This window comes from Cydia pomonella, chromosome 5, assembly GCF_033807575.1.
Source record: "Cydia pomonella isolate Wapato2018A chromosome 5, ilCydPomo1, whole genome shotgun sequence".
NCBI classification, from domain to species: domain Eukaryota; kingdom Metazoa; phylum Arthropoda; class Insecta; order Lepidoptera; family Tortricidae; genus Cydia; species Cydia pomonella.
In genome coordinates this window covers 20,842,075-20,912,520 of record NC_084707.1, presented here as the reverse complement: position 1 = coordinate 20,912,520, position 70,446 = coordinate 20,842,075, and the positions used below count along the sequence as shown (strand labels likewise).

At 37.8% G+C, this 70,446-nt stretch overlaps 8 protein-coding genes and 1 pseudogene across 10 annotated transcripts; all 9 read right to left on the bottom strand.

Annotated features, from left to right (window-relative positions):
- Positions 1-15,273: 15,273 nt before the first annotated feature.
- Positions 15,274-17,763, bottom strand: LOC133518069 (trypsin-like). Its single transcript, XM_061851640.1, has 3 exons — positions 17,284-17,763; positions 16,326-16,471; positions 15,274-15,790 (listed from the first exon to the last, which is right to left on the bottom strand). The coding sequence occupies exons 1-3, from the start codon at positions 17,746-17,748 to the stop codon at positions 15,625-15,627; spliced, it is 777 nt and encodes a 258-aa protein (XP_061707624.1). The 5' UTR covers positions 17,749-17,763; the 3' UTR covers positions 15,274-15,624.
- A 135-nt stretch (positions 17,764-17,898) lies between these two features.
- Positions 17,899-22,473, bottom strand: LOC133518070 (hypodermin-B-like). Its single transcript, XM_061851641.1, has 3 exons — positions 21,770-22,473; positions 19,517-19,662; positions 17,899-18,806 (listed from the first exon to the last, which is right to left on the bottom strand). The coding sequence occupies exons 1-3, from the start codon at positions 22,223-22,225 to the stop codon at positions 18,647-18,649; spliced, it is 762 nt and encodes a 253-aa protein (XP_061707625.1). The 5' UTR covers positions 22,226-22,473; the 3' UTR covers positions 17,899-18,646.
- Positions 22,474-23,475: 1,002 nt separating this feature from the next.
- Positions 23,476-24,928, bottom strand: LOC133518331 (hypodermin-B-like). Its single transcript, XM_061852001.1, has 3 exons — positions 24,019-24,928; positions 23,796-23,941; positions 23,476-23,718 (listed from the first exon to the last, which is right to left on the bottom strand). The coding sequence occupies exons 1-3, from the start codon at positions 24,472-24,474 to the stop codon at positions 23,559-23,561; spliced, it is 762 nt and encodes a 253-aa protein (XP_061707985.1). The 5' UTR covers positions 24,475-24,928; the 3' UTR covers positions 23,476-23,558.
- A 15,841-nt stretch (positions 24,929-40,769) lies between these two features.
- LOC133518237 (hypodermin-A-like) lies at positions 40,770-41,549 on the bottom strand (annotated as a pseudogene).
- A 449-nt stretch (positions 41,550-41,998) lies between these two features.
- On the bottom strand, positions 41,999-45,291 carry LOC133518330 (trypsin eta-like). Its single transcript, XM_061852000.1, has 3 exons — positions 43,984-45,291; positions 43,448-43,593; positions 41,999-42,509 (listed from the first exon to the last, which is right to left on the bottom strand). The coding sequence occupies exons 1-3, from the start codon at positions 44,497-44,499 to the stop codon at positions 42,347-42,349; spliced, it is 825 nt and encodes a 274-aa protein (XP_061707984.1). The 5' UTR covers positions 44,500-45,291; the 3' UTR covers positions 41,999-42,346.
- A 1,506-nt stretch (positions 45,292-46,797) lies between these two features.
- Positions 46,798-52,623, bottom strand: LOC133518067 (trypsin epsilon-like). Of its 2 annotated transcripts, none has more exons than XM_061851638.1 (3): positions 51,380-52,623; positions 48,224-48,369; positions 46,798-47,620 (listed from the first exon to the last, which is right to left on the bottom strand). In XM_061851638.1, exons 1-3 carry the CDS (start codon positions 51,707-51,709, stop codon positions 47,458-47,460), a joined length of 639 nt encoding a protein of 212 aa, XP_061707622.1. In that variant the 5' UTR covers positions 51,710-52,623; the 3' UTR covers positions 46,798-47,457. The 2 variants fall into 2 exon arrangements, with proteins under 2 accessions (XP_061707622.1, XP_061707623.1); XM_061851639.1 differs by having other exon boundaries at positions 46,798-47,555.
- Positions 52,624-53,115: 492 nt separating this feature from the next.
- On the bottom strand, positions 53,116-60,493 carry LOC133518065 (trypsin epsilon-like). 2 transcript variants are annotated; one of them, XM_061851635.1, is made up of 4 exons: positions 58,884-60,493; positions 57,039-57,184; positions 55,877-56,060; positions 53,116-53,292 (listed from the first exon to the last, which is right to left on the bottom strand). In XM_061851635.1, exons 1-3 carry the CDS (start codon positions 59,352-59,354, stop codon positions 55,898-55,900), a joined length of 780 nt encoding a protein of 259 aa, XP_061707619.1. In that variant the 5' UTR covers positions 59,355-60,493; the 3' UTR covers positions 53,116-53,292; positions 55,877-55,897. The 2 variants fall into 2 exon arrangements, with proteins under 2 accessions (XP_061707619.1, XP_061707618.1); XM_061851634.1 differs by having other exon boundaries at positions 55,881-56,060.
- A 1,000-nt stretch (positions 60,494-61,493) lies between these two features.
- LOC133518066 (hypodermin-B-like) lies at positions 61,494-65,634 on the bottom strand. Its single transcript, XM_061851637.1, has 3 exons — positions 64,810-65,634; positions 63,334-63,479; positions 61,494-62,769 (listed from the first exon to the last, which is right to left on the bottom strand). The coding sequence occupies exons 1-3, from the start codon at positions 65,260-65,262 to the stop codon at positions 62,607-62,609; spliced, it is 762 nt and encodes a 253-aa protein (XP_061707621.1). The 5' UTR covers positions 65,263-65,634; the 3' UTR covers positions 61,494-62,606.
- A 673-nt stretch (positions 65,635-66,307) lies between these two features.
- Positions 66,308-69,628, bottom strand: LOC133518064 (cathepsin G-like). Its single transcript, XM_061851633.1, has 4 exons — positions 68,721-69,628; positions 68,148-68,336; positions 67,356-67,501; positions 66,308-66,789 (listed from the first exon to the last, which is right to left on the bottom strand). Exons 1-4 carry the CDS (start codon positions 68,979-68,981, stop codon positions 66,630-66,632), a joined length of 756 nt encoding a protein of 251 aa, XP_061707617.1. The 5' UTR covers positions 68,982-69,628; the 3' UTR covers positions 66,308-66,629.
- Between the last annotated feature and the right edge of the window lie 818 nt (positions 69,629-70,446).

Genomic DNA, 70,446 nt, shown 5'->3' with positions numbered 1-70,446 from the left:
TAGTAGCTTAATGATATAGATATCAAGATTAATTTGTGAGCCCCACCACCACCCTCCCTAATACATCAAAAATCTTGGTGGCTCAACCTCTTAAGACGAATGTGGAGAACCCGCGCGAAATTAGCTTTTCATACAAACGTCGTCCTCATTTTCCTCTCTGGACATTAACATTATTGAAAAAAAAATGTTGTAGGTATATCAACCACAGTTATGCCTCTATGTGTGATTTTTTTCATTTTTTTAATTATTGTTGGAGTCAGACGCATAATTTTTTTTTTATAAAATACAAAAATCGAAAAAAGTCAAACGCAAGGGCATAGCTATTGTCGACATACAACAATTTATGTAAAATTATTTTTCACGATGTCAATGGGGACTATGTTTGTATGGAGAATCAGCCCAGAGAATCTTCTTAAATCAATCCTGGGGTCCTAAGTCAATCCTGCCAAAGGAATTATTCTGTCCACGAAACGCCGCATTTCATGAGCTAAAAGTACGACTATGTGTCTCTAATGGTGTAAAGACATGTCTCTAATGGTGTAAAGACATGTCTCTAATGGTATAAAGACATGTCTTTACACCATAACAGAACATTAGATGTATTGGGCATTAGCATGTCGACGCTGCACTGTGATATTTACCTCAATCTGTATATATAATCATATAAAAATATGGCTAAACGTTCTCGGGCACAGTGCCATTCTCGGCGGCGGGGTTGCGGTTTTGTCAAAGTAAACTTTGAGACTCCTGCGGTTCTGCAGCGCGTCTTCCATGTTTGCGGAGGCGCGCACAGATGGCTTCGATGCCGTCTGGCGCAAGAAAACTGCCTCGCTGCTTGACAGGGTGCGCGGGAGTGGCAGCAGCATTTTAAGCATGATAGCCAATAAGTTTGATTGTCCTCTTATGTGCAAAATGAGCCAGAGGACCAAATCACTTTCATTAATTTATTATTAGCGTCAGTAAACTAACATGTAGATTAAGTTCAAAACGAATAATTATGTGGACCATTATGTTATCTATAATAAATAAATTGATTGATTGATTGATTGAAAAATCATCAGCTACAGATGTGGTGCCCGTTGTGAAGGTCTTCTTTTACGTCTCTCGACGCACCGTCCGTGAACGTGTTATCATGACTTTAGTATTAAAGAAGAATTAAATACCTACTTCAAAAATAAGCTTACGTATAAAAATAAAATAATAGAGACTGGATTTTCTAAATCTAAGTATAAATTAGAATCTGTTATGGTATTGATACCTATAATATACAATCGGTCGCTCCGATTGGTGCTCGCGAGATACACTATGAGTGGTGTAAATGTGGTATCATAATACACGTAGTAGCTTTATGTGACTGATACATAATGAATGGCATTAAAACACGAGTGTGGGTTTATGACACGGATGAAGTGATTTTCATAAAAGGATCATACGAGTGTTTTAATGCCTGATTATGTACAGGTAAATAAACTGCTTTATCTTCATACATACTATAAGCTATCTATGATGTATTCAGGAACCGCATTTTTTGCCGCCTGTATTGGGGCATCGTTGCTCTCTCACGGAACTAGCAGGTGGCATCTAAGGAATATCTTTGTCGCTTATTTTACACGATTTTTTTTGTTATGGCTAATTCATAAACAACAAAACAAAACAATTTTATACTTGCAAATGAATTAAAAGATAAACTGAACGTCAAATGTCTGTAAATGAAAAATGTTTGACGCATGTCACGCATCCGTAGTTTTTTTTTTATTCAGAGACAAACTAGAGTCGGAGTCTGCCATATCGTTCGATATCAGGATAATTAATATCAAGTGCCATGCGAGATTTGTCAAAATTGGTTGCAATTGACACTTCATTTCGTATAAAACGACATCTCGTCTGATAAGTCAATAGAGGTAATTTATACCTTGTTTCTCAGAGATGTTCTAAATTTGAATGTAATTAAAGTATCGGTTATTGATACTTTAATATAAACATGAAGATGCCATCACAGATAGTTTTTTTAAATACGCCATTAGCTTATCATTTCTGAACATATTGTAGGGAGGTTATGATACAGATGCAGATAAACAATACCTATTATAACCTTCGCAAACGGATAACTTAGAATGCTCAGAGCCCCTAGTGTATATTTATTCGATTTCGTGAAATGACGTACGCGTTTGCGTTAAGTCTCATTTAGTATGGGATTTAGAAACAGCGCGCCAAGCTGAACGTTTTGGAAACTCAAAATCCCATACAAAGTGAGACTTAACGCAACGTCACGTTACGCCACCGAATAAATGTACACTAGGGGTACAGTATCCATACGTACTTCAACTGCACCCCATCCGACCAGTTCAGCTTTCCGTTCGTCCGGTGGATTTTTCACCAGTATCAATCTGATCACTTTTCTATGAAAAGCCAGGGGTTTCTTCAGTTTACACAGAGCTATGTCGTAGCTCATGGTGATTGTATCCCATTTGTTGTGGAGCTTGTATGCTTCGACGCGGTGAACAAATCCTTGATACTTATCCATGTGACCATATGAAAATGTTATCTCGTAAAAATCATTAAGCGTAAAACAGTTCGCGGAAGTTATCAATATATCTTGATTTAAAATAGATGAGCCGCATCCATGGGACTCGTCGATGCCCGTAAACGACAGAAATCCAGCCCAAGGATAAAATGATAGATTTCGAACATAATCACCCCCTACTATGAACCCTTCGTGCTTCCCCGTTACACATTTAAAAATATATATTAAAACGAGAAGTCTAGCGGCCATTGTTACTTCAACTAATCTAGAAATATTGGTTGCTTATCAACCTACGAAGAATTGAGAACTTATTAATCAGGTGAATTGAAAGTAGTTTACGTATCGTATAGTTAAAAAACTGTAATTAGTCTTACGCGGTTTTCAAACTGATGCGAATTCACTCGTTGCGTGTGAGCGTGACAGCGCTATTCGTGTATAATAGTAATTTATGTGGCTGCTACATAATGAAAGTCATTAAAATACTAGTGTGGGTTTATGAAACGAATGAAATGAGTTTCATAAAAAGATCACACGAGTATTTTAATGCCTAATTATGTACAATCACATACACTGCTTTATCTATATGATTATCATAAGCTTCAACAAAACAAAGTAATTTAATACTTACAAACTAATTAAACGTCAAATGACGGTAATGCAAACTTTTTCGGGCATTTTACGCATCCGTTGTTTTTTTTTATTAAGAGACAAACGAGAGCCGGGAGCCGACTGTCATATCGTTGTAACATGCTATTTTTTTCCATATTATTAGCAACTTCGTTTCAAATAAAACTTCATCTCGACTGATAATAGAATAGAGGCCAAATCAACATTTCTTTGCTTCTCAGAGGATGTTGTAAATTTGAATAGGTTATCAATAATGTAAAGTTCAAATTATATGCACGCATGGATAGGTTTCTCAAATATAGGCCCTTAGCTTTTAACGACCGGTTTGGCCTAGTGGGTAGTGACCCTGCCTACGAAGCTGATGGTCCCGGGTTCAAATCCTGGTAAGGGCATTTATTCGTGTGATGAGCATGAATATTTGTTCCTGAGTCATGGGTGTTTTCTATCTATTTAAGTATTTATAAATATTTATATATTATATATATCGTTGTCTAAGTACCCTCAACACAAGCCTTATTGAGCTTACTGTGGGACTTAGTCAATTTGTGTAATAATGTCCTATAATATTTATTTATTTATTTTTATTTATTTAGCTTATCATACAGGAATACACATTATAGGGCATTATTACATAAATTGACTGAGTCCCACTATAAACTCCATAAGGCTTGTGTTGTGGATACTGTAAAAGATGTCGACCTGATTGGGAGAACTTAATTAACAAAATATAAACAACAAGCAGTTTTGCTGACTAAAAAGAACAAATATAACTATCTTGATATTTATAATATCAATACATTTAATTTTACTAATACATTTAACTTTGACAAGTAAATGCATGTAACTTAAATATAAACACAACGGAATCAATTACCTAACTACAGACTAATACTTAAGAACCCATATTAAGGTCTGTGTCAGGGTCAGCGGTGGAAGCATGGTGCCATTTTTATCACCTATCACTTTCGCGCTTACATACTTGTTAGAACGTGACAGCCGTGGTGACAAATGATAAAGAGCCGTCCATCTTAGCCCTACAGCATGGTGTAAGCTGTCGACATATTTTATGTAAGAAAACAAAAAATCGACAGGTGACAACCAAAACACGCTAATTACTAAAAATATATTAAACATAAGTCAACCTTATTTTAGTATCAATACTATAATGAAAAAATAAGATCTACCGAGCACATATCAAAGTAATTTTCATTAAGTAATGTTTGAAAAACAGTAAAATACAAAACAGTCACGTTGACTGTTTGAACATTTATAAACGATAAAAATAAATAAACGAACAGTCACTACATTTTAGCTACTCAAAACAGTAAAAATTTACTGTCTTTTCGGAACACCCAAATTTACTGTTTTGTTCGATAGGCTCATATATGGAACTGTTTAAAGCATTAAACGTTAATGCAATTTCAATTGTTTTAAATGTTTTTTTTTTCTCAGTTAATGGCTATGAACTTGTAGTGGTAATTTGTGAATTTTTGTTGTCACCTGGCGAACCTCCCTATGATGGACGTGGCAATAATGAAACGTAACCACGGCTGTCACTTTCTAACAAGTATGTAAGCGCGAAAGTGATAGGTGATAAAAATGGCACCATGCTTCCACCGCTGACCCTGACACAGACCTTAATATAGGTTCTTAAGTATTAGTCTGTAGTTAGGTAATTGATTCCGTTGTGTTTATATTTAAGTTACATGCATTTACTTGTCAAAGTTAAATGTATTAGTAAAATTAAATGTATTGATATTATAAATATCAAGATAGTTTTATTTGTTCTTTTTAGTCAGCAAAACTGCTTGTTGTTTATATTTGTTAATTAAGTTCTACACGTGTTGTTACGGAAGAGCGGGGTCTTCTGTCACAGGTATTTTATAATTACTAGAAGACTCCAACCTTTACAATTGAACTCTGTATGATTAACAAATAAAACATTTTTCATATTTTCATTTTTTTTATGTTTATGAAATAAGTACTTACCATAAAATGCAATAGAACAAAATGTGTATCGCAATGAAATAAATTAATTTAATGCTAATTACAGGTCCTTAAATAGGCTTAACTATGTACTTCTTTTTGTAATTTACCCTTATATTTCACAGCATATTAATCGTTTTGATTCGCGCACAATCCAATTGTAATAGTATGCGACGTCCGTATAAACAACCACGCTGCGAGAGTATTTCAAGTTTTTGAAGGACACCAGCCCAATGATTATGTTGTTGTTGACTAGGAGACCACTGCCTGAGTCTCCTCTGTGGAAGAACGAAAATAAATATGAGAGTCAAATCATACGATATAATGTATTTCGAACGGTTCGTGAACACAAACATCACGCGGTACAACCGCGCCGCTCACCGGTCTAACATCAACTGACTGTAACTGTCAGTGACGTCACCATAACGTAAGCGCTCGAAACGTCACTACACTACCCATTGACACAAAGTAAATAGCGGCGGCGCGCGCCAGAGCAGAGAGTCCGCTCAGTACAAAGTGCCATTTTCGCCGCACGCACACAGACGTGACATTTACACACACAGACGTTACATTTACAGGCGTTCTCGGGCACTCTCGGGCAGAGCTTAGTCGGGCTGTGCGTGCGTTGCACACTTGACGTCCCCGCCGTACGTCGGTGCCAAACAAGCATGGCGGGCCGTATGCTGATGGTAAGCAGTCTCCGTAGCCTATGTACGCCTGCAACTCCAGAGGAGTTACATGCGCGTCGCCGATCTAACACTCCGCATCAAAGCGAGGTGACATTCACAATGCCCATACCTCTCTTTTGGACGTAGTTTAAGGACGTACCCGGGTCCACCCCGGGCCCACCCGGTCCCGGTTACTGAATATGCACAGATGAATTAACTTTTGCCGACCTTGAATATATGTCCAATCACTTATTTTATTTAGGATCTTGACGGATCCATTAAAATGTCGACTGTACGGTCACGTCTGAAAATATCGATACAAAAAAGTGCCAGAAATATGTATACACGACTTTATTGCCCATATATTAAGGTAGTGTACACATATTTTTGTCACATTTTTCGTACCTATATTTTCAGACGTGACTGTACATGTAGCAGCTCTACATATGTGTTTGCTTAGGTTTTGTCCACAAAGACATACAAATCATGACTATATACTTACTTACCTAGAAGCAAAATTTCCTTTAGCTTTAAGTTCGCCGCCACAAATAGTTCCATTAGGTGCAGTTTCAACGACTTTTTTACACCTGTTATAAGTCCACACCTTCTGTCGAGCATGTTTGAGCTGAACTGATTCTAAGTAGTCAATTTCCTTAGGAAAAAATATAATTTACATTTTACAAACTATGAGAATACTTTTTTTTTGAACTTGAATTTGTTGTCTATAAATAAATATAAATATTATAGGACATTATTACACAAATTGACTAAGTCCCACAGTAAGCTCCATAAGGCTTGTGTTGATGGTACTTAGACAACGATATATATAATATATAAATATTTATAAATACTTAAATACATAGAAAACACCCATGACTCAGGAACAAATATCCATGCTCGTCACACAAATAAATGCCCTTACCAGGATTTGAACCCGGAACCATCAGCTTCGTAGGCAGGGTCACTACCCACTAGGCCAAACCGATCGTCGTCTATATAAATTATTATCATCAACGGATACTGTTTCATATTATTCTGACGAGTATGTTTGTACCTATACAGTATACCTATACATATACATGAGGGCGCCACTGACCTTAATACATAACTTATATTGATATATCTAGGCATCGATTTATAATTATTGATCAAAAAATTTTTCAATCATCAAAAGTTCTTTGGCTTAAACTATATCTATTGTAAAGTTTTGTGGTTAGATGAAATGAAAATATAGTCAACGACAAACGTCAAAGTCAAACAATAAACGTAAAGGACGCACTTATGCGGCAGAAAAAGATGTATGGATTATTGCCTCATGTGTTGCCTGTTGAAGCTCAGTGGCGTCCTCAGTAAATTTCTACAATTGTAGCACCTCCTTAACCTACAATTCCACACAGACGTGTAGACACACCTTCATCATACACACGTCTGTGAACCCCTTAATCTTCATACACTCACCATTCATCACATTCACTCTAAATCAATCACTCAATCACCTCGCGTGCGCCATATCAATAGTTCGTTTCCGGCATGCGTTTGAGATGCAACGTGCGCGCGACCTCATAGTTTTCCCAGTGAGTGCTCTTTCCCCTTACGGCTGTTTCGCGTAAAACACAGGATCCTTATTAACCGTCCCCGGTTATACGTGGCGCCCAGCGTTCGGATTGTGTTGTGAGATAGTGTAGTGAGTGGAAATCGCGTGCGAGATGCCACCCAAAAAAGACATGGCTGCCGCTGATCTTAATACCGAAAACGGTGCGAAGATTAAAACATCTTCGACGTCAGCTACACCGGAGCCATCTTTTAATTTGACGATGCCACAAGAATACCTAACTATGTTGTTGCAACAAATGCAACAATCACACAACGAATTGTGTGAGAAGTTAGTGACGGCGACTCAGGCTACAACGCATCAACGTGACAGACATTTTGCCGGTTGCAAACTCAGCTTTAGCGGAGCTGAAGAATCCGTTGAAGACGCCTTAGAGGTTTTTATCGATGGCATTCAGACATACAAAGATTGTGCTAATATATCCGATGAAAATGCATTACGCGGATTGTCATTTTTATTCACCGGTCTCGCGGCAACGTGGTGGAATGGTGTTCGTAAAAACGTCAAAACGTGGAACGAGGCCATTGCCGACCTACAACATGCATTTGGCAAACGGAAAGCACCTTTCCTCATATTTCGAGAGATATTTCGAGAAGAACAAAGTGACGAAAAGACAGAAATTTTTATATGTAAAACTCGTGCATTGATAGCTCAGCTGCCATACTCGTTAGAGGAAACCATTCAAATCGACATCGTCTATGGCTTGTTAAACCGGCGGATCCGGAAACGAGTCCCTCGCGAAAGCGTCACATCGTTCAACGATCTACTACGGAAAACTCGATCGGTCGAAGATTCATTAGCCGAAATGAACGAGACGAATGGAACGACGTCCGCGAATGTGCCAAACGTCAACGTCAACGCTGTCAATGGCCGATCTGTCACTCGACATGTAGGAAATAACGTTAACGACCGAAATCCCGAAAATAAGTCAACAAATACCACGTTTTCCGATAGTAAACAATCAAAACAAAAAACCTTTACGCGACAAAGTGCTACAATCGAAAATAAAGTGCCGAACGATACGAACTCTAGTACGAAACCAAAACCAAGTCGTTTTTGTAATTATTGCAAGTTATTCGGACATAATAAAGATAATTGCAAATGGCTACTCGCGAAACGTTCTGATACGGCGGTTACTTCTACCGACAATAGTGACATTACAAAAAGTGAAAAGTTCTCGTGTTACGGATGTGGAACCCCCGGCGTGATACGCGCCAACTGCCCGCGATGCAAGCAAGACTCCGGCGCTGCGGGGAGCGGCACGAGTGTTGCATTCTGCGCATTCTCTACGGAAGATCCATCTGCTACGACGGAGGCTACGACGCCTGTCGATATGTGCGCGCGCGAGATATACACACACACAGATACACTTACACTTACACCAAGCGACTATCTTCTACTGAGACAACAAGCTGACAGGCCACGACCTATTCTTCCCATTACCGTCTGTGGACGCGAAGGTCGTGCAGTCGTCGACACGGGCGCGAAGAGGAGTGTTGCAGGTGAAAGTCTATACAAATTAATGAAGAACTGCGGTAAGTCATTTACCCCTTCCACTTTAAATATTAAGTATGCTAAAGGTCGATCCGTAGTAGAAGAGATACTCTCCATAGACACTATTGTTGTCTTAAAAAGTAAACCTATACCTATGAGTTTTATAATCTTCCCCGACGCTACTGATAATGAAACTTTGTTAGGTATGGATTTCATATTCAGATCAGGACTGAAGACTGATTTTGATAACCATACCTGGAGCTTTAGAGGTGAACCGGACATTCAGTATGAACTGCAGTATGAAGATGAACCAGTAGCCATAGCTGCATGCAAACCTATTGAGACATCTCAGGCACTTCGTGATAATGAAGGCACTACACTCAATAGTGAACAACGGGACAAGTTGTCTTCACTCCTTGACCAATATCGGGATACTTTCAATCTAGGGGGAGAACCAACTACTTATGCCGTCCATCATATCGAGTTGATCAATAAAAATATACAGCCTATCTCTGTGCCACCTTACAGATTACCAGAACCTAAGAAAGAAGCTCTGCGAGTGGAACTAGAGAAGATGCTGGAAGATGATATCATTGAGGAGTGCGAATCTCCATGGTCTGCTCCTGTAGTACTGGTACCAAAGAGAGACAACACCATAAGAGTTTGCATTGACTACAGAAATCTGAATGCAGTTACCAAACCCGATCGATACCCACTGCCAAGAGTTGATGACATTTTACATGGAACCAGCAAGTTTAAATACATATCCGCTTTGGACCTTCGTGCTGGATATTGGCAAGTACCAGTGGCAGTAGAAGATCGTGATAAAACTTCATTTGTGACTCCACTCGGGATGTACCGCTTCAAGCGGATGCCAATGGGTCTCCGAAACTCTGGATCGACATTCCAAAGACTAGTGGACAGATTTCGTTCCAACCTCCCCAAAGTGACAATACTGGCCTACCTTGATGATGTCCTGATCCTTTCAGACAGTTTTGAGAAACACCTCGAAGATATTGAGGCTGTATTTCAGAGACTCAAACTGTTCAAGCTGCGTGTGAACAGAGAAAAGAGCACATTTGCATGTGAATCGGTGAAATACCTCAGACACATTCTGTCAGCTGATGGAATACAACCTGATAGTGAGAAAACTAAGGCCGTCAACGAGATGAAGGAACCACACAATGACAAACATTTGAAGACCTTCATCCAGACTTGCTCCTGGTTTCGGAAATTCATACCAGATTTCGCCAAGATAGCAAGACCACTAACAATGTTACTAAAAAAGAACCAGAACTGGATCTGGAGAGAAGATCAAGCCAACGCGTTCAAGGAGTTGAAAAAACGTCTGGCATCTGCCCCAATCTTACGGCAGGTTGATTATACTTTGCGTTTTATTCTCAGAGTTGATGCGAGTGCATACGCCTTAGGAGCGGTCCTGCTTCAAGGAGAAGGCTACGACGAGCGACCTGTAGAATATGCGAGCAGACTACTTACGAGCGCCGAACGGAATTACACGACCACAGAACGTGAAGCTCTAGCAGCCGTTTGGGCCCTTGACAAGTTCCGTGGGTATATTGAAGGCTCAGAAGTTGTCCTCGTCACTGATCACCAACCTTTACGATGGATTTTAACCCTCAAGACGCCTACAGGGCGCCTCGCGCGATGGGCTCTGAAGATACAGGCTTACAACTTAAAAATTGAGTACCAACCCGGAAGCAAGAATGTTGTTGCTGACACCCTCAGCAGACCTGTGTGTGATGATATTACTAAAGATGCCTGTAACCTATGCACCGTCATAGTAGACATACCACACATGTCACCTACAGACCTACGGAGCGCACAAGCAGAGGACCCAGAAATCTGGAAGATTGCCAGGGACTTTGAAAACGACAACATAGAGGCTGCTACACGCTGGACTGAGAGAGGATACTATATGTCACAGGGAGTGCTATACCACTTTAACCCTGACGTCGAGAGTGACGACCCTCAGTTAGTCATACCACAGTCCATGAGAAAGGAGATCCTAAAGGAACTACATGATGCTCCTACAGCCGGACACATGGGAGTTGAAAGAACATACCAGCGAGTAAGTAAAAGGTATTACTTCCCCGGTATGAAGAGATATATCACAGAATATGTACGAGATTGTAATGAGTGCCAGCGCTACAAACCATCCAACTTGAAGCCTGCAGGGTTACTGCAGACCCCTGTACCAGCTCAGAGATTTGAGGTTCTCGCAATGGACCTATTTGGACCTTTACCTACTGGGGAAAAAGAAGAACGATGGATTTTCATTATAGAGGATACTGCGACTAAGTGGATTGAGCTCTTCCCATTGACTACAGCAACAGCAGAAGCTTGCGCCAGAACCCTGGTTGAAGAAGTCTTCCTCAGATATGGATTTCCCAGGAGAGTGATATCTGACAATGGCGTGCAGTTTGTGTCCCAGGTCATGCAGAAAGTTATGCACACCTTAGGAGTTCAGCAGAATCTGATACCTCTTTACCATCCAGAAGCAAACCCAGTAGAGAGAAAGAACAGAGACCTCAAGAGTCAACTTGCCATCATAGTTGAGGGGAACCACACCAACTGGCCGAGTGCCCTACCTGCTGTACGCTTTGCCATGAATAGCGCTGTCACCCAAAGCACCGCAAAGTCGCCTGCTTACCTCGCCTTCGGGAGAGAGATGCGATCACCCATAGAGAATAAGCATGATCTACGGGCAGTTATCCAAGCTGAGAATTTTATACCCCAGATAACGCCCTACCTGTTGAGACTCAGTGACAACCTCGCCGAAGCCCAAGAACACAATCTCCAACAACAGGATCGCAGAAAGATCTATGCAGACCAAAGGCGTAGACCTCATGAAAATTTTAACATTGGAGACAAGGTCCTCTTGAAAACACACGTTTTAAGTAACCAAACAAAAGGCATAACTAGCAAATTTGCACCCCGACGTGACGGACCATACATTATATCAAAGGTAGTCAGTCCGACTACCTACTTAATAACAAACAATGGTGAAACTGTTGGTAAATATCATGTATCAGACTTGACAACATACCATCAGAAGAGTGGTGATGAACCTGCAGAACCCGTCATGCCACAACGGAAGAGAGGTAGACCGCCCAAGCGCACACCTGTCACTCCTACTACACCTGCAGCTGGTGAGAAGAAGAGAGGAAGACCACGCAAGAAGCAACCTGTGAGTCGGCCCATGGGCGAGGACGTCCCCATGGCCCGAAGGGGGAGCCTGTAGCACCTCCTTAACCTACAATTCCACACAGACGTGTAGACACACCTTCATCATACACACGTCTGTGAACCCCTTAATCTTCATACACTCACCATTCATCACATTCACTCTAAATCAATCACTCAATCACCTCGCGTGCGCCATATCAATAGTTCGTTTCCGGCATGCGCTTGAGATGCAACGTGCGCGCGACCTCATAGTTTTCCTAGTGAGTGCTCTTTCCCCTTACGGCTGTTTCGCGTAAAACACAGGACCCTTATTAACCGTCCCCGGTTATACAATATTATTAACCACTATAAGTTACCTCCGATTTACCTGCCCTATTAGAGTTACCCTTACCTTATTTATTTTTTTGGCCACTTTTTAATGTAGCCGCGAGAATCGCAAACCCTTTTCATTCTTTTAGGAGAATAAAAGTGTCCCAAAATTTCCATTCTTTTTTCAAACTTTTCTTTTTGTTGCCGCCATACAAAATAAATGGGGAAACGGTAACACAATAGAAAAAAAACTCTGGGGCATTTTTTTACTCCATTAGGATCGAAAGAGCTCATGATTCTGAGTAGAAAAAACACAAAATTTATGAAAAATTATAAAACTAATAACAGTTTTATTTTTTAAGACACGCTCATTTAGTAAAATAGTGAGCTAGTGTCTAAGGGTCACCCTACATATATCGGCGCGGAATCGGCAAAAACTGATAAAAGAAACTTAATTTATGTGCAATAAGAACGTAAAAGGCGCCGTTCGGCTCAGCCGACGTCTTCTGACGTGACGACGTCTTTTCAGCCCTTATTGCGCAGACATAAAGCTTGTTCTTATCGGCTATAGCTGATTCCTCGTCGATATATGCGTGGAGACCCTAATACGTATAAAATGAAAGATAATTATTATCAAGAAATAGAAACAATAGACGTACTTCATATGCGCCCCAACCAGTCAAGATAGCTGTCTCAGTGCGCGGTGGTTGCCTCAACAGTAGCACCCTCTTTACCGTCTCTCCTAAAGACAGTGGTTTCTCTAGTCTACACAAAGCTATGTCATATTCGGGGTGTTTCCATTTTTCATGCTTCTTGAAGTCGGCGACAAGATACGGTTCTCCTTGCTCAACTATAATTAAATAATAACGTAAAATGGTCCAACTTTGCTTCCCTGCGGGTAATTATGTTCCAATTTTGGATATCGATTTAACGTTGAATATACTCAAATATTTTGTACGTTTTAACCGTACATACTCAGTAAGCTAAAATAAATTTAATGATATATTTGTATAATTATTGAACTGCAGTGTTGGTCATAATCGAATTTCTTCTTTTTGGCGTGCGCCCATTAAATAATATTATGGCGCACCATGGGGTAACTTTGCGTCCCCAATTTAGTACAGTATGTAGTAGTGTAGTATGCATACAGGTAGGAGCAAAATTACTACAAATAATGAAAATTTTGCTTATAGTTTCAGATATATAGTAATAAGTTTCATAACGTTGATTTACTGATAAAATATTTCAGATAACGTATTCTTCTTAATACTAATTCATCATCTGAATATTTAATTATGAACAATTTATAACACACTCACAATTTCCATAATTTGGAGCAAATATTGGAGCAAAGTAGGACCATTTTACGGTTAGTAAATTTAGTTTATTTAATATTCCATCAAAAACGTAATGTGAAATGAGAGCCAAGTTTAATATATTTGATAGGCGCTTACCTCCGATTTACCTCAGTATGTAAATCAAAACTGGCTTTTGGAGAATATTACAAAAAATAAAAAATCACTGTTTCTTTATCTTACGGTCGTGAACAAACAATTGCTCAGCTGGATGCCAAATTTCAGCTTGCTAGGTCATCCGGAAGTGGGTAAGGTTTTTGATGTTAGGTCAATCAGTCAGTTATTGAGAAAAATCCCGATTTTTAGATGTTTGTATCTTAATAACCGGTTGAGCTATATTCATAAAATCTAGTGTTCTAGTTAGCCTTAAGGGTCTTAGTAAATGAGCCAATTTTCATACGATTATGTTTAATTTTAAGTTACGTAGGAGTCAAAAGTGGCTCCAAATGGTTTCTCAGTTCAGGCAGTTCTCTTCTTTTGGACTTGGCTTGACAAGCTGCCGCGTGTCAAGCTAGATATCAATTCATAATCAAAAACAATAAATTAAATTAAATAATACCTATCACGCTACCCACAGAAGCTATTACTTCCGTAGATTTATCCATGCAGTGCGCGGCAGTTATTAAAATCATTTGGTTTAATATAGATGACCCACATAAAATATAATCGTCGCCCGATAATTCTATCGCCAAAGAAGCGACATGAGGATATTCTGTTATAGATTCAACATAATCTCCACCAACTATAAAACCTTCGAGTCCTCCTATTACGAATTTGATTTGATTTGTACATAGTAGAACGAAAACTCCTATTGCCTTTAATGCCATTATTACTTTAAGTAAAGTAGTTTTCCAATTTCCATGTTAATTAAGTACGCAATCGTTATTTGTCACGGATCAAAGCCTATAGCGATAAAATGGTTAAATTAAAAATCTGCCTCCCCAAAATTAGTGCTTTGAACATTGAACTGAATTTAACACTTTTAATGTCCGCTGCTCAAACTTATCCGATAAAACTGGCTGTACCTATTTTAATTTTATTTTTTGACTGGAACAAAAATGCACATAATTGTATTATTTTTTAATTTTTGAGTTTATTCCTTAAGGATCGTTTTTCATATATAAGCCCGGGGTATGAAAGTTTAAGGGGAGTGAAATCAACATTAAGTTGTCTCGTGCGCAACTTATCTTGCGTATCTCCTTGCAACGGCTGCAAGGAATCACTTTATTTATTCAATGTCAATAAATAACTCCTGTCAATTTGTGGAGTTTGATCTTAAATTTTATAATGTATTTTACAATCGTTAGTAAAACACGCACACACATTTTTTTTATTTTCGTTTTATGTTTAAAAATGCGGTAAACAAAATCTTTTAATACGTTTAAAAATATTTATTTTATCAGTACTCATTTCTCCGTTTACCTAGTATCATAAAATTTCGCCATATCTATCTGTTCGTCTGTTCAACGGCCTAGCCTAAAGATCGTTGGGTACTGCTACAAAGCAGTAATTGGGCATAAATATTGACAGTTTTAAATATGCCTGAAATATTGTAAAGTATACTTTTTCAAAACATATATTTTATCATGCCCACCGCACATAAAATAGCGAGGATTTTTATATTTCAATATTTAAGTGAGGTTGTTGTTGATTTCTGACAGGACTATTGTAGCCAATCCTGACATTGTGATAACAGATCGATCGCAACGGCGGGCCGTGCTCGTCGACATCACCATGAGGTTGTTTTTTATTATTATGCTATAGGACGGAGGATCAGACGATAATTATGATATTATGCCAATATAATAAAACTATAGAAAATCCATTTTTTATTTCTTGCATTCAATAAAAAGAGCATGTTAATCGTTGCGATGTGCGTACGATCCAATCGTAGTAGTATGGGACATCAGTGCAAATCATCAGACTGCGAGAGACGTGGACGTCTTTGTACGAGACCAGCCCAACGATTATTTGATTGTCAATTAGAAGCCCGCTGCCCGAGTCCCCTCTGTAGAAGAAGATATACTTTTTAAAAGAAAACTGCCATCAAACTTTCTTGAAGAGTGGCGGTAGGTACCTTATAATATTTGGCCTGTTTTTAAACAACTTGTATCTAACATACCTAATATATTACGAAAGAAAAGTGACCAAGACCGCCAGAGCCCAGGGCTGAAATCGAGCTATCGTCCTGTGCATTCGGGCCACGGCAATAATATTTTTACCGGAACAAAGACATACTTACATTATTATACCCATGTACAAATAACAGCATACAGCGAGAGATTCCCTTTTTGATCTCTTTGACTGAACTCACAATACCCGAATTAAAAATATCACTGGATGACTCTACTGCTGCTGCATGCTGATTTATCATAAACATCAAGGTCGTGCACGGTCGCGGACCGTCATACATTGGTGCTGTCAGCGTTTGGCGTGCACGTTAGGCCGCAGAGCCCGCAGACTTAACGCACGCGGCGTGCGGCGAGTTATGTGACTCTCGGTTAGACCTTTCTGCGCTTTCAAAAATGTGAGAAACAATGTACTTGGAAGCAAAATTTTCTCTCGCACGACTTTCGCCTCCACAAATAGCTCCTCTGGGTAACTGGCGTAAGATTTTCCTGCACTGTTGATGAGTCCACAGCTTCTGTTTTGTGTGCTTAAGCTGTATTGATTCAGTATAGAACTTTTCCTGAAAATCAAGTGTTTTGTCAAAAATATTCGCAAACAAGTAATCAATTTAACAAAAACTTGACGTCGTAACTTTATGACTATAGGACATCTGAGCCCCTAGTGTAAATTTATTTGATTTTGAAACCTGACGTACGCGTTTGCGTTAAGTCTCATTTAGAATGGGATTTAGACATAGCGCGCTAAGCGGAACGTTTTGGAAACTCAAAATCCCATACAAAATGAGACTTAACGCAAACGCGTACGTCACGTTATGCCATCGAATAAATATACATTAGGGGTACTGATAGTCGTATTTTTCTGGTATATCTTTAGTGACAATTAAACAATTAAGAAAAATTTATTGACATAAGGATCATCAAAATTGTCCCACCTGTAGGGCTAAGATGGTCGGCTCTTTATCATTTGTCACCATGCCTGTCACATTCTAACAAATATGTAAGCGCGAAAGTGATGGGCATAGTGACAAGTGATAAAAATGAAACCATGTTGCCACCGCTGTTCAGCTTCTAGAGTGCTCTAAAGGAACAGACATACATACACATATAGACTGCTAAATCCATGACCCTTCTTTGCGTCGCGCTATCAAGTAAACCATTATCCACGGAAAAAAACAATAAGATCCATTTGAATAATGTGAATTCCAATTACAAGGTCTTTAATTATTTAGGATGTGCCTTTTTAGTCAGTATATAGGTATCGATGTAACGAGACTGTTTTATATTAGTTAGATATGCAAAATAGACTGCTATCATTGTGGACTGGCACTCTTCATCTTTGTAAGGCTTCTATGATGTGAAAAAAATGACTTACGTCAGTTGCACCCCACCCAGCCAAGTCAGCTGTTCCCGCTTTCGGTGGGTCCTTCATCAACACCACCCTCTTCACGTTCGATCCCAATATCAGCGGTTTCTTCACTTTACACAGAGCTATGTCGTCACTGTTATTTACTAGATCATCAGAATTCCACTGCTCGTGTAGCCTGAAGCTCGCGATACGGTACAGCGTTCCATTCTCCCTATACACGTTACCCACAGAAACTGTACCTTTTGTAATGCCATCCAAACAGTGCGCAGCAGTTAACAAAATCAATTGGTTCAGTATAGATGACCCACATATAAATTCTAGTTTCGAATCAGGAACTTCCAAATTCAAAAAAGCAACATGAGGGAATTTTTTTATAGATTCAACCACAGAACCCCCGACTATGAAACCTTCAAGTTTTCCCTTTACTAATTGAAAGTTAAGTATTAAAATTAAAAGTCCTACTGCCATCATTTCTTGACGTAAAGTAGTTTTTCAAATTGCTCATGGGTTAATCGTTAAAAGTCACAGATCGCTGGTTACAATCATTAGGTTAAATTAAAAAAAAATGGATGTGTACAGGAAACAGGCTCCAAAGCACGATCTTTTGAATTATATCTGATATAAATATTAACTAATGTGGTTCTTTATTTATGAGTAAATAGATAACTGATAAACAATAAATGTCTGTGGAAGCAATTTTGTGTGGTATTCGCATGGCAATCGCAGCAGCATTACGGTTGTAAAGTTACTGCTACAGCGTTAACGTGGGCAATTTGGCAACGGGTTACATACTTGGGCCATGGGGTACGTACTTGGACAATGGAGTACGTAATTGAGCAATGGGGTAAGTACTTGGGCGATGGAGTACGTACTTGGGCGATGGAGTAAGTACTTTGGCGATGGGGTAAGTACTTGGGCGATGGACTACGTACTTGGGAGATGGAGTACGTACTTTGGCGATGGGGTACGTACTTGGGCAATGTGGTAAACGACTAACCGATTGATCGTTCTAATCATGGCAGTAATGTGACAATTAAATCATTGCAATTTTTTCAAGATGTCAATGACATTGCCCGCATCAACGCTGTAGCAGTATCTTTGTAACAATAATGCTGCTGAAGTTGCATCCGAATCTCACTTTTAAAGCGCAATTTTCCTTAAGTCAAGACGTGAGGTTGTCTTGCCTTCCAGCCTAGGCCTTCCCCAAGTATCTTCAAAGTTCCTTATCATGATCCTGATCAGCAATAGCTTTGAAGTCATCTTCTTATCTTCTTAGAGGTCTATGGTATTCTTTGCTTTCTTCCCTATAGATGTGAGGTGATGATGGTGACAAATATCAAAGTTAAACTACATAATTTTTTTTTAAATTTCAATAGCATCTTAGTTGTCTTGCCGAGTGCATAACCCAATTATAGAAGTATGGAACATCTGTGTAGATCACCAGACTGCGTGAGACTGAGGGGTCTTTGAAGGAGACTAGCCCGACGATTATTTTGTTGTCTACTAGGAGCCCGCTGCCTGAGTCTCCTCTGTAGAAGAAAAAAGAAGTTATTGGCAAAAATTTCATTTTTGGTACAAGCTTTTAAAGCTGACTGTACTTTTCTTTCCACAAGCACTACTCCACTCCACTTTCCACTACTCCAAACACAATTAGTTTGCGTTGTTTTATCACAGAGTTCCCATGGCCACCTCATGTCTCCATCATCAAATCACCTCCATGTCATCATAATATTGCATTGGCATCCGATTTACATTATATGTATGGAAAATTTAAGCTAAATTGGAAATTGGAAAGTGGGTCAAATTTTGCTTCCAAGATTTGACCCACACTAACAAAATAACTTTAGGGTCGGCAACGCGCATGTAACTCCTCTGGAGTTGCCGGCGTAGACTGGCTGGATCCTCTGGATAGGCCACGGAGATTGCTTACCATCAGGCGGGCCGTATGCTGGTTATTTAAAAAAAACTAGGTCCACTAATTTACCCCCTGTGTATTCTGGTCCATTTTACTGATTTAATTTAAAAATATATATTCCTATAAATAAATAAATAATATAATGACATTCTTACATAAATTGACTCGGCTAAAAACTTATACCCACCTTCCCATGATTATTGTATCACATCACATCACAGGCATCAAATTTAGCGAATAATTATAAACATGAAAATTCATCACTAGTTGAACCTGGGACATTTCCCCCGGTCAATAACGTTGAAAAAAATGTAGTTAATTTACTTTGAAGCGTAATTTCCTCTTGCGCGAGTTTCGCCACCACAGATAGTTCCTTCGGGTACACGGCTAAAGACTTTTCTGCACTGATTATTATTCCACAACTTCTGTCTTGTGTGTTTCAGCTGAATAGTGTCTGTATAATCATTTTCCTAAAAAAATAATGAAATAAATTGAAAAATCTTTATTTCACGCTAGTGGCCCGTATATAAATACCTTAAAACTAGAATATTTCACCATCATCATCATTCGCTTGCCCTTATCCCATTCATTTGGGGTCGGCACAGCATGTCCTTTTCTTCTATACTTCCCTTTCACCCTATACATATAAAACTATGTCTTAAAAACGATTAATTACAAAACACGTTATGTTTTGCGATGCGCCCGAGCCGACCTCGTAGTAGTAAAGCCAAAAAAAGATAATATGATTTCCAAAAACCTTCAAGAGTCCCGAAAAAGAGTAAGAGTTTAAATATCGGTGTATTTGAACATTTTCATATGCTTCTCGCTCAAAAGATAAACTAAGTAGAAAATGTTCTCGAAATTCTTTGAATACCTACCTAGTAATCTTAGAGCATTTAACCGACTGGAGACGCCTTGTCTATAATTTTCTGTACGAAACAGTCTGCCGATTTTTGCGGGGGAGGGGCATGTCGTATAAACTTCATACCATATAATAAGTATGACGTGACCATTGGCCGAAGTTTTCGACAGAGGGGTAAGCTCTTAAAGGCAACTCCGGTTGGTTAAATGCTTTAAGTTACCAATTGGTAAGGTTATAGTGCAATAAATACTATAGTTTGAATATCCAAAGTCTGTTTCACAAAGCCTAAGTAAAGTATTGGACAGCTAATTAACAAATAAATTAGCTGCTAGATAAAACTTCCTGCAAAACTTGGCACTTTATCAGTTAAGCTTGTTTTGAAGATTGTGAAACGCCAACGATGAACTTATTTCTCAGATAAGTAGCAAGTAGCTTATAAGAAACAGATCTTTAATATAAAATTGACTATTGCTTTTCTCCTTTTATCCTCCTCGAGTGACATAATAATTCATATTAGGTATGTCCCAACGTAACAGTTTGCAACTGTATGTTTGGACAACAACTTAAAAAGACGCTTTAAAACGCAACGCGATAGGTATCAGCTGTAATTCTAATACGAAATACGAAACATAAAACGTTTATGTTTGTAATCTAACATCGTTCGATGCAAAAAAGTCGGTTCTAAATCGGCTGGTCGCTGTTAGGTCGCAGTTCATCTAACACGCTTGCTTGCTTGCTTCGCTCGTCGTCGCACCTATCTTGTCTCTGTCAAATGGCTAGACGTTATCGTATTAATTTATTTAGCCAAATGAATGATTTAGCGATAGAAATGTATTCCGAATGTTGTATGTCATAATAATAATCTACTTAACAATAATTCTACCAAGTAAAACGTTGCCATAAAAATTGCCGAATGTTGGTTGCCAAAGTAAAAAGTTGGTTGGCAACTGAAATTCGGTCAATAAAACTTCGGCGAAAAGGCAGAACACCATTTTTTCTCTTAGTAAAAAGACGTACAAAGCGGAACCCTATACTGAGCATGACCAGACATCCTCTTGGCCGGTTTTTAGGTTTCCGTAACCCAAATGGAAAAAAAACGGAACCTTTATAAGATCATTTTTTCTCCGTCCGTCTATCTGTAAAGACCCTTGCTCTTAGGAACGCGTGTAGGTATCTAGTTTATATTAAAACCATATACTCAGGTCTACAGCTCCTTAAAGCAGTGAAAAATTCAAATTTCTAAAATAACGTTAAAAAAAGGCTGTTTATGTCGCAAAAATCTATATTTTGACACTCTCAAGGGAATTAAAATTCATATGGCACTTCCCTTTGGCCTAGAACTATGAAATTTACAAATACAAATACGTTTATTTCATTACTTTTTACAGCAGTTCATAGGTACAAATATGTATTAGGTGGGTAAGTAGTCTATCTTAGAAACAAAGTGTAGGTAAGTATTTATCTCAACAATGTGCAACAATTTGATTGTGTAAGTAATGAAAAAGGTGCGGGTACAGCTTGCTGGATAAATTTGACAAGTAATATCTTCTTACACTACAAGTACAGGGAAAAATCTCAAAACTATTAATCTGTTAGAAATAAAAATAAGTTAAATTTGTACGGAACCCTCGTTGCGCGAGTCCGACTTGCACTTGCCCGGTTTCATTATTATGCTTTTATAGTATGAATGTCGATAAGTATAAACACATGCTTACTTCGGTTGCGCCCCATCCCGCCAAGTCTGCTACCCCGGTCTTCGGGGGGCTCTTCACCATCAGCACTCTTTTCACCGTATGTCCTAATCTAAGCATTTCCTTTAGCCTACACAGAGCTATGTCGTGATTGACTTTGTATGTATCCCATTTTTCGTGTTGCTTGTAACTCGCGATACGGTGGAGCTTTCCAATCTGCCTATTCACGTTACCCACAAATGCTGAAGCTTTCGTAACGTCATCCAAGCAGTGAGCGGCGGTTATCAAAATCCATTGGTTTAATATGGATGACCCACATATATATTCATCGTATGAATCTACCTTGTACAAAGTTAAAAAAGCAACATGAGGGAACTTGGCTATAGTGTGAACATAATCACCCCCGACAATGAAACCTTCCTGTTTCCCTATTACTAGTTTAAAAGTATATAGAAAAACGAAAAGACCTACTGCTCTCATTTCATGACGTTAAGTGGTTTTCCAATTTGCTTATCGATTTTTCGATGTTGGTCATGGACTGCCTATTAGGTACGATCATAATTTTAAATTAAAAGCACCAAAATGTGTACCTACAATGCGAGTGAAAATTAAAGTAGGTCGGTACACTATACTAAAGTAAATTTAATACATCTTATATAACGATTCATATATCCTATCGCAAAAAATGAACTATAATACTGCATATTGAAACATCACAGAAAAACATTTTTTTTCTTTAAAATCCTTTTTAGCATTCATGTAATTAGGAAAAGTCGTAAAATACAATTTTTATGTAGTACCTATGTCTACATAATACTTACATATCATATACTTATATTCCCGTAAGAAAAAATTATAGTTACACCATATCTACAAAAGTTAGCATGGAGTCAAGAAGGTCCATACATTCTTGAGCAAGTAGCATCTTATTTCAAGATATCGATACATCGGCGTCTCCATGGTGTGGTGATTGACAGAGGTTTGACTCAAGGCACACTTTTCTACTAGCTGTTACCTACCAGATAAAAAAAAATGAATATTGAAGGACATTGTTTCACTAATTGACTAAGTTGGATTATCACGAAAACCATTAAAAGTTTACTAGACCTATAAGTGCATTTTCCGGACGAGCCTAAGGTGGGTCGGTGGCTAGACAGTTATCCATTTATTACTGAGCACCCTGTATAAACTACTCTCGCCGACAGGCACATTTATTAACAAGAAAAGCTTCAAAATCATGGTTTCAAGAGAGTTAAAAGTTTGCTAGGTCCACAACTATTCACGTCATGATTGTGTACCTATTGTAGATAATATGCTATTTTAATTGAAACCATAAAATGGGGTGAGTAGGGGTTACAAGGGCAGTTGAATTATGAATGGGGTGAGGATGGATGACAGAGGGGTAAGTTCGAATTCTAATAACAAATCAAGCTATTATAATGTTCATAATCCCAAAGTGTCGATCCAACAATTTTCAAAACTCACCTTAGTAGGAAATCCCTCCTCACCTCTACTACGGGGTGAGCTGGGATTTCCTACGATTTCCTATTTATCTTTAAAGTTATGAAATGGAACTATACAAAATCATTAAAAACTAAAATTCAAACGACCGGAACATTTATTATGTTTAAAAATGTCAGGTGATGTGAAAATCAGTTTTGTCCCTACTCACCCCATTTTACGGTACTAGCCGAACAACAATTTCATATGGGTTTTAAATAAAAACGATAACAATTTGAATGTTATTTTATTTTACTTTTTGTGCTGAATTTTTTTTGACAAAAGCTCCTGAAATATATTGATATTAAATAAATCAAGAGCAGGTTAATCGTTGGGATGTCTGCATAATCCAATCGTAGAAATATGAGACGTCCGTGTAGATCACAAGACTGCGAGAAACGCTGGTGTCTTTGTAGGAGACCAGCCCAACGATTATTTTGTTGTCTACTAAGAGGCCGCTACCAGAGTCTCCGCTGTAGAAAAAGAAATCGGCTATGTTTATAATCTTATTCCCAAATTCATAAAAAACTATAGAAGCTAGAAAATGTACCTAGAAGCGAAATCTCCTTTCGCACGACTTTCACCTCCACAGATCGTTCCTTTGGGTGAGTTGTGTAAGATTCTTCGGCACTGTTCATGAGTCCACAGCTTCTGTCTTGTGTGCTTAAGCATAACGGTATCAGAATAGTATTCTTCCTAAGAAAAAAAAATAGCACGCTGAATTTATTTATAGGATTTAAAGTAATAAAAGATATAATTTAGGATAAACTCACGTCGGTTACACCCCAGCCAGCTAAGTCAGCTATTCTCGCTTTCGGAGGATGCTTCATCAGCACCACCCGCTTTACCGTCGGTCCCAATTTTAATGGTGTACGTAGCCGACACAGAGCTATGTCGTGATTAATGTTAACCGTATCCCAGTTCTCGTGTTGCTGGAAGCTCGCGACACGGTACATCTTTCCCTTTTCCCTATCCACATTACCTACAGAAGCAGTCGCTGTCCCGATGTTATCCAAACAATGTGCGGCGGTTACCAAAATCAATTGGTTTAATATTGAAGATCCACATATGTATTCATCATCTGAGTCAGCTACTTGCAAGGTCAGGAAAGCGACATGAGGAAATATTTTTATGTTTTTAACATAATCACCCCCGACTATAAATCCTTCTTCCTCTCCCAATATTAATCTAAAGCTAGATATTAGAAAGAAAAGTCCTACAGCCATCATTTCTGTACGTGAAGTAATTGTTCTGTATGCTTATCGATTAATTATACTTCATTGCCTATAACGATCATTGATTTAAATTAAAAATTTGCTTTAGGTACCGAAATTAGGACGTGCAAGTTGAGGGTTCTGTACTATAACATAACTTTCTCCAATATGCACGGAAGTGTTTATATCTTATTGAAACAAACATAGATACCTAGTACCGGAAGTTCTTCGTTATGAACAAACTTAAAATAAAATAATAGTACATTACGATACAAATGCGAAAAATAGGAAATTCGTAACCAGTGACGAAAAACTAAACCACGTGTGTTTTAAATCGACACGAATTGCGGCTTATGTATCATACAATGTTTCACAGTACATAATATGGCCCTTTAAATATTCGTGACTATTCACATAATGTGCTAATTATCGAACTAGTGCGACGAAGTGGCTCAAAACGGCGTTTTAATTCCACCGATTTTTGGCTCATAATCCTAAATATTAAACACGCGTGCTTTTTTTTAAAAAAAACGTCATCGCCTCCCGTTTAATACTTTGTCAAATGATAGTTCAGATGCTGTTGTTGATTTAAAAAATCGTCAGCCGGTTATATCGCGATGGTAAGAACATCAGCTGGGCATGAACACGTAAAAAATAAGTGTTATACCTTTTATGATAACAAAAATAAATCATTGAACTTTGCATGTAGCATTTCATCAGGCGTAATCGCCTGAAAAGCCATCAACGGAGTACGCAGTTTACACATTACGCATACTTTGCCGCACATAAAGTGGTAGGCGCATATTTTTTACATGTTCATTTTACAACTGACGGTCAGTCAACTGTAAAAATATGGGTGTACACATCTTACTCAAAAATATGTCCCATAGCATCTTATTCCAGTGTATAAGAGCGTAGTACCATATTTATGAGACGATTCTTTCGATACATATTTTTGCACTTGACTGGTCATTCCACCGCGATAGAACCGGCTGACGGTTTTTTAAGTTTAAAACAGCATCTAAACTATCATCTGACAAAGTACGAGTATCAGCCGGGAGGCGACGACTGATGAAATATGCTCCTGGCCCGCGGTCTATCCGGGGTTTGCTCCAAAATACGTAATTATTATCTTTTTATCATCCTGCTCAGAAAACTGGAGGCTTTTGGAATCCGTGGAAAATCGTTGGATTGGTTTTCTAGTTATCTTACGAGTAGAAGCCAGCATATTAAAATAGGAAACGTCACTAGTGCTGCGAAGCCTGTGATATTCGGCGTACCACAAGGCAGCATACTTGGTCCTACGTTATTCATTGCATATATCAACGACATCATGTCGCTAGACCTTAAAAATAGTGAAGTTTTATGTTACGCCGATGACACAGCCATAGTGTTTCATGGTGACTCATGGCGGGACGCCTATGATGTGGCTACAGCAGGGTTACAACGACTATCCACTTGGCTAAACCAGAATCTTTTAACCCTTAACACTGACAAATCAAAATTTATCGGATTTCATAAAACAGCGGCATCATGTCCTCCACCTGCCTTTTCTTGTCTTAAAATCCACAGTCACATTTGCATAACACCGCCTACCTCTGCGTGCTCCTGTGACGGTATAAATAGAACCAGTTCACTCAGATACTTAGGCGTTATAGTCGACGAGAACCTTAACTTTAAAAAACATATTTCAGCGACGTCTGGTAGGGTTCGCAAACTTATATACACTATGAAACTTTTACGGGAGGTTGCGGATACTCACCTGCTTAGAGTTGTATATTTGGCTCTGTGTCAGTCTATTTTAAGTTATTGTATACTCGCTTGGGGTGGTTCTGCTAAATCAACTTTAATCACTTTAGAGCGAGCACAAAGAGCAGTTCTGAAAGTCTGCCTAGGACTCCCCCGACGGTATTCTACTTCTGAACTTTTTATTAAAGCGCACGTCTTAAGTGTTCGTAGATTGTTTTTACTGCGTGCTTCCCTTTACGTACACAATATGGTCAGTCGTCAGCCTAATCTACAAGACATGATACTAAAAAGAGTGTACAAAATTCCCAAGCCCCCTGTTAAAACTGCTTTTGCTATGAGATTCTCGGCTTATCTCTTTCCGCACTTATACAATAAATTAGTAAAAATCTGCGACATAAGGCACTGTAACTTAACTGAAGCAAAAAGGCATATCCAACCCCTACTACTTTCTTGGAACTATGATGAGTCAGAGGATATTTTGAAATGACTGTAGTAGACGACAATATTCAATTGCGTCTGCTCCCGAAAGATGAATAACTTCTACAGCTACTTTTCTTTTATTTTGTTTTCTCTCACATTTCGTAGTTATACACACGCACATATTCATACATACATACTCACATATATACACACATACCCTCACATAAACACTTTCACTTACATACAACTTACTGAGACCTTTTTAACTGTTTTTGTGCTTAGTTTGATAGTTAGTCATATAATTAAAAAAATCTTATTTAATTTAGCTTTAACAATAATGTATTCTGTTAAAATGAGAACCGCACCATTTCGATACTTCTCTGAGATTCCCACGTGACAGGCTGAGCCTAGTGTGGGGATCAATGTACTGCTGGTCTTGTAATGCCAAATTCTTGAAATAAATATTATTCTTATTCTTATTCTTCTTATTTTATTCTTATATTGTGCTACGTTTAATATTATATAATTATTAACCGACTTCAAGATTTCAAAAGGAGGAGGTACTCAATTCGGTTGTATGTTCACCGATTAATTTTGTCTTTTGAACGTGATTATTGAATAAAATTTTTACAATAAATAAAATATTTAAAAGGAAATATGGATAAGTTTAACCTAGAGCTAAAACATAGTTTCAGTGCTCTCTCTTCGGTTCCGGAAGTGAGTGCCGAATCTCAGTACAAAGTCATTCTTGAAAGCATAAAGAGAGCAAGTAGAAAAATTAAGCAGGAAAAAACAAAAACCAGAAAACTGTCACACGCAACATTACAATTAATAGAGAACAGACACAATAGAGAACAACGTAACATTTTGGACAAAGCAGTTAAACGGAGCATTAGAAGGGACATGAGAGATGCCAATACAAAACTTGTAGAAGCAGCTCTAAAGACTCAAAGATCCCTTAGAGCAGCCAAAGAGGGTATGACAAAGCAGAAATCATGGATCACTTGCTTAAGAGATGAGAACGGAGTTAGGCAGAGCAACAGACAGAAGGTCACAGAAATCTGCACATGCTTCTATAAAGCCTTATACTCTGACTCATCTCTTGAAGACTACAATATAGAATACTCCTGCTACCTCCAATATCAGGCTATGAAGTAAATTATGCCTTAAAAAGTATGATTTACCAAAAAAGCCCCGGTGAAGATGGCGTTACGACGGAAGCATTGAGACTGGGACGACATGTTCTTCTGCCGCATATCACAAATTTTTTCAATAGTATACTTTTCACAGGAATAATACCCAATAATTTTTGCCATTCCAATATCATTCTGTTACATAAAAAAGGTGACAAAGCAGACATAAATAATTATAGACCAATAAGTCTAGTATCCCACATCTACAAGTTATTCATAAAGGTCATTCAGAACAGAATCGCTCCGCTACTAGACCAAAAACAACCACCTGAGCAAGCCGGTTTCCGTCCCTCCTTTTCTACAATCGACCACCTTCACTCCCTAAATCAAATTGTAGAGAAATCCAACGAGTTCAAACAACCGTTGTATTTGGCGTTTGTTGACTATAATAAAGCCTTCGATAGTGTCACACATGGAGCCATCTTATCGGCACTGAGTAGTCAACAAATAAACCAAACGTATGTTGAACTCGTTGGACGGATATACAAGAATAGTACGGCCAGCATCAAGCTGCACGCACCAGGTCCTAAATTTAAAATCCTTAAGGGAGTAAAGCAGGGTGACCCGCTCTCTCCTAAATTGTTCACCAGCTGCTTGGAGGTAGTTTTCAAAAAACTGGCGGCCTCTTGGGAGACAAAGGGTATCGAGGTCGGCGATAGGAGGTTGACAAACCTTCGATTCGCGGACGACATCGTACTCTTCTCAACATCGGCAATTGAACTGCAGAGTATGCTACAAGAACTTAGCGACGCAAGCCTTGAGGTTGGTCTGACGATGAACCAATCTAAAACCCAGTTAATGACCAACAGCAAGAAGCACGGGGTGACGGTGGATGGGAACATTTTGCAATATGTCGACGAGTATACTTATCTAGGCCAGATAGTCTCCTTCACAGATCGCCAGGACAAGGAGATTGATAGAAGGATCGAAAACGCCTGGCGGAGCTTTTGGTCTATGAAGGAACTCATGAAAGGTAAACTCCCAATTGCACTAAAGCGCAAGCTCGTCGACATGTGCATCTTACCCATCCTCACCTATGGTGCCCAAACCTGGTCATTAACTGAGGCGCAAAAATCACGGCTCAAGGTTTGTCAAAGAGCAATGGAGCGGAGTATCCTGGGTATCCGAAGATCAGACAGGGTGAGGAACACAGAGCTTCGCTCCAAAACCCGTGTCGTCGATGTTGGGATGAAGACCGCCAGGCTTAACCCTTAAATGTTCACTCTATGATCGCACAGGTTTTTTTTAACGAAATTTTCAGTTTTAGGTTCAGTTGAGGTAGATTAGAGGAAATAAAAACAAAAAAAAAATGGAAATAAGATTTTAATGTTTTTTTTAAAACGTCACTTAGAAATGACAGTGCCAACTTCACCTTACGTCATATCTAACTTAAATACGTCACATGAGACGGACATTGCCAACAATAACTGCACACTGTCGGCATTGGAAAAAAAAACAAAAACTTAAATAATCCTCTACAAACAAAACGTTTTATAATAAAATTAACTTGACACTACTACTGAGATCAAATTACAATAGGTATATTATCATTAGGTATTCAATAACATCAAGTAAACATAAAATATGACGGCCTGCGTAAATGAACATAACAAGAGTTTCTTTGGTTAAAGTCTTAACAAAACTATAAACTATTTTTCCTTATGATAACACAGAAAGCAATTCTTTTTAGGTGTAAAACACAGCCGGATATCGCACTTAGAGCACATGACTGTAGTTTTTCCGGTTTTGCACAGACGACATCTGCCTTGGGATGTAAACACAGCAAAGTGATCGTAGCAATCAAGACGTGCCTCATTGACTGGACGTGGTTTGAAAGGCCTAGAAATTGTAGCAATTCCAGGAGCAAGTGGCGCTCGTTCGATCTGTGACTTTCCGTCAGTTTTTATCAGTGCCAGAGCAACTTGTACCCGAAACTTTTTCAGAGACAAGTTACTCTCACCAAGTTGCTGGCAGTCTCGTCGATGCAACAACCAGCTGTTATTTAACGAAATATCCAACGTTTGAGAAAATATCGACAAGTACCATCGCCTCGTTTTCATGTGGATCCTGTATAATGCGGTTAACATGTCTGCTATATCAACTCCTCCCATGTGCGCATTATAAACTTTAATGGCATTTGGACAGGACACGGCAACTTTTTTTTTCTCCTTCTTGTCATACCTCTCTATTGTCGTTACTGGATCTTGAGCACAAAACGAACTGGCTATGTTTATGCATTGATTGTCAACCCATTTTGTGACAGCCAATCTTTTTGCATTGTCACACAGTACTTCGTATGATCCTCGTCCTTTTTTTTTCATGTCTTTGTCGCTGGTCGTACGACAATTTCGCAGTCGATCTTTTCTTATTGTGCCCAACGATAATATTCCCATTTCGTTGCGTAAGTAGTAAATCAATTCCAGAGAAGTGAACCAATTGTCAAAATAAACAGTACACAAAACTGGGTGTGATATGGTTTTGCACAAGTGGACAACTGTTTTACCCCCAACACCAAGGTAATCTTCTTCCCACTCTGTAAACCGAGCATTCCGAAATGTGTTTGCGCCATCATATGGAAAGAAGTCATAGACCATACCGGTTTTGCCAGCTCGGACCAGAAATTTAAACCCCCACTTGTGAGGCTTCTTGGGGTTATACTGTTTTCTATTGCCTGCCTTTTTTCCTTTATAAGGAATAATCATTTCGTCTATAGCAAATGATCTCTCTTCTTCTATTTGCAGGCATCGTTGACGCACATGTTCGATCACGGCTGAAACTTTGTGATAATTGTCAGTTTTGTCAACATTTGTGTTATCACAAAAGTGTAGATAACGCTTGATACATCTATAACGCTTGAGAGACATGACAGATGCTATAGGTTCGAATCTTAGATCATTACTCCAATAATCTTCGACTGCCGGCATATCAACGATTCCCATAATAATTTCAATACCCAGGAAACTTTCAATTTCTTTTTTTGTTACACAGATAGATTTACCGCTTTCTTGGACTGAGTAAAGATTCGTCATATCCACTATAAAATTTATGAGATCCTCAGTGAAAAATGATTCAAAATATTGGCGTGGTGACTTTACTTCAAATTGCTCTGCGAACTGGGGATCAGCATCAACTTCAACCGTGCCTGTATATTTAGTTTTTTTAAAACAGAAATCTAATTGTTTCATCTTACGCTTCCTTGTATTGGGTACTGTGGGTGGAGGAAGCATTGGCGACGACCCCGTAGTAGTAGCTGCTGGTCTACGTCGTGTCCTTACACCTGATCTCAAACGACCCACGGAATTTGGTGCTGCTGCTGGCGACACGGGGGCTATGAACGGAGATCTACTCATACCTGGTGTTAATGGGCTATCCACAGAAGTCATTGATGGTGTTTCTGGTACTGTAAATGCTGGTAAAGATGGAACGTCCTGGTCAAGCGGAGAATCAGGGGCTAGAATTTGTGGTCTATTCTGGTCTTCAGATCTGACAGATGTTCTTGTATCTTGCCCTGTTTCATCATCGTCGCTGAGCACGTCTAGCAGGTCAAACAGTCCAGGTGACACACTTCTAGGAGAAGAGGATCTGCTGCTGCGGTCGTCTCTAAAAAACTGTCTGGCTAAAATTCTCCTTTCTTGGTCGTCATCTGACTCTAAATCAGAGTCTTCAGATTCTGGAGGTGGTAGAAGAGCTATGATCTTCTTTGACCTCAAACGTTGCCCCGCCATATTACTGTAAAAATGCAACGGATGTTAGCAACACACCATAATTATTAGTCTCTAAAAGTTGGTACTGTCCTTTATAAGTGACGTTTTTGAGAACCCCCTAATTCTAGCGGATGTCGGCAATGTCCGTTACAAGTGACAAATAAGAAACACACAATATTTAGTACTATACTGGCAATGTCCGTTTGAAGTGACATATTTTTTTTTTTTTTTTTTTTTTAATTTATTGAGAAACAAACAGTCTTAAAATAAACATATGAGCAACTTAGCTAATAGCTATGGATTGATTTCGTTACAGACCTATAGTTTCCTAATTTTAAATTATTCGATGTACAATTGAAAAAATAATAATAGTGTAAACTTATAGCGTACATAACAAAAGCGTAAATTTATATATATATATATATATATGTAGAGAACTGAGAAAATACTTAAATCACAGGTACCTATTATCAGGTTGCTGCAACTTTTCACCGTTATTTTAGAAAAGAATATACTGCTCTTTTAAAGAGGCCTAATGAATTGCAAAACAAATCTGCGTCCATACATTTTTCATTGTACTGCCTACATGCAACTACAAAAATAAGAGTGAAATGGTTGCTATTTATTCACAATTATTACACTAATCAGTAACGTAATTAATATTTTAACTAAATTTAATACAAAACATGCATAAACCATTAAAATACTTACATAATAAACGATATTTGTCACAAGCGTCAACACACTTCACCATTGCAATTTTTGAACTGAGTATTATTCCTAATTTTGAGTAGCGAAAGACCTATAAATGTGCGTAAGAGTGAAAGAGATAGACGCTAGACCGCGCAAATCACGCCACCGGCGCGAGAGTTCCTGGAAATCTTAGTAAACATTGGCTTTATAGGACGTCATTTTAAACGGACAAAAACAATTTAAGGGTTAAGTGGGACTGGGCTGGACATGTCTGGCTAAAATAGCCACTAGCTGGCATCCCCGGTGTAGTCGTGGCAGAGGCAGACCGAGAAAGAGATGGCGGGACGACTTGGATGCGTTTCAGCGGGACTGGCGGGACCTTGCTCAGCACAGGGAGGATTGGAAAGCTAGAGGGGAGGCCTTTGCCCAGCAGTGGGACACACAAATAGGCTATTAAAAAAAAAAAAAAAAAAATATTTAAAAAAATAATATTGATTTATAATGAATTGGCTAGGTTAAATATTAATTGCATGATTTTACTTAATTTAATTTAATAAGACTATAAATAAGCACACCTACACTTTTCTTCTTCTTCTTTATTCAGAGCATGCTAATCGTTTTGATTCGACCAAAATCCAATCGTAGAAGTATGGGACGTCCGTGTAGACCACTAGACTGCGGGAAACTGCTGTGAGTTTGAAGGAAACTAGCCCGATAATTATATTTTTGTTCACTAGAAGGCCACTGCCGGAATCATCACTGTCGAAAAAAAATGGTTACTAATATTTTATTTACTAATTACTTACGTTTTCCTGGTCGCGGTAATTTTCGGAATATATTTATTTTCTCAAACTTGCTATGAAATGATGACATGACTTACGTCAAATTAGGTCCGGAAATACTACATATCAGGTGCGATGAGTGAAGACGATATGTAAAAAAAATCCATACTGCCTTAAACACCTCGTACTGTAAAGCAACCTTCTTTTGCAGCATTCAACCATCAACAAATAATATTTTTCAGTTAGCTTGGTACGGTGATCCGTTGTGCATATTCGTTGCTAAGCAACGGCGGTGACGCATAGCGCGGACTTACGCGCGTAAGGCACCGCTGGTAGAGTGGCGAGCCGAGTAGGTAGCCACAAAACAAATTGACTACAATTTTTTGTTATAATTGCAAGTTTGAGAAAAGCACTGTACAAATCTCGGCGAGAAACGGGGTTGCCGGCCGCGTATCTCTATCCGGCATCGCTCGCTACGCTCAGCCGTCTATATCTACTTGGCCTCCAACCCTACGTTTCCCGGCCTCTATAGTAATGTACTATTATTAAAAGGCCACCTGTGCTCCACTGCTCGGTCGCCTCTGTTTGCGAAAAAAGAGTCTTAAGTTCCGCCATCGCTATTATATTAATAAATATTTATTGATTTTATTTTGACGTCCGGTTTGGCCTAGTGGGTAGTGACCCTGCCTACGAAGCTAATGGTCCCGGGTTCAAATCCTGGTAAGGGCATGTATTTGTGTGATGAACATGGATATTTGTTCCTGAGTCATGGGTGTTTTCTATTTATTTAAGTATTTATAAAAAATATATATATTATATATATCGTTGTCTAAGTACCCTCAACACAAGCCTTATTGAGCTTACTGTGGGACTTAGTCTATTTGTGTAATGGCGATGGCGCTGCCGTCAACGCTTGCGCATCGGCTCTGTGAAACTTTTTTGATTGAAATTATATATCTACATTTATAAGGCTGAAACCTACCTAGGATGGTACAGAAGGGCGAAGATTTGTTGTGTTATTGTTATCCAGGCACGAGAGTCCGTACAGAAGTTAAATGACGAGTATTTTGATTCTCAGTGCTACAGTGACAAGTGTAATGTAAACAATAAAGTTCGCGAGTGCCGTGTGGACTTGTGGAGTGATGTTATCAAGCATATTGAAATACAAAAGGAATTAATTAAGGAAAAAAGCAACGCAAGTGCAAGTTGTGACGAAAAATCAGTTTTATTTAGCAATTATGGTGGAAAGAAGTTTTTGTAGGTGCTAACATTTTTACTCCGAGGGTGGAATCATTTTTATGGTTAAGCTAACGGACTTACGTTTGTAAGACTCTCGAATTCGTTATCGTAAGTTCGATCCCCGGCGTGGCTGCTGATTTTGTTTTTTTTTATTTTTTATTTTTTTATTTTTATTTTTTTATTACTATATTTTGTTTTGAAGTTGTCTTTTAATATATATATATATATATTCTCAATTCATTAAGTTTAATGGACAATTTAGCTTTTTTGATAGTACTCGTATAAAAGTATGTTTTTATTTTAACTTTTAATACATCAATGTGTTATTTTTTTTTCTTCTGTAATATCTTTATTTTATGACCTTAGTATGTAATTTTTCTTAATTATTATAATCAATTATTTGAAATTGTATTGTTTTTTTCAGTTTTTATATTTTTCTGGACATTGCATTGAATATTGTTATGTAATTTTAGTGAATACTCTTTTTTAAATGTAAATTAATGTTTTTCTTCTCGACATTCCGTATATGTTAAATATTTTTTTGTATCGGGAATAGGTATTTGTTGATTCGACCTACCTAAACTTTCTTAATTTAGCTATCATGTTTCTATGTTTTGAGTTTTATTTTTGCCTATTTTTTGTGTTTTTTTATTGTTATTTGATTTGTGTGTAAATTATTAATAATTTAGTGGTTATTCGTAGACTTAGAGCAATATTTTGGTTCTTTTATTTTCGTGTTAATTTTGTTGTTAGCCATGTCTGACCCCTCTTCATTATGCTTTTTGTGCCCCCACTGCCCTGGTTCAACAAGAACATTTACCGCTCATGGACTTAAAGTGCACATCGGGCGTATGCACAAGGGTTCGCCCCGTGCCAGTTCCTCCGAACCCTCGCAAGCGGTGCCACAGCCAGCGAATGTGGACGTCCCTGGCGTTGTGGGGCTGCATGATCTAGCAATCCTTAAGAAGTCGGTGCACGTGTTGCGTCATATTCCTAAGGGAGCTCGAAGTCTGGCGGCGGGTAAACTGAGTGGTCTAATCGATAGGTGTGTCAGCGCGAACGGCGAAAATGAGTGGACAGCATTGTTATCTTTTGCTTATTCCGCTCTACGAGTGCCTGATGCGGCACGTGCTGGTAGCTTAACTACCAAGGTCAAGCAGAATATAGATTCCACGTGGGGGATCGACGGTATGGAGGTCATAGAGACAGACACAAGGGCTGCCAGTTCGTACTCGATACTTAGAACGATCGAATCCAAAGTTTTCGAGGGTGATCTCAGGGGGGCAGTACGGGTGTTAATGTCAGAGGACGCAATTGCCCCGTCGTCTCCTGAAACTCTTGTCGCCTTACAATCTAAGCACCCGGCCCCTTCACGACAGCTAGTTTTCCCGCAGGAACCAGATAGATCCTCTGTTGCATTGACGGTAGACCCAGCGGACGTAGCTCAGGCTCTCGGCTCCTTCAATAGCGGTTCTGCCGCTGGCTTGGACGGCATTCGACCTGCGCACCTACAGGAACTTACGTCCGGCTCTGCGGGTGATAATGGATTGCGGCTACTGGAATCCTTGACAAAACTGTGCAACTTTCTGCTCAGTGGTCAGTTGAACCCTGTGGTTTGCCCGTTTGTTTATGGGGCCTCATTGTGCGCATTGTCAAAGAAAGATGGGGGTATAAGGCCAATTGCAATAGGGAACACTTTCCGTCGATTGGTAGCTAAACTTGGTTGCCGAGCTGTTAAAGAAGAAATGGCCACTTATCTCTGTCCTCTTCAGCTTGGGTTTGGCACGAGCTTGGGGTGTGAGGCCGCCATTCATGCAACGCGAGCGTTTGCATCAGATCCGAGCAACGAAGAGTGTGTGATCGTCAAGCTGGACATAAAAAACGCATTCAATACCATAGAGCGTGATGTCCTGTTAGCCGAGGTCAAGGAAAAGGTGCCCTCATTGTATCCCTTCCTCTTTCAGGTGTACGCGTCCCCCTCAAATCTTTTTTATAATGGGTCCCTCATTTCTTCCCAGGTCGGCGCGCAGCAGGGAGACCCGCTTGGCCCTCTAGTCTTCAGTCTCGCCATTCATAAGGCGATCTCAGTGCTTCAATCCCCGTTGAACATTTGGTACCTAGATGATGGTACCCTCGGGGGTAGGCCTGAGGTGGTGGAGCAGGATCTGATCACTCTGCTTCCGCGCTTTCGAGAACTGGGACTAGTGGTAAACTCTAATAAGTGCGAATATTTTCCTTGCGGCCCCGATTCTCAGCTTTCTTCACCTTCATTTTGTGGTTTTCTCCCCGGGCTTAGGGTACTGTCTTCTCAGACTTTTTATCTTCTTGGCTCGCCCATTTTTCCTGATGCCATTCCGGAGGCATTTGAGGTGCGAAGGCAGCTTCTGCTGACTGCCAGGGAAAGGTTAAAGCACATTTCTGCGCACGTTTCTCTTTTGTTGTTGCGAGTCTGTTTTGCCGTTCCCAAATTAATGTACTTTTTGCGCACCGTACCAACTTGGCTTTACCCCGCGCATATTGACTCCTTTGACGGCGTGTTAAAGGAGTCTGTGGAATTATTGCTGAATGTCTCCCTTAATTCAAATCAATGGGATCTGGCCTCACTTCCCGTTCGGACCGGTGGTCTGGGAGTTCGGCGCGCGCGGGATGTGAGCCTGCCGGCCTTCTTGGCATCGGCGGCTGCGGTTGGCGGCCTTGTCACTCAAATTTTATCTTCGAATGGTGACGAGGTAGCCATACCTTATGCTGCGGATGCTTGGACGGTTTGGTCGGCTCTCAATCCGGGTACGCCCGTGCCAGACAGACTGGACCGCCAGCGCTCATGGGATGATATAGGGGTGAAGCGTGCGTTCGATGGCTTAATGGAGAATGCGACGGGAGTGGATAGGGCGAGGCTCAACGCCGTGTCGAGGCCAGAGTCTGGGGCTTGGCTTCAGGCGCTTCCTTCTCCGCATTTAGGTACGCTCCTTGATAATGACTCGATGCGGGTGGCTGTGGCTCTTCGCCTGGGCTGTGAGGTGTGTGAACCTCATGTATGCATCTGCGGCTCTATGGTGGAGAGGGACGGCCATCACGCCTTAAGTTGTTGTCGGTGTGCAGGAAGGTACCCACGCCACCACGCCTTAAATGATATCATCCGGAGGGCATTGGTCTCGGCAAATGTACCTTGTGTGCTGGAGCCGCCGGGTCTTAGTAGGTCTGATGGGAAGAGGCCAGACGGGTTGACCTTGGTCCCGTGGGAGAGGGGCAGATGTCTGCTGTGGGACGCTACGTGCGTTAATACTTTTGCTGTTTCTCATATTAACCGAACCATGCGTTCGGCGGGAGCAGCAGCTGAGCTGGCGTCGGTTCGAAAGCGGGCGAAGTACGCAGCGCTGGCGAGCTACATATTTGTCCCTCTTGCCGTGGAAACCACGGGCTGTTGGTGTGATGAGGCCAAGACATTTATTGGTGAAGTGGGCAGACGCATGCGGGAGTGTGGTCATGACCCTCGCTCCGGGTCGTTTTTGATGCAGAGGTTGTCCATCGCCGTTCAACGTGGCAACGCAGCGAGCGTGATGGGCTCCTTTGCATCTGGAGGGGCGCGGGGCGAGTTGTGCGGATAGTTTTTGTATGTCTGTTAGATTTAGGATTTAGTTCAGTTTAGGTTAAGATTTTTGTGTTTGTATAACTTTGTATTTTTACTTTATACTTTATTTATATGTGGAGTAGCTAATGTATTTTAATTAATATGTTGTAATTTTAATTTCTTTTTTTATGTTATTTGTGCTAGTTATGTAAGTTGACATTATTATTATTACCAATATTAAATAGATAATAAATTGAACAATTTTCAATTAGGAAATATAGTTCAAATTTGTGTAATAATGTCCTATAATATTTATTTATTTATTTATATTAAAATACCTACCAAAAAAATGCTAAAAACACACATCTTGTTGTAAAAGACATGGACTATTAAAATTACCAGTAGCAATTGGGTTATATACCAGTCGTTCGTATTCAAATAGGTAGCGAGCATAATCCAAACAGTGTAACTAGTTTACAACCAAAATATTATTAACTAACCCCCTTATTCATAAACGTGTACTAAAGTTACGATGCCGCTAATCATCGTTTGTCCCTTTTCGACGTATTAGTATGATGGAAAGGGAGAAACGATGATTAGCGGCATCGTAACTTTAGTACACGTTTATGAATAAGGGGGTTAATCTGTAGAAAATTGATACCTTGAATTCTGATGAAATCTCGATTTTTTGTATTAAATTGATACACGACTTTAATAGCAGACCTAATAGTACATTACGATACAAATGCGAAAAATAGGAAATTCGAAACGAGTGGCGAAAAAATTAAAACACGACCGAAGAGAGTGTTTTAAATCGACACGAGTTGCGAATTACATAATGGCACATGTATCGTACAACGTTTTACAGTACATATGGCCCTTTAAATGTTCGACACAGTGACGTAATATGCTAATTTTCGCACTAGTGCGGTAAAGTAGCACCATATGTACTGTAATAATACATTACGATACAAGTGCGAAAAATAGGAAATTCGAAACGAGTGGCGATAAATTAAAACACGACCGAAGGGAGTGTTTTAAATCGACACGAGTTGCGAATTACCTATTCGCACATGTATCGTACAACGTTTTACAGTACATATGGCCCTTTAAATGTTCGACACAGTAACGTAATATGCTACTTCTCGCACTAGTGCTATAAAGTAGCCCCATATGTACTGTAAAATATGTTTTTATATTATTCATTATATAACAAAGTGACGTACTAAGAAGCGAAATTTTTCTTGGCGTTTATTTCGCCGCCGCAAATGGTTCCTTTGGGTGCTATAGACAAGATTTTTCTGCACTCTTGTAGAGTCCACAGCTTTTGTATTGTGTGCTTAAGTAGATTTGTTTCTCTGAAGTCTACTTCCTATGAAAGAAAAGTGTGAAAATGACAACCGTTTATAAAAAATATACATAATATATTTAACTGCTCGGGGTTCAGAAGGGTAAAGATGGATAAAATAGAGTTTTATTGGACCATTTCAAAATTAATTATGGAATACACACAGCCCTTTCATAGAATCTATTGAAATTTAATACTCGTATAGCTTAAAAATAAAGATAAATACACAATTAATTAAATTCTTATGAACATTCTACGTATAATCAAACATACCTTTTTTTTCAAATGTATTCTTAACAAGCAAAGAAGCTTTAGCTTTCCTGAATGGCAACATTAAAAAAGAATATTCTGAAGTGATTGAAAGTAGCACGGTAAATAAAAAATACTTTTATTTTACTAAATATGGTAGCAGAGGTCTCCCTTGAGCGATAGCGCTAGGCACGTTTTTTGGAGGCGAGATCGTAGTCTATTAATTTAATACCTAATACGAGTATGTATCTTGCTTTTACGTGCGACGTGCGCAATAGCGCAGGCGCCTAATAATGAAATAAAATGATCGCTTAAAATTCGTTAAAAACGAGAAATTAATGTAATCTCTCGCCTTCCACAAACAAACAAGTTTTCGACGCCGTAGTGGCCTTTTCTGACTTTTCGTCACTGAGGCGGTGTCAGTTCGCGGTCCCATGATCATGGGCCGGGCTATAGTAGACATTTTGGGGACTACATGATTTCGTTGTCTGAGGTGAGTTGGGTGTGTGTTTCAGGATGCTATTGACCGAGTGGGTGGTGTGGCCCACTACGGTGGTGGTACTTGGAGTTGTAGCAGCTCCCTGGGCAACACTCGCCCGAAGGTTTCAAGCGGCCTCGTGTAGTGCGGCGCTATACCTTGGAGGTTCACACCTCCAAGGTATAGCGAATGGGTCAAGTTATAGAGGGCGTACATGAGTACATGACCCGCGCGGAGCGGCGGATGAATTTCTCCAAGGAGCGCCAGTTGAGGTCCTGTTGGATGGTGTCGTTGCGAGATACCTTTCTCCCATATATGCCTAATACCGGCCAACACTCGTCGAGAGCCTCTCGCTGAGAGTCTCGGAACTACTCCGACCCAATCCGGGAAGGGCGAGACGATCAAGAGTGAGACGAGATGGGATCAGTATGTACACACTCGTTCTCGACTTCTCTCGCGCTCTCTCGATGAGTGTATATAGCCGGCATTACATGTGTCAGAAGGGAGACGTACGTCAGTTAGGCCCCAACTATCCACTTCCGCTATTTTTACTTTTGGTGGTTTCTTCATTAATATAACTCTCTTCACTGTCACGGTGCGAAAATTACAGCCAGACCTTTAGACGTGTAAATAATGCCTAAAGTTTTGCTGTTAAAAGACTAAAGGGGACGACCACCGCTTCTCCATACGTATTCTCCTTTTTCCTCTCTGATTATTAACAATGAAGAAAATATTCTTACGTGATTTGATGAATATTAAGCATAGAATTAACGCTTCTAAAAATTTCTATGAATTTTGTTTTTCGCTCAAAACATATTAATACAAAATCGAAAAAATCAAAGAAAGGGGCATAGATATGTCACATAATAAATTGCGTAGAAATGTTTTCCATAAAGTTAATATCCAGGATGGAAATTGGGAACTAGGTAGTTCCCAGTTCCCAAACGTAGGTACGTTTTAATGGAGAAGCGGTCATCCGCTATCCTATTAACAGTCAGCTGTAGAGGAAAAGTACCCCCCTGCATAGAAGTTTGTATGCAAAGGTGCTAAGCGATATTGTTGACTGTACAAGAAATTGAACCAGTCCAAATATTGTTCTTCCTTATGCAACATGTATCAGAAAGGAAAAGTGACGTACGTCAGTTATGCCCCAACCAGCTAATACCGCTACTTTTACTTTTGGCGGTTTCTTCATTAAAATCACTCTCTTCACTGTCTGCCCGAATGACAAAGGTTTCTTCAGCCTAACTAAAGCTATGTCATTTCTGCAACTTTTCTCTTCATATTGTTTATGCCGCAAGTAGCGGTCAACGCGGTGTAGTTTTCCCTTATTTTTATCTAAACTTCCCGCAAATGCTGTTACTGTAACGACGTCATTAAGACAGTGGGCAGCAGTTAACAAAATCAATTGGTTCAATATGGACGATCCACAATATCCACTATAGTCACTTTTAACTATCGTCAAAAAAGCGGCATGAGGGTAATCTTTAACAGAATCAACATAAGCACCTCCGACTATGAAACCTTCTTGTTTCCCGATTACTAATTTCAAGCCACATGTCAGGATTAATAGTCTTACGGCCATTACTTGTTGACGTCAAATAGTGGTATAGCTTTGCTTGCCGATTAATCAATGTTTTTCACAGATCATTGCTTATAACGATTATTGAATTAAATTAATATAACCGGCCTAAAGTATGTCAGACCTTGCTCAGTGTAGGGTTCGATTGTTGGCTGTTCGTCACAAAATGCAGACTATAAAGACTAAGAAGCAAAAGTTAGAACCATAGAAGAGGGCGGGATGGGGAATGTTTTTGAACTTTTTAAGCCAATATTTTATTATCTTGAAATTGGTTCTCTAGATCCTTTTAAAATATGTCTAACCATTTCAATTTTTCTACGTTTATAAACATTAAAATGTTACTGTCACGTTTTTTATACATAGAAATCAGGAAAAATATATGTATCACACAAATATAACACTCTGTGTATATACAGTATAAACACAGATTGTTATATTTGTCTTTTCAAAAGGGTGGATATACCACGATTTTTTTTTTTATTCAGCTATCATCAGAGTGACAGGTGACAGTCTTTATTAATCTGTGACCTTACATTTGCTTGATTTAAAAACTAATGTTCATTCCTAGCTGGGACTCACTTCGTAGCATCAAGCTGAGGGAAGAACTTCTAGCACAATTTTCTGTTCCTTTATATATTAATTTGTGTATAATGATTTATGTTCTTTTTGTTCTAATAAATTCTTCTTATCTTATCATTACATTATGGATTTAATATAAATAGCACGTTTTACTTAATTTTTTACTGATTTTACACTAAAGTATTTAAAAATTAATAATCATTTATTATGAATTGGTACGGTTCAATATAAGTAACTATCATGTTTTTACTTAATTTAATTTAATAAGACTATAAATAAACAGACCCACACTTTTCTTCTTCTTTATTCAGAGCATGCTAATCGTTTTGATTCGACGAAAATCCAATCGTAGAAGTATGGGACGTGCGTGTAGACCACCAGACTGCGCGAAACTGTGTTTAGTTTGAAGGAGACTAGCCCGATAATAAAATTTTTGTTGACAACGAGGCCACTACCAGAATCTCCACTGCCAAAAACAAATTATGGTTAATCAAGTTTTAGCTACTAATTACGCTTTCCTGTTCTAGATAATTTTCGGAATAAAAAAACTATGGAAATTGTATTTTCTTCTACGCGCTTGAGCGTTCATATTCACACCCTCGTCAAAGAGCTATTTAAGAATTTGATGATCGCTACCGGTGGGTGAACAGCTGCCAGTTTCCTCACTCATTGCATTGATATACTACAGTGTATACAATACAGTGTATATAATACAGTGGGGAATTGCTGCTAGTATTTATGTTCCCATGGAGGGACACATATAAGTATTTATTACGAGTTTTTCGACACGAATTTATGTTCAGGCGCAGGGTAGGGCAAGGCATTCTCCATACAAACCTTGTGCAAGTTTTATTCGTTAATTTTGGCACTATAGCATTTAATTTCATTTTTTGCTTGTATATATTGGATATACGCAGAACTTGATCTAGAAATTTTTCTTTATTAAAAAAAAATAAAAATGCAAAAATACAAACAAAAATAATACATCAAGCCAACAGAAAAATCAAAAATAATAACTGTAGCGAAGAAAAACGCGCACAAAGTTTGTATGGAAAGAGGTTGCCCTACCCTTCGCCTTAATGTAACGATTTTTATTATAAATTTCAAATGCACTCAAATTTGATTATACTAGTCATGGACTATTTATCATCGGTAGCAATTGAATTATCTATGGTTCTATACGCTCTTATTAATAGCGAGCAAAAAATGTCACTAATTGTTCATTATTGACAACGAAAACATTATTATATTAGCAAAACCTGTCAAAACTTACAAACCTAGTATTTTGGTAATAAATCGAGAAACGAATTTCAATTGCTAAAGCGATGTTCTATCAAATGACATACTACGTGCATACTGCCTTAATATAATAAAAAATTGACATAAATATGATTGGTGACATACTTAGAAGCGAAATCTTTCTTTGATCTTCTTTCACCGCCACAAATAGTTCCTTGGGGCGCTTTGGGCAAGACTTCCCTGCATTCTTTATTACTCCATAGCTTCTGTTTTGTATGCTTAAGTAGATTTGTTTCACTCAAGTAATCTTCCTAGGAAAGAAAAGTGTGTAATTGATAACCAATAATAACAAAGTAATATATATATATATATATATAATATGATTTGATGTATATTAGCCATGTCTTATAGTTAGGACTTTAAAAAATGATTATGGTATTAGTTTTGCGCTACAATTCTTTATAATAATAATAATTAGTCGAAACGAGTTAAACAAACAGGAATTATAGCTATGGTCAATACACAATAAGTTATGTAGAAATGTTTTGCACTAAGTTAATATCTAAGAAGAAAAATAGGGAATACGTTTGTATGGAAATAATCAAGCGTTCGTCCACTATCCTTTTAAGTAAGTATGTGAAATCGAACCAGCATGCAGCATAGTGTTCCATATGATATTTAACATGTATGAGGTGACGTACGTCAGTTGCGCCCCAACCAGCCACTTCTGCTATTATTGCTTTTGGCGGGTTCTTCATTACTATCACTCTCTTCACTGTCTTTCCGAATGACAACGGTATTTTCAGCCTGACTAAGGCTATGTCATTAATGACATTTTTAATTTGCCATTGTTTGTGCTGCCGGTAGCGGTCAATGCGGTATAGTTTTCCCTTCTTCCTATCTAAGCTTCCCGCAAGTGCTGTTGCTCTCACGACGTCATCAAAACAGTGAGCAACAGTTAATAAAATGATTTGGTTCAATATGGACGATCCACAAAAACTTTCAGAACCGTCATTTTTAACTATCGACAAAAGAGCGACATGAGGGTAGTCTGTAACAGATTGAACATAATCACCTCCGACTATGAAACCTTCTTGTTTTCCAATAACTAATTTCAAGCCACATATTACAATTAATAGTCGTACTGCCATTATTTCTTGACGTAAAATAGTTGTCCAGCTTTGCTTATCGATTAATCGATGTTTTTCACAGATCATTGCTTATAACGATCGTGGGGATAAATTAAAAAAATACAGCCAAGAGTGTAGGGTTCCATTGATAGCCGTTCGTCACAATAGGCAGATTATAAAGGTTTTTTTTTAGATATTGCGTGCAGAACAAGCAAAAGATCATATATTATCTTAGAGGGGAGCGGGTTGAGCATGCTCCCGGGATATTAATAAATTCCCGGGAATTTTAAAGTGTTGAAAGAACCGTCACTGAAGACCCGGTACCAGTATTTTCCGGTCTCTTGGCCCTGTGTTTAAATTACCAGTATGCGTATTTATTCCCGTTTTAGTAGTACATAGTGATATCTTACCCCCTTATTCATAAACGTCTACTAAAGTTGACAAGCCGCTAATAATCGTTTGTCCCTTTCCATCATACCAATATGTCGGAAAGCGACAAACGATTATTAGCGGCTTGTCAACTTTAGTAGACGTTTATGAATAAGGGGTTTAGTACTTAAGCTCCGAGCATTAAATAACAAGTAATAATGTTGCTATGAAATGGGGGACCCAAATAACTTGAGAACGTTAACCTAGAAAAGAAAGCATTCCATTCGGATAATGAGTGATTGTAAATTTTAATTACCATGTGACAGGCCTAGCCTAGTGTGGCGGTAATACGTTAGAAAATCCTGTACACTTTTTGGTATATAAACTATTTTTATTTTGTTTTTCTCTGGACCGCAATTTATTGATTTCGTTCAGTACTTTTATGCCGGTTACTTACAGGAAGAACTATGATTTTAGTAGCTTAATTATGTTTTTGTCATACGTCCCAACGGAGTAAGAGGATACGGGAGCTGAGATTTAAATGTTTTAGGTGAATATATCCGTCGCACCAACAGACGCGGCTCCTAAAACTAGTGCGATGAGGACAACGCCAGGTTAGGCGAAAAATTCTGATGTTTCGTACTCGACTGTTTCCTCCTCCAAAACTTATTCAAATGTAACAAAATTTTGAGGTTTTTATATTATCTGTGTCGGACTGTTTTCCTATTTAGGCTAATTAATGTCAGTTTTGAAGACTATGATTCTCTTTGCGGCATAGTAAATTAGGCCGTTGTTGCAAATATCTGAGGTGCACTAGCGCATTAAGAAACAAAAATATCAGAAAAGGTAAAACAGTCCGACACAGATATTAATGATGTGTTGAAAAACTCATTGCTCTAGCTTCAAAAAACGACGAAGTGCTTCAAGAAAAGGTAGGTAGTGCCCTTGCAATGACAAAGCAGCGACATGAGGGAAATCTTTAACAGAATCAACATATGCACCTCCGACTATGAAACCTTCTTGTTTCCCTATTACTAATTTCAAGCACATCATGGTTATTAGTCTTATTGCCATGATTTCGTGACGCAAAATGGTTGTGTAGCTTTGATTGTCGATTAATTATTGGGAGAATTAAAAAAAAATCGCCCAAGAGTATGTCAGAGTAGGGTTCAATTGTTGGGAGTTCGTTACTATAGGCAGACTATACAGGGTTTTTTAGTTACTACGTGCAAAACAACCAAAAGTGAGAATCTTAGAGGAGGGCGGGAGCAGGGCAAGTTTTTGAACTTTTTTTAGCAATATGAGTAAATTGCCAACTTTCTTGAAAATTGCTTTCTACAGCTCTCATAATATTTCCAGCCATTTACGTTTCTTACTTTTATGAACATATAGATATACAGTATACATATTAGGTATAGATTGTATACCTATTCCTGATTTCTTGTGTTTATGTATGAGAGTTATAAATCAGGAAAAATACGTTTATCACACAAATATTTATAATTATTTATCCTATCTTTATCAGTCTTTAGACTGTATTGTTAATTAAGGAACACAAATTTACTTTGCCGTTTTTTTGGTCTATATTTGTATTTAATAATTACGCATGTGTTTAATTAGTGTTTTAATAAGGTACACATTTCGTCCTAGGAGCTCGACGTAATGCATATGGTTTGTACAAAATTTACTCAATATCCTCCCGAGTAACAAAAACCAATGCGGACAAATACTACAAGAAAAATTACGGTTTTCGAACGGCACAAAAAACGTACTATGCAATTACACATTATTCGTAAAGCGAAACATCTGAGTATAGTGTAAACATTTTTTTTAGTTTAAAAAAAAAGTGTTGTATCTAGGCAAGGTGGCCTTTTAGAGAATATGGCATATTACTTATGACCATTCCGACATTTTTTTTTTTTTTTACTACCAATACCGATTTTTGACCCAACAACAACAATAATCGTCTTCACAGTAATTCCCCGTTAAAATCAAAAGATCCTAAGAACTAAGATGGGCCGAATGTGGAGTGTATTGTAAACGAATATTCGGCCGAGTTATTCGGTTCGTCTGTATCATTCTAATAAACCGTTAAAAAACGCTTCAATTACATTAGCAGCTAAAGATAAATCGATTCCTAGGCCATTCCCTAGAAACTAACATGTTATTAGTCTCTAGAACAAATTTTCAATACTCCAAATATATAATCACAACATGCTATGGATACAACACGTCTCTTGCAGTAGGTACTTATAGTTGTGTTCTCGTGCGAAAACATTCCCTATAGTAAACGGAGAACATTCTCGAGAACGGCACAACTATATAGGTACTAAAAAAGTTCTGAAGGAGCTTTAACTGTGTAGCAACGAGACAAACATAATAAAAAATATTTACAGAATATTCGGCACTTTAACCGAATAGGTAATTCTGCTGAATAAGAATATTGGAAAACTCGGCGAATGTATCGACAAATGTCTTCTATGAATAAATTCTCACTTCAACAACAGCTGACAGATGAAAGTCTTTATATATATGTTCCCTTATACATATTTGCTTGATGTAACAATCAATATTGATCTACAGATCGGCAAGGTATAATATAAATAGCATTTTTTTTTACTTCATTTTATTTAATAATACTATAAATAAATCCATCCATAGATTTCTTCTTCTTCTTTATGGTGAGCATGCTAATCGTCTTGATTGGATCAAAATCCAATCAAAGAAGTATGATACGTCCGTGTAGGCTATCAGAGTGTGCGGAAATTCGAAGTCTGCAAAGGAGGTTATCCCGATAATGATACTTTTGTTAACTAAGAGTCCACTGCCGGAATCTCCACTGTCGAAAAAAAGTTAGTAAAAAATTACGCTGTCCTGGTAATTAGAACATTTAATTACTAAGTACGCTATCCTGATCTAGGAAAATTTCGTAATATAAAACTATGGGAATAGAACTTCCTTCCATTCGGCGTCGAGAACCTTTTCGACGCTGCGCTGGGTCGATCATGGTTTGTTCAAAAAGTTATATTGGATGGCTTAAGTTTTAGCGGTGTCCTTACTCAATGCATTGGCATTGCAATACAGCGGAGAAATGCTGCTGGTATATATGTACTCATTCTATTGCCACCAGGGAAACCCTATTTTAATTTGCATATTTTTATAAAATGTTATTAATCGTAAAATAAAAATGTACCTAGACTCGAATTCATATTTATGTTAACATTTTTCTGTTTATTAATAAATATTAGACTACTTAAGAAAATGCTAAAAACATACGGCAAGGGCTATTCGAATGACCAGTAGCAGTTGGTTGGGATGAATTATGTCGCATTCGCTCGTATTACAAAAAGCGAGCATTAGCCAACACCAAGTGTCACTAGTTAATCAGTTGACCGTATGTTGATACTAAATTTAAGGACTTTAAATATTATTAGTGACGTACCGAGAAGCGATATTTTTCTTGGCTTTTTTCTCGCCGCCGCAAATGGTTCCGTTGGGTGCCATGGGCAAGACTTTTCTGCACTCTATAAGAGTCGTTAGTTTTTGTTTTATGTGTTTAAGTAGTTTTTTTTGATTGGAGTCCTCTATCTAAGAATGAAAAGTGTGTTAATTTGAACAGTTTATAAATATATTCATTCATACATCGCACTCGAGGGGGCTGTTTGGGGGGATGTGTCGGGCACGTCATTCAGTAACGTTTGCAAATAAATCAATAAATTTCCGAGTTGTCAGAATGATGATGATAATATTGATAATGCAGGAAAGGTGATTACGAAAGAGGAAGCAATAAATTAACGTTGAAAAGGCTACTTTGCAAGGAAAATGATTGGAACACAACTTTAGTACTACAACACAGGCCGACAAGTATGAGTGCAGTGAGAGAAATATGTATGGATGAAGTAAGAACGTAAGGCATAAGTATGGTAAATCGAAAATCCGTAGGACCAGATGATATACTAGGAGAGGTATGGAAGTTATTGCGTGAGGATGGATGTAAGTGGGTGATGGATGGAAGTTGTTGTAGGTACCAAGAAATCATTTCCGAGGATTTGTGCGATAGTTTTCTGGTGCCCATTTTTAAAAATAATGGGGATGTACAAAAGTGCGACAATCATAGAGGAATAAAGCTCATATCTCATAGTATGAAGTATGGGAAAAAGTAATAGAGAGACAACTGAGAGATGAGAGTGGTATAACACAAAATCAGTTTGGGTTTATACCGTGGACGTAAATTTGTCAAGATTTAGTTAGTGGATAACGTTTTCTCTCGAAGTGGAATTTCATAGAAAAGTACCGTTATTTCGTTAGGATCGCAAAGCTATTCTTCCCTCTAAGAGTGGCCAATAACTATAGAAGTCACCCTATATCGAAGTGAGCACACACATAAGCTTTCAGTGCCCCTAGTGTAAATTTTGTCGATAGCGAAACGTGACGTACGCGTTTGCGTTAAGTCTCATTTTGTATGGGTTTTTGAACAGCGCGCCAAGCGGGACGTTTTGGAAAGTCAAAAATCTCATACAAAATGACACTTAACGCAAACGCGTACGTAACGTTTCGCTGTCGAAAATATTTACACTAGGGGTACTGTTGACAACAGGGCAACGAGGTTAGTTAGCGTTATCAGTTCTATCAGAAGTCAGCGGGGTCGGTAATTATGCCAGTTTATGGGTGGCATAAATTAATCCAGGCACGTCTCTAACCCGTTATGGCCGTTTTTGACGTGCCACGACATGGCATTTCATTTCATAATGGAAATAGGTGGGTATATTATTAAATAGAAATAGGTTACTGCGTAGAAACCGAATTTCTTATGCCTATTTGAAAATATAACCCCAGGATCAAATAGACTTATAAAGGACGCTATTTTTGCACTTCGCCAATAGTGTGAACAATACAAACATGCTAAAAAACCTGAAAGACCTCGAAAAGGCTTACGATCGAGTACCTCGAGAGGTTTTGTAGTGGGCTCTGAAATATAAAGGTGTGCCAGGGAAGTATGCGGATATAATCCGGTCAATATACTCGTACAACCGATGTAATAAACGTGTCCAGTCAGCTGCTGGCACTACCGACAGGTTAAGTATCACGGTAGTCTTGCACCAGGGAAGAGAAAAAAAATTTATGTACACCTCCTGGGATTGCGCAAATCATTTCCAACTTGCTGTGAATTAATTTTTGTCCCAAAAAACGTGACAGAGTGGAGCTTTTGTATGAGATGAAATTATGTTTTTAGTTTTTCTCATATAAAATATGATCTACAGCTAGAAAGAGAAAAGGAGGCTTAGGTTAGGTTAGAACTTCAACCCTCCGTAGAATAAAATACCTAGCACTTAAACGGCGGCCCCCGCAGAATTAAAAACCTTGAAAAAATAGGTTAGGTTAATCTGGACTTAATTATACGGCCTTCGTACTGCTTGTTATAAAAATTATGTAAAACGTTAAGTTATCATTAAATTAAATATGACAAAAGAAGTTATAAAATATATGTATTTATACGTGATAAAATTGTATAAAGTATTACGATATACAAAAATATAATATAATAAAAGTCACTATAATACATGCCCATATACTACTTAAAAATTATATTACATTATATCAATGAAAGTTTAGATGAAATCACAATATAACAAAAAAAAACGTAAATTAATAATTACATTATAACATATAATAATATTCCATGACAAATGTATGATTTTTTTTTATAATTATATGAAGCATTAGACACCCTTTTAATTCAAATATTTCTTATTAGCAGGGTCAACATTATTTATAAAACTAAGAAAATTCATGCAATACCCCCTAGAAATTTTTGTGTGATGTACCTACTGGCAGAATACCAGCGATGTGGCTTGCCGCATCATCATGCTAAATCAGCGCCTTTTCTGTGCCACGACACCGACACATGGCGTATTCATTATGTTCAATTTTTTTATTCAATTAAGTATTTATATTTTTGTTTTACATCTTTTTTTGTTTGTTCTGACGCCAATATCATGTATATTGTGGGTATTTATCTATCTATCTAGATGTGATGTGAATTTTGAATTTTTAACTTATTATTTTATTTTTCCATTATTTTATTTCATTTTTACATTTCACTTATGAATTAATTGTTTAAAGAAAATTTATTTATTTGCTGACATGTCCACTCACTACTTAGTTTAATTAAATTATAAGTATGTAATTAGTTCGTAAGTTTTCTAACACAATATATTATTGTTAAAGATATAAATAAATGAAATGAAATGCGTAAATTATGTTTAAAGTCACGTTTTAGTTTTCGCTACAGTGGATGGCCGATTCTCCATTCAGGCGAAAATGGGCACACATTTTCCTCTCTGAATATTATCATTTTAGGAAATATTTTTACATTATTATGTATATTTTTATTTAAATAAAAAAAGATAAACGATGGTGCATAGCTATGGCCAGTAGACAATAAATTGTGTAGAAATGTTTTCCATCGTCCAGCATCCAGGAAGGAAAATAGGTTTGTGAGGAGAAGCGGTCGTCCTCTATTCTCTTAAGTATGTAAAATTAAATTAGTATAAATAGTGTTCTCCCAAATGTAACATGTGTCAGAAGGGAAACGTACGTCACTTGCGCCCCAACCTGCCAAGTCCGCTATTTTTGCTTTGAGCGGTTTCTTCATTAATATCACTCTCTGCACTGTCTTCCCGAGTGACAAGGATTTCTTTAGCCTAACTAAGGCTATGTCATTAATGATAGTTTTTAGATCCCATTGTTTGTGCCGCTGGTAGCGGTCAATGCGGTGTAATTTTCCCCTCGTCCAGTCTACGCTTCCCACAAATGCTGTTACTTTCACGACGTCATCAAGACAGTGGGCAGCAGTTAACAAAATCTGTTCGTTCAATATGGACGATCCACAATGAAAATTGTCATCTTCTTCGACACTGGTAATCATCGACAAAGCAGCGACATGAGGGAAATCTTTAATAGAACCAACATAAGCACCTCCGACTATGAAACCTTCTTGTTTCCCAATTACTAATTTCAAGCCTCATATCATGATTATTAGCCTTACTGCCATTATTTCTTGACGTCAAATAGTTGGCTAGCTTTGCCTGTCGATTAATCATTATTTTTTACAGTCCATTGCCTATAACGATTATCGGGTTAATTAAATAAAACCGGCCGTATGTCAGAGTATGCTTAGTGCAGGCTTCGATTGTTGGCCCTGGCCGTTCGTCACAATTGGCAATCTATATTAGTAAGGTCATATTTAAAAAAAAAACCATGTCGACTGGCACGTGGCATTTTTGGCAATCGGGTTTTTTACCTAATTTGACCCAGCTGAAACCGAATTGGCCGGTTGCCCGATCGAAATCTTGACCGGAAGTGAGATATACATGATGGCGATCATTATTACCCTACATAATGAGTTCCTTGTATGGAGACTCACATTTTTTAAATATATTGTTTTATAATAATTGTCGCATGCGGTTTATATTTGGATTGCGTAAATTTGACCACGTTTCTCATTTTCGCGTGTAACTCAAGTGGCTTCCAATCCGTTATCGTCGTAATTTTCATATTCTTTGTCTTCTTTAAAAAGAATACATTACTCTTTAATCCCTCCCCGTTACCTAAAAGAGCGCTTTACTTATTTAAATTTCACCAGATCCTCACAAAATTTGCTTCTTTCTGTCCCTCCTTCCTCCTCAAAATTTTATAATTGCTCTTTCACTTTTCGGGCTGTTTGGTTATGGAACTCACTTCCTGTCGAACTAAAACGCGCTCAATCCCTTGCTATTTTCAAATCCCATTTAAAAGACTGTCCCTTCCTCATTGTTTCTGTCCGTTTTACTGGTTATCACTTTTAGCAAGAATTTATAGTATTGTATATAATTATGTAGGTATTAGTATATTAGTAGTATGCATGTATATGTATTGTCTTACTCTTATTTTAAAGGTATTTTCTCTACTGCTATTTAACTTTAATTTAGTTTTTTTGCACCTCCTAAGTAGTTAAATTCAGAGTTTTATTTCTTTACTACCTAAAGGTTGGATAAGGCCGCCTGTTGTTTACCTCTATCTTCATTAACATTTATTCTCATGTTGAGCAATAAAGAGGATTTGTATTGTATTGTTTTGTATATGTTCACGGACTTATTTTGTTTCATAAAATAGAAGTTTCATCCAGTAGGCAGATTGGTGAAGATCGGCCTTAATTGGGATCTTAGACCATAAAGAAGCTTCAGTCTTCAAACTCAGCATTCTTCTACTACAAATTCAATGGCCTGAAATATTTTCATGTATATTTTGAGTGCGGATTAGGTCTGGGCTTGCAGGAAAAGACTACTTCATCGATTTTGAGTTTTTATTTATTAAGAGATATTTAATTGTTTTGACACGCGCTTAACCCAATTGTTGAAATTTGGGACGCTCGTGTAGACCACCAAGCTGCGGGGGATGCTGGTGTCCTTGTAGGAGGCGAAGCCGATTATTATGTCCTCTTGAACTAGCAGGCCGCTGCCAGAGTCTCCTCTGCAGGAAAAAATATCGGTCATGTAAAATGATTTTTTATACCTTGCCGATGCCCTGCTGATGGTAAGTAATCACCGGAGCCTTGGACGCCTGCAAATCCAGACATGCGCTTTGACGACCCTTTAAAAACATGTACACACCTTTTTTGAAGAGCCACACACTGTAGACCCTCGGGAAACCCTCGGAAGGGAGCTCATTCCACAGCCAAAGCATCCGCAGGAGGAAATTCCTCTTAAACCACACAGTACTGACAGTACACAACCATTTCGGTTCCTTGGGTGTGAGGATGAACCCCTGCCGTCGGCGAGCAGTGCGCTGTTTGAAAGTGGCCGGTGGAATCATGTCAAACAATTCTTCAGAGCACAGCCCATTGTACAATTGAAAGGTTGGTTTACATAGAATAAAATCCAAATAACCTAAAAAAAGAGTTTACACTAAGGGATATATGCAAAGGTTGTTTATATAAATTTCATTACTGTAGAGCATGAAACACTAATAACAGTTTTATTAAGGATTTACAGTAACGGATATTTGTGTAACCCATTGCACTCATGGGTTATTCATGAATTAATATGGTTTCATTCTTGTTTTGATACGACTTTGAATCGTGTCATCAGGCATCAATATGTGAAAGCGAGATGCCTCATAACACGAGTCCTGCGGTGGCAGCATGGTTGCATTTCTATCATTTGTCAGTCACTATGCCTGTCACGTTGGCACTTACATACTTGACAAAGAGATTAGTATAAAATTCAGACATGTGACATCAAGGTCAAGTTTCCTACTCTTATTAGTTGTTTTTGATTTTTTAAGTAGAAATTGTGTCAAAAAATAATTGTACTCAAGTTGTGAAGAACTCAATACATTTTCGTCGATTACTGATTAATGTACCGCAATATTAGATATCATAGGAACTCTAGCATTTCGGAAGATAAAGTTAATTGCCACTGCTGTTGGGGTTTGACAACTTCTAATCTAAAACAACGGGGCATATATAATACCGAAAACTTTTTCTAATGTATTTACTATCCAGCAACAACAATAATCGTCATCACAGCAATTCCTCGTTTAAATCGAGAGAGCCCAATGGCCGTTTCGGCAATTAATTCCATTCCTAAGAATTAGTGATGGCCCGAACGTTTGGTGCAGACCTTACCGAACCGAATATTCGGCCGAGTTATTCGATTCATCTAATCATTCTAATAAACCATTTAAAACGTTTCAATTACATTAGCAGCTAAAGATCAATCGCTTCCTAGACCATTCCCTAGAAACAAACAGGCTAAAAGTTAAGAGGCTCGCAAACTTTTCAACACTCCAAATATATAATCAAAACGTCCTATGGATTCAACATGTCGCATGCAGTAAGGCCTGTGCCGATAAACTGTAAATTTCAAAACGACTGTAATTTTGTTTCCAACCAAGATGACTACGACTTTCTTACCGCAATAATAAGTTTAATTAATATATTATATATTCCAATATAAATAATTTTATGCTAAGCAACGTTACACCAGTAAATAGAAGAGATCACTGAAAATTGGTATTTTCCAAATAGCAAGAAAATTTATACCATCCTATATGCTTGATTTCGAAACACTTAAAATTACTTCGTAGTTTCGTGCTTTTCGTTAACTAATTTAGTATATTGTATTTTGAACAGAGGCCTTGAAGCGGCAGACCTCTGGAAACAAATGACACGTCAGAAAGATTAATCATATTTATCGTAAAAACTGGGGTACATATGCAGTTAAAGTGGAACAAATTACGACGAAAGTCAGTTCAGTTCTTCGTACAAAGATTAGGATAAATAAAGTAATCGAAAATTTGCGTTATTTAATTCTAGGGCAAGTCCAAAACCATACAATTTCCTTCGTACAAAAATCGCATTTGGTAATTATCTAAGAGCAGAGCAAGATGTAACATTCTGGAGTGCCGTTTTCTCAACTATTATTGGGCAAATAGAAGAATGAAATAGCCATAAAACATTAACAAGTCCAGCAGGTGATGGGCTGATATGCAGGCACATATGAAAAACGGGTCCGTAAAAAGCTGCCACTGAATGTGTTAGGAAAAAGACTATCAATCTTACAGAAAAAAATATAATAAAAAAACTGTCAATTGTCTAAATTAAAAGTCGCTTTTTATTGTAGTTATTCTAAAAACCTTAATTTGTTCTCAATTGCATCAGTTTTTTTCATTTGAAGTACACAGTTTTATTTCGGTACACCCCTTAGGTACTTGAAAAGTTCTGGAGGGGCTTTTACAGTGTAAGTACGAACATTATATAAAATATTTACCGAATATTCAGCACTTTAACCGAATAATTCTGCTGAATGAGAACATTGGAAAGCTTGGCGAATGTGTCGAATACCGAATAATTACGGAATATTCGGTAAATGTCTTCTAAGAATAACATCTTACTTAGAAAATTGCTGCCAGATGGCAGTCTTTATTTATATATGGTCCCTTATACATATTATTTGTTTCATGTAAAAAATAATATTGATTTATAGATCGGCAACGTATAATATAAATAGCATTTTATATTTAATTTTATTTAATGTATTTATGAATAATTCACCTACACTTTTCTTCTTTTTCTTTATGGAGAGCATTCCAATCGTCTCGATTGGACCAAAATCCAATCGTAGAAGTATGAGACGTCCGTGTAGACCCCCAGACTGCGCGCAGGTTTTTGGTCTCCAAAGGAGACAATCCCAATAATTATATTTTTGTTAACTAGGAGTCCACCGCCAGAATCTCCACTGCCGAAAAAAGTTAGTTATTAATTACGCTTTCTAGCTAAATAATAAAACCACGGCGGTGGCAAACAAGCATACGGCCCGCCTGATGGCAAGCAGTTACCGCAGCCTACGGACGCCTGCAACTCCAGAGGTGTTACATGCGCGTTGCCGACCCTTTAAAAACATGTACACTCCTTTTTTGCAGAACCCCATACTGTAGACCCTCGGGAAAACCTCGGAAGGGAGCTCATTCCACAGCCGGAGCGTCCGCGCTTATACTCTCTTGAAAAAGATATTTAATTTAGAGGTTGATGGACGCTACCGCGGGGTGGCTTAAGGCCTTCCAGTTTCCTCGCTCAACGTCAACGCATTGGCATTGTAATACAGCGGAGAAATGCTGCTAGTACCTATCTATATTATCATGCCACGGGAAAAGTATTTTAATGAATTTATAAAACATTAATAAATAAAAACTGGACTGTAAAATAAAAACTTTTCTAAACTCACATTTGTGTTTATGTGAACATTATTCTATGTTCATCAATAAATATTAGATTACTTAAGAAAATGCTAAATCGACACATATTATGTTGTTCTAGGCATGGGCTATTTAAATCACCACCAAATCGCAGCCAAATAACACTAGACCCTATTCAGTTTTGTGTTTCTGTCGGTGAGTAAGGTTGCTGGAGCTCAACATTGGTGCGGAATGTTAGGTTGCAACACGCAGGTAACACCTCTGACCATATAGGCTACGGTGATTGCTTACCATCAGGTGGATCGAATGCTTCTTTGCCACCGAAATAGTATAAAAAAGTAGCGATTGGGTTGTGTCGCATTGGCTCGTATTAAATAAGCCATACAGTGTAATTAGTTTATCAGTTGACAAACAAAACATTATTAGTCAAATCTCTATCTGTCGAAGCTATTAGAATCCTCGTATTTTGGTACTAAATTAATACACGACTTAAATGACATTTAATATTATTAGTTACTTACTAAAAAGCGAAATTTTTCTTGGCGTTTTTCTCGCCGCCGCAAATGGTTCCATTGGGTGCCATTGACAAGACTTTTCTGCACTCTTTTAAAGTCCATAGCTTTAGTTTTGTGTGCTTAAGTATACTTGATTGCTTGTAGTACACTACCTAAGAAAAGAGTTATTTACTTAAGTCTTTGTTTAATTATCGTATTACTAGTACCACCTAACTAGTATTACTATATATAGTATTACTAACTACCACCTAACTACCGATTACGAATCAAATTCCAAAATGGCCAATGATTTTACCAAACAGAAATATTACGAGTAAACGCAACGAAAAAATGATAAAGTACATCTTGGAACATTGTTCTCAGTGAAATAGTAGTTATGGTAATGGTATCCCCTTGGTTCCTTGTAAAATGAATATATTTAGAGTTAAACAATATATTCCTGCCATCCAGATAGAAAAACGAACATACAATGGCTGCAAGTTTTGCTCTATATATATTTTTTTTTACAAAAAAATATAAACCGTCTTCAAAAAAGACAAAATAAAATATTATCCTTTTTTTAAGTATATGCATTACCAACTGATATGTTTGAAGTTGGTGCCAAGCCAAATAGTAATAATACCGCTCAAAAATAATCAGCTTTATGTCTATACATTTGGCATGAAGGTAAAAAGTTTAAACCCTGAAGACGGTCCTTGAACCGTTTTATATTTTGAAATGAAGTTCTCCGTATAAGGGACTAGAAATAACTTAGTCTCAGGCAGGTTTGAAAATTAGTCAAAATAGCTCTATATTTTAAGCGTTTAAGCAGTAGCCTGTGGGTGAACTACACGCATAAACAGTACAGCACTCTGCGAGTGCAATACAACAATGCTTTTAGGGTGCTGATGGGGTTGCCTCGCTACTGCAGCGCATCGTTAATGTTTGCAGAGGCGCGCGTGGACAGCTTCTCTGCCATCATGCGCATCAGTAGGGTTGTAAAATGAATACAATCATCTACACCTCGCAGAGTTTTTTTCGCTGGTGTTTTCCGAACCGGTAGTAGTATGTCTAAATTAGAATATAAATTAACCTAGCAGGTGTAAGATAAACAGATGTGAGATGACTGAACTATTGTTGCATCGCTAACACATAAAGTAAAATAAATAAATCATAAAAAAAAATATTTGAATTAAAAGCAGGTACGCTTTAATTCAATTTTTTTTTTATTAGCAGGCTCTTCATTATTTATGACATGAAAATTAAAGCAGCACACATCACTTGTAAATTATGTCTAAAGTCTCCCTTTAAGACGGAAGGGAATGACCGCTTCTGCATAGACGTAGTCTCCATTTTCCTCTCTGAATATTAACATTGTAGAATAAGTTTTTACGTTATTTGATGTAGGTAGGCATTAGACTTACGAGCTTTTAAAATTAAGCATGTATTTGGTTTTCCGCTTGTAACTTTTATTATAAATAAAATAAAAAAGTCAAACGAAGGGGCATAGATATGGTCAGTACACGATAAATTGTGTAGAAATGTTTTCCATGAAGTTAATATCAAGGAAGGAAAATGAGAACTAGGTTTGTGAGGAAAAGCGATCGTCCTCTATCCTCTTATGTATATGAAATAGAGTCAGTATAATATGTAACATGTGTCAGATCAGTACCCCTAGTGTAAATTTGATCGACATCATAACGTGACGAACGCGTTTGCGTTAAGTCTCATTTTATAGGATTTTGAGTTTCCAAAACGTCCCGCTTGGCGCGCTCTTTCTAAATCCAATACAAAATGAGACTAAACGCAAACGCGTACGTCACGTTTCGAAATCGAATTTATTTACACTAGGGGTACAGAAGGGTGACGTACGTCAGTTACGCCCCAACCAGTCAATTCCGCTATTTTTGCTTTTGGCGGGTTCTTCATTAATATCACTCTCTTCACTGTCTCTCCGAATGACAACGGTTTCTTCAGCCTAACTAAGGCTATATCATTAATGATAGTTTTTGGATCCCATTGTTTGTGCCGCTGGTATCGGTCAATGCGATGTAGTTTTCCCTTCTTCCAGTCTACGCTTCCCGAAAATGCTGTTACTTTCACGACATCATCAAGACAGTGGGCGGCAGTTAACAAAATCTTTTGGTTCAATATGGACGATCCACAAAAATTATTCTCTGTCGTCTGACCTTCTTCTTCACTAAAAGTATGATAGATGGTCGACAAAGCAACAACATGAGGGAAATCTTTAAGAGAATCAACATAAGCACCTCCGACTATGAAACCTTCTTGTTTTCCAATTACAAATTTTAAGCCACATATGATTATTAGTCTTAATTCCATTATTTCTTGACGTAAAATAACTGTCCGGCTTTGCTTGTTGATTAATCAGTGTTTTTCACAGATCATTGCTTATAACGATTATTAGGATAAATTAAAAAAAACGGTTAAGAGCATGTCAGAACTTGCTCAGTGTAACGTTCCATTGTTGACCGTTCGTCACAATATGCAGAATATAATAAAGGGTATTTTAGACACTACGTGTAGAATAATCATAAGTGAGAAATCTTAGAGGGGGGCGGCAGCTTGAAAAGTTTGAACTTTTTAAGCAATTGGGTCGATCAACTTTTTAATGTCATTGAGAATGAATTTTTAATTGTTTTTATTTATTTGACGTAAAACTAAAAATCTAGTTTTATTTATATGCAATTACGCGCCGTGCATATATTCATTATTTTGACAATTGTTACTGTTGCAGTATGTTACGATGACTCAAAACGTGATCCCTGGGTTACCCGCGATTTATCTAATAAAATTTCATTTAATCAAATGAAGGAAATGGTGCTCTACTATGTTTTAAGAACACAAACGCTTTCCTTCTGATAACTTAAAAATTAAGAGATCCTGTTTGATTTTCCATAACAGCAATCAATACTTCTCCTGGGTCACTAATGAACAAAAATCCACGAAAAGTTTCAATATTACATAAAAAACGCGTACACGCATATTAGTTTATTAATTCCTCTCCTTCAAAAAAATGCGCAATGTACGTTAATTTTTGGAAAATCGTAGTTTTCTCAGAGACAAGTTTAGTTTTTGAAGAGACATTTTCATTAATTTGGGGCTTATACGTGAATATCTAATATAATTTGATAATCACAAGCTGAGAGTTAGTGGGCCAAAGCTTTTTCTAAAAGTTACGTGTTTATTAACGTTGGGGTTGCATGCAGTATGTCAAACTAGTATCGAAAAATATCAAGGCAAAAAACAAGAAATTAAATTATCAAGTCCATTTCTACTCACCAGCAAAGTGATAACAGGTCATATTATTTTATATTACAGAATTAATAATTGCAATACAAAGGAAAAAAAATATAAAAATGTATGGAAAAAGTGTCCTGAGTCATCGTAAATGTCTCTTGGGTCACCAACAAAGTGACACGCGAAAACGGTGACTCAGAAGACATTTATGTTTTTTTTTGTATTATACTAATTTGCTTTAACATATTAGAACCAAGATAAATCTATTTAGCTTCAAAATAATATAATAAACGACTTAATGACTTTCGGAATATCAACGGTAAGTTAGTGGACCGACAATTAACACATCCTATCTCTTTTCGTACTCCGAAAATGTACCTCGTAACTCGTAATGGTCGGCGATTAGGATAGCGAGGATAAAAATATAAAAAGCAGCGATTAAAACAAATATTTTTAAAATAAATATATTTGTGTTAGCGGACTTGTAGCTTTGATCTGGTAATTTACATGGTAATACTTTTTAACTAAGCGCTACTATGATATAAGGCAGATTATATTTTTTACACTATTAATTAAAAACCACAGCCGAAAAGCGATTGGGACATACTCTCTTTGTATGGGAGTCCAAATTCTTCTCCTGGGTCACCAACAAAAAACCACGTAGTATTAAAATAATTCTGATCGTTTTTAAGCTCTAGTTAGATTTACTTTTTGGTTGATTCGTTATAACATACATACATACATATAATCACGCCTATTTCCCGAAGGGGTAGGCAGAGACCACGGATTTCCACTTGCTACGATCCTGACATACCTCTTTCGCTTCCTTCACTTTCATGACATTCCTCATACACGCTCATCGGTTTAGGGTGCTCTTGGCCTGGCCTTTCTTCAGGATTTCCCCGATTTGATCAGAGAAAGTCCGCCGAAGTCTACCCCTTCCAGCTCCCTCTTCTACTTCTCCCTTATTGGGACCGTGCGCAGTGCGTGGTGGGGGTAAGTAAAGCGATCCCAGCGCATAAGGTGGTAAAAATTTGAACTAACTGCGGATAGCGTCTTTAACATTTCGTACAATTATATGGCTCGAAATGAAACTTTGATTTACGATTACTCCTGAAATATTCGTTTAAATTGTATGGTGTAAGGGACCATTGTAATCTGTATGAAATGCTTAATATAACTAACGTATTTATTTTGATAATTGTTAATAATGTATCCATGTAAATAGCTTTGCAAATGCCACATATTACGTGATCTTTTTCTAGAAGTTAAGAATGGATATAGTAAGTTATCCTTAAAAGATAGACATTTCACATCGCGGACTTTTTTGTAGACCTATGAATGAGAAACAACTCCACTATACATTGTGTTGTTATAGCTCAAACGGATTAGGCAGCGTTTTCGATTAAAGCTCCTAGCCAGCATGATTTTTTCCGACAACATCGTTATATTTCAAACAATTTACACAAAACCTTAACAAATTATATACTTAAGCCTTCCTCAAGAATCACTCTATTGATAGATGAAAGTCGTATGAAAATCCGTTCAGTAGTTTTTAGTTTTGGAGTAGTTTTATAAGATGTAGTGAATTGACGTTTTCCCCTAGAATTGCGGACACTAGGTTGCGTGACAGTCGTGCACGCTCCCAATACACTCTCTTTGTTAACCTTCTTTCACATTCGTTATAAAATATGTGATAAATTACAAAAAAAAGTTGATCGAACCAATTATTACCAATATTTTACTGTCTTTTAAATAGTTTTCGAGACCCTATCATAATCTGGCCAACCATTTTCGTTTGTTTTTTACTTTTATGAACATTACATTTTATACCGACTGAAATAAATACAAAAAGTTTATAGTGAAGATAATCCCTCTTGATAAATCTATTTTTCCTAATTTTACCAGAGAGTTCTATACATCAAGAAATGTATAGAACTCTCCGGTAATACATTTATCAAGACGGATTATCTTCACTATAACCTTTTTTTTAACAATAACCGTAATTCAGTAATTTCCCTTTTAGATCAAAAGAGCCCATGGCTGTCTGGGCAATCCCATACTAAGAATAACTTCATACTTCAACAATAGCTGACTAGTAAAACATTCTTTATTTATGTGTTCTACTAAACATATTTGCTTGAAATTTACGAAGCCTGCATAGCTGATCACGATTGTTTTTACTTTAGTTTCACTGATTTTACAATAAAATATTTAAAAGTAGGTCATATTGATCTATTATGATCGGCAGGGTTTAGTATAAATAGCATTTTTTTACTTAGTTACATTTAATAAGACTATAAATAAATACACGTACACGTTTCTTCTTCTCCTTTATTGAGAGCATGCTACTCGTCTCGATTCGACCAATATCCAGTTGTAGAAGTATGCGACGTCCGTGAACACCAACAGACTGTTCGTAATTTTGAGGAATTTAAAGGATCCTATTCCGATAATTATACTTTTATTAACTAGGAGGCCACTCCCGGAATCTCCACTGCCAAAAAAATGGTTATTCAAAGATTTATTCACTAATTCCGCTTTCCAGTTCTAGGCAATTTTTCGAAAATATTTATTCATTATTATCATTTATTAAGAGCCCACTATATTGCACTGCTGGGCAAAGGCCTCCCCCCTTTTTCCACTCGTCTCTCAAAAAGGAGCCTTAGTTATCCCGCCATCACCATTATACATATTACATACCAAAAAATGCTTAAATACACACATATTTTGTTACTACGCATGGACTATTTAAATCACCAGTAGCTATAAATGGGCACCGTTAATAAAATAATTAACTTCGTTAATCACTAATCCATTAATACGTCACAAAAATTGCATTGTTAATGTATAGATACTTGCGATAGATACTTATAAATAAATAAATATTATGGGACATTATTACACAAATTAACGATTAACGGATTAACAAGTTACTAGAAGTTGCCAGTAGCAAGCGGGTTATGTTTCATTCGAGTTGGAGTACCAAAATACGTATTGTAAAGTACCAAAATAAATATTGATATACGACTTTAATGATATAAAATTATTAGTAACTTACAAAGATAAGAAATTTTTCTTGACATTTTTCTCGCCGCCGCAAATCGTTCCATTGGGGGCTACGGGCAACACTTTCCTGCACTCTTGAAGAGTCCACAGCTTTTGTTTTGTGTGCTTAAGTAGATTTGTATCAATTTTGTTTACTTCCTACGAAAGTAAAATGTATTATTGACAATCGTTTTTTTTTAATAAACACTTTATACAATTTGTAACAAAAATAGTGGGGATCTGTTTAGAGGCATATTTTGTCTCATATTCTGATTAGGATTACGGAGAGTTGGCCGACTTGAACGACCTGCGCCATTTTTTTCAGATATGGTACCCATTTAAACCATCATATTGTCTAACAACGTTGGTGTACGTCCGAAAAGTATTTACGCAATTGGCGTTTAAAGGAAAATTTGCTATGTGCTTGTCGTCCGGTAGAAATTGTTTAAGCCTGTAAAGAGAACGCAGCATGTTGGTTATCCTGCGACAAACGTCAGACACTAGCGAGCTAGCGACTAGCGGAACCTCAACATAGACCACTGTCCATTAGTAAACCCAAGTTTCTCAGTTTTGGCGCGTAAGGAACAACACTGTCCTCGTACAATATCGGTGTCAAGTGTTCAAAATTTACTAATTAAAGCAGGCGAGAGATGCCGAATATGATGGCTTGACTTTTATTCGGATTGACATCAATCCCAAAATTACGAGATAAAGTAGAGGTATTGGCCATATCATTATTAATTTACCTAATAGCTTGTTCTAAACTACTTAGGTCAGTTTGCGTGTATATTTTGCAGGTCGTCAGAGTATAAATGATGAGAGCAGCGGATGCTAGGAGTTATTAGGTCTATAAAAATAAAAAAAGAAGAAGAGATATATTGCCACCCTGGAAAACGACAGAAGTCACTTCACGCCAAACTCGTAAACTACGTGGCCAATGTCAGAGACATATTAAAGTAGACTGCACTCTCGCCACCAAAAAACGTGCCGAGCAATAAAACTCGAGGTACACCTTTGTCCCTTTCTTTCTTTAAGGCGACGATGAAGTGACAATTGAACGAATCATGCAGTCGTTGCCACAGCTAAAGAAGACACGCTACTACTTTAATAATTGTATTAGTTAAAGTAAAGTAATTGTAATAGATTTTTCCGTACTAGTTTATTAACTTTCTTAAAAATATTAACTAGCAATAAGTGGGAACTAAACCATATTAAAATGATTTAAATATGTACCTGCATTATCCTTTAATAATATCCAAATTACTTAAAAAACAGATAAGCTTTAGTTTTCCTGGATGGCAACATTAAAAAAGGACCATTCTTAAGGAAAGAGAATATTCTTAAGTGATTGAATAAACATAATGAAATAAAATGATCGCTTAAATTTTTTTTTTAAAGAAAGAAATGAACGTAATCTGAAATTACTTATCGAAGACTCTATCTCTCTCTCTCCTATATGTCCCTAACATGGACCAGATTGAAGACGTACGTCAGTTAGCCCCCAACCAGCCGCTTCCGCTATTTTTACTTTTGGCGGTGTCTTCATTAATATCACTCTTTTCACAGTCTTCCCTAATAACAACGGTTGCTTCAGCCTAACTAAGCCTATATCGTAACTGACAGTGTTTATATCAAATTGTTTGTGCCGCTGGTAGCGGTCAATACGGTGTAGTTTTCCTTTCTTCCAGTCTACGCTTCCCACAAATGCTGTTACTTTCACGACGCCATCAAGACAGTGGGCAGCAGTTAATAGAATCTTTTGGTTCAATATGGACGATCCACAAAAATCGTCTCCCTCTCCCTCGCTATAAAGTGTATACAAAGCAGCGACATGAGGGAATTCTTTAACAGAATCAACATAAGCACCTCCGACTATGAAACCTTCTTGTTTCCCTATTACTAATTTCAAGCCACATATCATGATTAACAGTCTTACTGCCATTATTTCTTGCCATAAAATAGTTGTTTACCTTTGCTTGCCGATTAATCAATGTATTTCACACATCATTGCTTATAACGATTATTGGCATAAATAAAAAATAAAAACGGCCAAGAATATGTCGAGTATACTCAGTGTAGGGTTCCATTTTTGGCCGTTCGTAACCATCGCGCTTCGCGCTCACTTGATCAATCAACAATACGACTTACAAACTGACAAAAAAAAATACGAAAATTATAATTCACGGGGATAGAACCAGGGACCTACCCGGCAGCTCGTCATTGCAAAGTATTCCAACTGAGCCACGAGAGGATATATGTGATACGGTGAAATTAGGCTACATATTCTCGGGTTAAAACCTAAACCAGCGTTTTAAAAGATTTTAAAAGAAAAGCACTCTGTAAACATGTCTCACAAGGAAAAAACTATTATGATATCGATACGGCTATTTGTTTAGGTGTGACGTACCATGACTCGGCCATTTTGAAATATTTCCAAAAACTGGATCGACAAAAAATCGCTTAAATCATAGAATATGGTCACAAAATTTCACGTGAATCGGTTAAGAATTGCAACCTGGGGACCGATTTTTGAATTTCGAGCGCTCGATTTCGCCACTTGAAAATCTGTGGAAAACGGCGATATGCTATTTTTTTAAATACGAGCGATAGAAATTGGGAATCTGGTGGTATTGACCACTAGTTTTCAATTATATTAGGAGAATTTAAATGCCTAATAGTTGAGATATTATTGAACAAAATACACGAAATCGAGTGGTCGAAATTCAAAAATCGGCCCCCTGTAGAGGAGAACATCCGGACATACGAAAGCAGATTCCCCGAGTCAAAACGTAGACCTTCGCTTACACTTCGGTCAATTATGTCATAATAGGAGTATGCTGCAGGATTATTATGGTACATAAAATTATGTTTAACTGAAGTCGGCAAATATGCGTAGTAATAATAATGCCAAGTACCTACTACCTACACCTTTATGCAAAATTATCATTCAACAAAGTGTTTCTGCGATACATGTTGCAAAGTGTATTTCTGACAAATAATATTATTCCAGATGAGGGTAACCGTTATATACATATAGGGCAGAAAAGTAAAAAAAATCTCAGATCAAATATAATAAAATAGTCGGTCGAGCCAAAGCCGACTGATATGAGGCTTTCTTATTTACTGCCCGAGATTTGTATACTATTTTCCTTCTCGACGGAGCCGGAAAGCGGCAACCATTTCTAGCGTAACGGGTCGAAAGTCGACGCTTTCCAGCTGGAGAGCAGAAAATGTTTTTTCATTTATTTATTTGAGTGCACATTAGGCTAGGGCTTGTAGGCAAAGACTCGATTAGGTGCTTTTTATTTATTAAGAGCAATTTAATTGTTTTGACACGCGCTTAACCCAATCGTAGTAATATGGGACGCTCGTGAAGACCACCAGGCTGCGGGAGACGCTGGTGTCCTTGTAGGAAACAAGGCCTACTATTATGTCCTTGTGAACTAGGAGGCCGCTGCCGGAGTCTCCTCTGCAGCAAAAAAAAAATTAGTAATGTCAAAAGATGATCATGGAATAAAATCCAACTTAAGTAAAGAAAATAAAAATTGCACTAAGGGATTCAAATGTTGTTAAATTACACTAGATTTTAACACTTTATACTAGGGGGTCATTAACTAATTAATATTTATTTTGTCTTGTTTTAATCGTGTGATCATTAAATCAATATATGAAAGCGAAACGACCCCCGATTTCATTTTATGGTTGGACATCGTTAAACGTGAGCCGCTAACGACTCGAGGTCGAATCAAAATAAGATGAAAGGCACATTGAATTGTTCATACAGAATCGGCCCGGTTAAGAAAATATCCATATGAACTTATCATAAGGTATGTAAAAAACCGTGTTATGATCAGATTGACATAACTATAATCATAAGGCCAAGCAACCCCGGTCTCTTTACACATATGTATTGGTTCCCTTATATTCCACGACTCTTCGCACAGACTCTAAATGATATGATGAAATTGCCATATATATCTTTTATTAATCAATTAATAATGGAGAAATACGAGTAATGTACATGTAGGTACTTACTTAGAAGCGAAATTTCCATGGGAGTGACTTTGACCACCGCAAATAGTTCCGGTGGGCGCATTGTGGAGGACCCTTTGGCACTGCTGATGAGTCCACAGTTTCTGTCTCGTATGTTTGAGCATGATTGAGTTATCGTAGTCCTGTTCCTAAAATAATAAATGAGTAAGGGTAAATATTTTCGCAAATTCAGAATGTTAACGTTTATATGATTCTAATTTTAAGGTTTCCTTGTGTACAACCCTAGTAGTCTTTAATCCTTATAATTTCTCCAAATTCTGTCCGTCTTAAGGTGAGATGAAAACTGCAGCTGCATTACTGTCGCGGTATTACTACTGCGGCCTTGTCAATATGTTTGATTATATTAGTGACATTTATAATGCATTAAAACCTCTTTAATTCAAGTTACTCATTTTATCGTGTGACAATACCTGCGTTAAGGCTAGTGATTATAGGGAGTGGGCATAAACTGTAGGGGGCAGCACATGATACGTCAGATTTTTGGCGCGAGGTGAAAATGTGAAGTTTATGCTTCCAATGTAGCCCATAAGATGGCAGAACTTACTATGCACAAGAAAACTGACAAGAACGGTAGATGGCAGCTCTTGCTTTGACGTGAAGTGTCAATATACATGTTTATATTTCCGATTCAGGCCACAAGATGGCAGACCCTCCAACGTGCACGGTCGCTATGGCTTTTGCTGAAAATGCAGAAGACGCTGGCTCGATCCAGCCCTCGGCCTTGTCACTTTTTTTACTAATGGACATCAAAATTAGCTTAAAACCTTTCCTTACTTCGATAGCGCCCCACCCAGCCAAGTCAGCCATGTGAGTTTTTGGCGGATTTTGCATTAGCACCACTCTTTTCACCTTATTTCCCAATATCAATGGCTTTTTTAGTCTACATAGACCTATGTCATGATTGACGTGGACTGGATCCCATTGCTTGTGCTGCTCGAAGCTTTTGACTTTGTACAGGACTCCCTTAAAATAAAATACATTATTATTTATTACGAAGGCTACAACGGGTTTAGAAATATCCATGTCTCAAGAAGACAGATTTAATGTTCATATTTGTCTTTTCGTAACCCGAAAAAAAAGGAAATAACCTGCAATTGCTCACAGTTTTATATAAGTATATTTTTTATAGAAAACTACGTCAATATCTAAGGTCACGGGAAATTAGGCTCTAGTACAGAGAGGACATGTTATCTTTTTGTGTGCGTTCAAACTACATAATACGAAAGTTAAGTCTGAAACGTAATGTACGTCAGCTGCCGCTTCGTTGGTGGCTTGACGAACGGCAGCCACCCAAAACATTAAAAAAATTTATAACATTAACAAAACAACACAATACTCGGTTACAACCTCGTCCCTGTTCAGACTCCCCACAGACGCAGTAATTTTATGGATGCCATCCAAACAGTGCGCGGCAGTCACCAATAGCACTTGGTTCAATATGGATGACCCACAAATGTAACTCCCATCTGATCCCGTTAACGTCAAGAAAGCGACATGAGGGAATTCTTTTATTGTCTCAACTACATCACCTCCCACAATAAAACCCTCCTCATCTCCAATCACTGTTTTAATGATACCAAATAGTAAAAAGAGTGCTACTGCCATCATTATTTCAACTAAAATGAAGATTAGCTTATCGATTAATCATACTTCTGCTCGGATAATTACTAATAACGAGCATCAGGGTTAAATTAAAAATTATCGTCTGCAAAATTGGCGCACGCGTTATACTACCAATGACATAAAATACTCGTATCTTAAGTTAAACGACACCCAGGCTGTTCGTGATATCAGCCAAAATTATAATATGTACTTAATAAACTAACAACCTTATAAAACAGTTTTAAGTTCAACAGTTCCACTTCACCGTCCAATGATGGGTAGGAAAACTTCAGAAAAACCGGTGTGTATTCTATGGGCAGATTACAATAGTTGAGGATTTGTATATATTTTTTAAGCCATATCACTCAAATTGTTGAATTTATTTTATGATTTCCACAGAAAATAGTATGTGTATAATCTTAACTCATACTAAAAACGAGCAACACCGGGAAGGGAGACGGCATTCATACTATTTCCCCTCTGCCGAAGCATAGGTACAACTGTACCTATGGCGGTGCATGTTGTGACTCGTCCGTTCACAAAAAGAGATCGAGGAGTGCAAGATTTGTCTTTGACGTGTGTCATTTTCTATGTAATAGAGTCGTCATTACAGATTGAATTTTGTATGTAGTGAGCGATAAGTGCGACTTTGTGCACGTTTCCCCCCGCAAAAAATGGCAGAATGATTTGTTCAGTAAGATATCGCTTAGGCTCCTCCCTTCTGACGTGTCGGAAGCCGGTGTTGCTCGAAGCTAAAAACCCATCGGCATCCTGACATCTTATACCTTTAAACGAGCAATTCTTGTATATATATATATTTCCGGGATCTCGGAAACGGCTCTAACGATTTTGCTGAAATTTGGTATATGGGGGTTTTTGGGGGTAAACAATCGATCTAGATTAGTCTTATGTTTGGGAAAACGCGTGTTTTCGAGTTTTCATGCGTTTTTCTTTCGACGCAGAATATGGTCGCTAATTTCGTGTTGTCGGCCACTGTCCGTCTGGTCCAGCGGGTTAAGACGCGGACTGCTAAACGAGTGTTACGGGTTCGAATCTCGCCCGGTGACTAACTTTTGTTTTTTTTTATATGTTCAAGTTTATATATAATTTTTTAATTTTTATTGTTTTAGACAAGTTTAATTTAGTAAAAACAATGTAGTTAAGATTATCAGCTATACATCACCATATTACAATAAATAGTTATAACCGAGCAAAGCTCGGTCGCCCAGGTACTGATTATTAATAAGACTAACTTGACAGATGGTAACATAGAAGGATCATTTTACGGTACAATGTACCTGACATGTAAAGTTCAACTTGTGAGGTTTTAGAAAAAACTCTATGCATGACATTCGATTTCAGGGTCGACATTATGTTATTTTAAAATTAATGTCTCCAGAGTCCTCCATTTGACATTTATTTATTTATTTTATTTAATCTTTATTGCACATAAGAAAACACACTGTGCAAT

Bases quoted from the DNA above. Each gene is read 5' to 3' on its own strand.
- LOC133518069 (XM_061851640.1), bottom strand. From the start codon at position 17,748: ATGATGGCAGTAGGACTTTTAATTTTAATACTTAACTTTCAATTAGTA. The intron at 16,472-17,283 runs GTAAGTCATTTT...CTTGATTTTCAG, and splicing joins CTGGGTGGGGTGCAACTGAC to GAAAAGTTCTATACTGAATC. The intron at 15,791-16,325 runs GTACATTGTTTC...CTTCTTCTACAG, and splicing joins AGAGAAAATTTTGCTTCCAA to AGGGGACTCGGGCAGCGGGC.
- LOC133518070 (XM_061851641.1), bottom strand. From the start codon at position 22,225: ATGAGAGCAGTAGGTCTTTTCGTTTTTCTATATACTTTTAAACTAGTA. The intron at 19,663-21,769 runs GTAAGCATGTGT...TTATTTTTTTAG, and splicing joins CGGGATGGGGCGCAACCGAA to GAAAATGATTATACAGACAC. The intron at 18,807-19,516 runs GTAAATTAACTA...TTTCTTCTACAG, and splicing joins AGAGGAAATTACGCTTCAAA to AGGAGACTCAGGCAGCGGGC.
- LOC133518331 (XM_061852001.1), bottom strand. From the start codon at position 24,474: ATGATGGCTGTAGGACTTTTCTTTCTAATATCTAGCTTTAGATTAATA. The intron at 23,942-24,018 runs GTGAGTTTATCC...TTTTTTTCTTAG, and splicing joins CTGGCTGGGGTGTAACCGAC to GAAGAATACTATTCTGATAC. The intron at 23,719-23,795 runs GTACATTTTCTA...CTTTTTCTACAG, and splicing joins AAAGGAGATTTCGCTTCTAG to CGGAGACTCTGGTAGCGGCC.
- LOC133518330 (XM_061852000.1), bottom strand. From the start codon at position 44,499: ATGATCTGTGAAAAACATCGATTAATCGATAAGCAAAGCTGGACAACT. The intron at 43,594-43,983 runs GTACGTCACCTC...TTTCTTTCCTAG, and splicing joins CTGGTTGGGGCGCAACTGAC to GAAGATTACTTGAGTGAAAC. The intron at 42,510-43,447 runs GTATGTCACCAA...TGTTTTTGGCAG, and splicing joins AAGAAAGATTTCGCTTCTAA to TGGAGATTCTGGTAGTGGCC.
- LOC133518067 (XM_061851638.1), bottom strand. From the start codon at position 51,709: ATGATTACCAGTGTCGAAGAAGATGACAATTTTCATTGTGGATCGTCC. The intron at 48,370-51,379 runs GTACGTTTCCCT...TTTCATTCTTAG, and splicing joins CAGGTTGGGGCGCAAGTGAC to ATAGAGGACTCCAATCAAAA. The intron at 47,621-48,223 runs GTACGTCACTAA...TTTTTTCGACAG, and splicing joins AAGAAAAATATCGCTTCTCG to TGGAGATTCCGGCAGTGGAC.
- LOC133518065 (XM_061851635.1), bottom strand. From the start codon at position 59,354: ATGGAATTAAGACTAATAATCATATGTGGCTTAAAATTTGTAATTGGA. The intron at 57,185-58,883 runs GTACGTCACCCT...CTCTTTTCTTAG, and splicing joins CTGGTTGGGGCGTAACTGAC to GTAGTGTACTACAAGCAATC. The intron at 56,061-57,038 runs GTAAGTAACTAA...TTTTTTCGGCAG, and splicing joins AAGAAAAATTTCGCTTTTTA to TGGAGATTCTGGCGGTGGAC.
- LOC133518066 (XM_061851637.1), bottom strand. From the start codon at position 65,262: ATGGCAGTAAGACTGTTAATCATGATATGTGGCTTGAAATTAGTAATA. The intron at 63,480-64,809 runs GTACGTCTTCAA...TTACTTTCGTAG, and splicing joins CTGGTTGGGGGCTAACTGAC to GAAGTAAACAAAATTGATAC. The intron at 62,770-63,333 runs GTAAGTTACTAA...TTTTTTTGGCAG, and splicing joins AAGAAAAATTTCTTATCTTT to TGGAGATTCCGGGAGTGGCC.
- LOC133518064 (XM_061851633.1), bottom strand. From the start codon at position 68,981: ATGATGGCAGTAGCACTCTTTTTACTATTTGGTATCATTAAAACAGTG. The intron at 67,502-68,147 runs GTAAGGAAAGGT...TTATTATTTTAG, and splicing joins CTGGGTGGGGCGCTATCGAA to GAACAGGACTACGATAACTC. The intron at 66,790-67,355 runs GTAAGTACCTAC...TTTTTGCTGCAG, and splicing joins CATGGAAATTTCGCTTCTAA to AGGAGACTCCGGCAGCGGCC.